Here is a 72,089-nt window from a genome sequence, read left to right as displayed (position 1 = left end):
TTTCCAAAGATTAGGAAGTAGACACATTTGGGAGGCTGTAATTCTGCCTACCAGGTTAAACATTATTATTACCACATTTAACAGGTGATAAAGCACAGTGATGTTAAGTAATGTGGACAAAGTCATGTAGCTAGAAAGGATCTGGTGTAAGATTTGAACCTGGTATCAAAGTCTATTCTTTTAATCAGTACACTATACTACCTCTTCTCATGTCTTAGAAGCAGGGGATTGGATCACGCAATCTCAAGACTATCAACATGCCCTTTAGCTAGAATCTTCAAATTCTCCATATCGTAGTCCTGGGTTTCCTACTCTAGAGGAGTGTCAGAATGACTCCATCTCTTTCAGAATAGAACTTGCCTGCTCTGCCCTTTCATAATTTTAACCTAGGTAAGACATCACAGAGCAGGTAGTTAATCCTCCCAGAGTAAGTTGCATCTTTCTTACCTCATTAACATGTGTTTATCAAATACTTATTGAGAATTTATCAGGCACTATGCTTGGCTTTGAGGAATCACAGATGGTGAAGTATTGCTCCTGCATTTAGAGAGAGGTGGAAGTTATTGGCAGAAAGAGACAAAGGAACAGTGAAGAGAGAATGTGGTAACTGCTATTTTAGAACTGTGAAAGGTGGAACTCAATTAATCCTGCCTCCAAAGTGTTCCTTGACCCTGTTTCTTTTCCACAGCCATCCTGTAGCCTGCCCAAGCCACTGTCTCCTTTACCTAAACACTAGTTTCCTAACTTGTGTGTCTGCCTTCCTTTATGAACCCCTACATCTAGTCTCCAAAGATCCATTTGAGTAATTAAAAAAAATGCAAATCAGATCCTATTATTCTCGGGCTTAAAATCTTTCAGGAGCTTCTAATGTACTTAAAATACACCCAAACTCTAACAAGTTCTGAAACCTCCTTTGCAGTCTGGCCTGTGCTCATCTCTGCAAATTTATCTCATGCTCCCCACTGTCTTGCTCACTGTTTTCTCACAAACCCATCTTCTTAGATGGGTTCTCACTATGTTGCCCAGACTAGGCTTGAACTCCTGGACTCAAGGGATCATCCTACTGCAGCCTCCTGAGAAGCTGGGAGTACAGGCATGAACCACCATGCCAGGCTCCACCTTCTTCTTAAACTGTAAATACAAAAAGTGCTGTCTAGCTCAGGCCCTTGCACATGCTCTGCCTTCTGCTTGGTATGCTCATTCCTCTTGTTCATCACACGGCTGGTTCTTTCTTATCTCTCAGATTTTAGCTGACCTGGCCACTTCAGCAGATTTCTTCCTCCTTCATTATTTTCTACCATAGCCCCCTGTTTTTTTTTTTTTTTTTTTTTTATATTTTGTATTGTCTGTAAGTTTCCTGAGGGCAGGGACCACACCTAGAGGCCAGCACAGTGCCTAGCACATAGTAAGTAAGCAATAAATGCTTAAAAAATCCAAAGTAACAGAAAAGGGACCAATTAATTCAGTCGAAAGAGATAATACCAGTACTTTTCCATAGCTTTGTAATGTGGACTACAGGAGAGAATTCACAAAGCACTTACTATGGCACTTGGTGGAGATAAAATGTTAGCTATTGTTACTTTCATAAATGGATTAAGTAGTGTTTAAATGTAAAATTCCACACTTATTTCACCCTTTCAAATACATTTTAATTTTTTTTAAAGGGAAGAACAAATGCAGAGTTTGCCTCAAATAAAGCTGTATTTAATTTCCCTTCTGGGTCTTTTCATCAAACAGATCTGCAGGAGGATTTTCTCTCCCTCCTTACTATGAGGGCAGCTTTCACTGCGGTTCCCAGTTCCATCTTTTCCAAGAGAGTCGTTTGCCCTAATGAGACACAGACCACTGCTTACTTAGCTTTTATAACAATTCTGCTTGTTAATAAACAGAATTAATCTTGATTAAGCCCATTTACTCAAGTAATATTTGCTTCTGTTTCCTTAGGGGTCTGTTTCCTTAGCTCTTTATGCTCTTATTCTAATTTTTTTTTTTTTCTTTCAGAGTGCATTTACTTCCTTACCTCACTCCCAAAGTAAATGTTTAAAGTGTTGCAAGAGGTTATAGAAGGAAATAAATGGGAGGAGAAATTGCCCTGAATTTGTTCTCTTGGATCTAGCTGGTTGTATTTCCTTCTTTTTGTTATTTTAACTAAGAGATACATTAATGGCAAAGACAGACTTGCTTCCTTGGCTTGGAGGTGGTTTGTCAGTTCAGAAAAGGCCTGGTTGGTTTGTTTTTACTGCCAGGTGGCCCTGGCTCACTAATCTATATTCAAAACTAGCCTTGTAAGTCATAGTTACCCTGCTGGAGTCAATAGGGATCAATTTCCAGACTCTGGAAATATCTTCCACAAATCTCTGGAAGTACTTTGCAGAAAAAGCTCTCTGGCTGCATTCATTCAGCCTGCTTCCAAAGTTTATCATCTGTCTTGACACCTGAAGGTACTCTTGTTCATATGCTGAGCTGCTCTGGCTGGCCTACTGCCTGGGGGACATTGACTGGAGATGGTGTCCCACCAGAGAGGGCTGGAAGGTGCTAATCTGTTCACATTCTGTTACTAAGTCCCCATACAATGAAGCATGTGGCATCAACAGGAATTTAGTCTGATTATTATGATTTTTTTCCACATTGATTCATAGAATATTTAACTCTTATTAAGATTGATACCTAAAACGGAGCATTACCGCGGGATAAGGAGCTGTCACTAGCCATGGGCTACTGAGTTCTGAGAGGATTTCTTCATTTGACTCTGATATTTTATTCTGATTCTTAAAGGGAAACACTTACTATAGGTGGAGTTTGTTGTTCCACATAGTAGGTCTAATGTTAACTCTCTCATACTCATTAAGGTCTTCTCAACCACGGTTCCACAGAAGAATTAAGCCTAATGTCCCAAGTCATTCATCACATATAATGAATTAATTTCTTGTCTATGCATCTAGAATGGTACTAGATTTGTACCATTCTTGGAAGAATTAAGAAAGTAGTCACTCAGATAATTTTTATAGGGCTCAATTCTCTAATGGAACCTTGATTGAGAAAGAGTCTAGGAAATCTAATGCCTACTTTAGAATCAAGGCTTTATGGAATCAATTCTTTGAGAGGTACTCAAAGGCCAGTGTTAGAGATAAACAAACCTCTAATATTCACACTCAAGGTGCTTCCTAATTCCTTAAGAGGTCTGTCCCTCACACCACCCGGGAGAGGTTGGCTGCTAACCTTCAACTTGTTTCTCTTGGATTCAGCACAGTCTCAGGCCTTAATTTTTTCTTGCTTAGTGTTAATATGACATGCCCACACTGTGAATCCTTGTTCTAGTCTCAGTTCTAATAGTTTCTACCCCCTGACCTTTTTTTAATCCCTTCTAGTTTGTATTAGGAATAATAACATGAGTCCTATCTGTCTCACAGAAAACAGAAAGATCAAATAATATTCTTGAAAGTACTTCATAAAATATAAAGTCAAAAACTATTGCTATGATTCTGACAATTATAATTCTAAAAATAAGGCAGTGGATCTAGATGGATCCACACAAACATGAGATTCCAGTCCAGATTGACATGGCCAATTCAGGCAGCCAGGACAATTGGCACAAGGCATCAGTGACCGGGACACTTGATACTGAAGAATGGGAGTCCCCCAGCCATGTCAAGAGGTAGGACACAGAGCGGGGGGACTTCACCTAAGGGGTGGGTGACAGCACCCAGTGGACAGGAGAGTTAGAGAGCTGCAGTGAGGAGAGATCATCTTGTCAGCCTGAGGGAAACCATCAGGGGATCTTCTTTGGCCATTAGTTTTTAGTAAAATTCACTGGTAGAGCAAGCTCAAAAGTACAACATTTAAACTGTGTAAATTAGCATATGCCTAAGTGTACTAGGATCCAAAGAACCAAAGTATGTGCCTTATTCAACTTGTATTTATGGGATGTATGTGGAAGCCACCACAGGCCTGAAAGAGATGAACACGTGTGGGTTTATAAAAGAATTTGCTGACCGGGCACGGTGGCTCATGCCTGTAATCCCAGCACTTTGGGTGGCTGAGGTGGGCGGATCACCTGAGGTCAGGAGTTCAAGACCAGCCTGACTGACATGGCGAAGCCCCAACTCTACTAAAAATAGAAAAATTAGCTGGGTATGGTGGCATATGCCTGTAATTCCAGGTACATGGGAGGGTGAGGCAGGAGAATAGCTTGAGGCTAGGAAGCGGAGGTTGCAGTGAGCCAAGATCACACCACTACACTCCAGCCTGGGTGATAGAGTGAGACTCTGTCTCAAAAAAAAAAATTTACTTCCAGGGAGGACAAATAGCAAATGTATATAAAAAACATATTTAACACTATATACTGCAAGTCAAAAATAATAATTATAGTAGTAATAATAATAATAGTAGCTTAGGGGGGAGGAGCCAAGATGGCCGAATAGGAACAGCTCCGGTCTACAGCTCCCAGCGCGAGCGACGCAGAAGACGGGTGATTTCTGCATTTCCATCTGAGGTACCGTGTTCATCTCACTAGGGAGTGCCAGACAGTGGGCGCAGGTCAGTGGGTGAGTGCACCGTGCGCCAGCCGAAGCAGGGGCGAGGCATTGCCTCACTCGGGAAGCGCAAGGGGTCAGGGAGTTCCCTTTCCAGGGGTGACAGACGGCACCTGGAAAATCGGGCCACTCCCACCCGAATACTGTGCTTTTCCGACGGGCTTAGGAAATGGTGCCCCAGGAGAGTATAGCCCGCACCTGGCTCAGAGGGTCCTACGCCCACGGAGTCTCGCTGATTGCTAGCACAGCAGTCTGAGATCAAACAGCAAGTCGGCAGCGAGGCTGGGGGAGGGGCGCCCGCCATTGCACAGGCTCACTTAGGTAAACAAAGCAGCCTGGAAGCTTGAACTGGGTGGAGCCCACCACAGCTCAAGGAGGCCTGCCTGCCTCTGTAGGCTCCACCTCTGGGGGCAGGGCACAGACAAACAAAAAGACAGCAGTAACCTCTGCAGACTTAAATGTCCCTGTCTGACAGCTTTGAGGAGAGCAGTGGTTCTCCCAGCACGCAACTGGAGATCTGAGAACGGGCTGACTGCCTCCTCAAGTGGGTCCCTGACCCCTGACCCCCGAGCAGCCTAACTGGGAGGCACCCCCCAGCAGGGGCAGACTGACACCTCACACGGCCGGCCAGGTACTCCAACAGACCTGCAGCTGAGGGTCCTGTCTGTTAGAAGGAAAACTAACAGAAAGGACATCCACACCAAAAACCCATCTGTACATCACCATCATCAAAGACCAAAAGTAGATAAAACCACAAAGATGGGGAAAAAACAGAGCAGAAAAACTGGAAACTCTAAAAAGCAGAGTACCTCTCCTCCTCCAAAGGAACGCAGTTCCTCACCAGCAACGGAACAAAGCTGGACGGATAATGACTTTGACGAGCTGAGAGAAGAAGGCTTCAGACGATCAAATTACTCCGAGCTACGGGAGGATATTCAAACCAAAGGCAAAGAAGTTGAAAACTTTGAAAAAAATTTAGAAGAATGTATAACTAGAACAACCAATACAGAGAAGTGCTTAAAGGAGCTTATGGAGCTGAAAACCAAGGCTCGAGAACTACATGAAGAATGCAGAAGCCTCAGGAGCCGATGCGATCAAATGGAAGAAAGGGTATCAGCCCTGGAAGATGAAATGAATGAAATGAAGCGAGAAGGGAAGTTTAGAGAAAAAAGAATAAAAAGAAACGAGCAAAGCCTCCAAGAAATGTGGGACTATGTGAAAAGACCAAATCTACGTCTGATTGGTGTACCTGAAAGTGACGGGGAGAATGGAAACAAGTTGGAAAACATTCCGCAGGATATTATCCAGGAGAACTTCCCCAATCTAGCAAGGCAGGCCAACATTCAGATTCAGGAAATACAGAGAACGCCACAAAGATGCTCCTCGAGAAGAGCAACTCCAAGACACATAATTGTCAGATTCACCAAAGTTGAAATGAAGGAAAAAATGTTAAGGGCAGCCAGAGAGAAAGGTCGGGTTACCATCAAAGGGAAGCCCATCAGACTAACAGCGGATCTCTCAGCAGAAACCATACAAGCCAGAAGAGAGTGGGGGCCAATATTCAACATTCTTAAAGAAAAGAATTTTCAACCCAGAATTTCATATCCTGCCAAACTAAGCTTCATAAGTGAAGGAGAAATAAAATACTTTACAGACAAGCAAATGCTGAGAGATTTTGTCACCACCAGGCCTGCCCTAAAAGAGCTCCTGAAGGAAGCGCTAAACATGGAAAGGCACAACCGGTACCAGCCACTGCAAAATCATACCGAAATGTAAAGACCATCGAGACTAGGAAGAGACTGCATCAACTAATGAGCAAAATAACCAGCTAACATCATAATGACAGGATCAGATTCACACATAACAATATTAACTTTAAATGTAAATGGACTAAATGCTCCAATTAAAAGACACAGACTGGCAAATTGGATAAAGAGTCAAGACCCATCAGTGTGCTGTATTCAGGAAACCCATCTCACGTGCAGAGACACACATAGGCTCAAAATAAAAGGATGGAGGAAGATCTACCAAGCAAATGGAAAACAAAAAAAGGCAGGGGTTGCAATCCTAGTCTCTGATAAAACAGACTTTAAACCAACAAAGATCAAAAGAGACAAAGAAGGCCATTACATAATGGTAAAGGGATTAATTCAACAAGAAGAGCTAACTATCCTAAATATATATGCACCCAATACAGGAGCACCCAGATTCATAAAGCAAGTCCTGAGTGACCTACAAAGAGACTTAGACTCCCACACATTAATAATGGGAGACTTTAACACCCCACTGTCAACATTAGACAGATCAACGAAACAGAAAATCAACAAGGATACCCAGGGATTGAACTCAGCTCTGCACCAAGCAGACCTAATAGACATCTACAGAACTCTCCACCCCAAATCAACAGAATATACATTTTTTTCAGCACCACACCACACCTATTCCAAAATTGACCATATACTTGGAAGTAAAGCTCTCCTCAATAAATGTAAAAGAACAGAAATTGTAACAAACTATCTCTCAGATCACAGTGCAATCAAGCTAGAACTCAGGATTAAGAATCTCACTCAAAACCGCTCAACTACGTGGAAACTGAACAACCTGCTCCTGAATGACTACTGGGTACATAACGAAATGAAGGCAGAAATAAAGATGTTCTTTGAAACCAACGAGAACCAAGACACAACATACCAGAATCTCTGGGATGCATTCAAAGCAGTGTGCAGAGGGAAATTTATAGCACTAAATGCCCACAAGAGAAAGCAGGAAAGATCCAAAATTGACACCCTAACATCACAATTAAAAGAACTAGAAAAGCAAGAGCAAACACATTCAAAAGCTAGCAGAAGGCAAGAAATAACTAAAATCAGAGCAGAACTGAAGGAAATAGAGACACCAAAAACCCTTCAAAAAATAAATGAATCCAGGAGCTGGTTTTTTGAAAGGATCAACAAAATTGAAAGACCGCTAGCAAGATTAATAAAGAAAAAAAGAGAGAAGAATCAAATAGATGCAATAAAAAATGATAAAGGGGATATCACCACCGATCCCACAGAAATACAAACTACCATCAGAGAATATTACAAACACCTCTACGCAAATAAACTAGAAAATCTAGAAGAAATGGATAAATTCCTCGACACATACACCCTCCCAAGACTAAACCCGGAAGAAGTTGAATCTCTGAATAGACCAATAACACGAGCTGAAATTGTGGCAATAATCAATAGCTTACCAACCAAAAAAAGTCCAGGACCAGATGGGTTCACAGCCAAATTCTACCAGAGGTACAAGGAGGAGCTGGTACCATTCCTTCTGAAACTATTCCAATCAATAGAAAAAGAGGGAATCCTCCCTAACTCATTTTATGAGGCCAGCATCATCCTGATACCAAAGCCTGGCAGAGACACAACAAAAAAAGAGAATTTTAGACCAATATCCTTGATGAACATTGATGCAAAAATCCTCAATAAAATACTGGCAAACAGAATCCAGCAGCACATCAAAAAGCTTATCCACCATGATCAAGTGGGCTTCATCCCTGGGATGCAAGGCTGGTTCAATATACGCAAATCAATAAACGTAATCCAGCATATAAACAGAACCAAAGTCAAAAACCACATGATTATCTCAATAGATGCATAAAAGGCCTTTGACAAAATTCAACAACCCTTCATGCTAAAAACTCTCAATAAATTAGGTATTGATGGGTCGTATCTCAAAATAATAAGAGCTATTTATGACAAACCCACAGCCAATATCATACTGAATGGGCAAAAACTGGAAGCATTCCCTTTGAAAACTGGCACAAGACAGGGATGCCCTCTCTCACCACTTCTATTCAACATAGTGTTGGAAGTTCTGGCCAGGGCAATTAGGCAAGAGAAGGAAATCAAGGGTATTCAATTAGGAAAAGAGGAAGTCAAATTGTCCCTGTTTGCAGATGACATGATAGTATATCTAGAAAACCCCATTGTCTCAGCCCAAAATCTCCTTAAGCTGATAAGCAACTTCAGCAAAGTCTCAGGATACAAAATCAATGTACAAAAATCACAAGCATTCTTATACACAAATAACAGACAAACAGAGAGCCAAATCATGAGTGAACTCCCATTCACAATTGCTTCAAAGAGAATAAAATACCTAGGAATCCAACTTACAAGGGATGTGAAGGACCTCTTCAAGGAGAACTACAAACCACTGCTCAAGGAAATAAAAGAGGATACAAACAAATGGAAGAACATTCCATGCTCATGGGTAGGAAGAATCAATATCATGAAAATGGCCATCCTTCCCAAGGTAATTTACAGATTCAATGCCATCCCCATCAAGTTACCAATGACTTTCTTCACAGAATTGGAAAAAACTACTTTAAGGTTTATATGGAACCAAAAAAGAGCCCGCATCGCCAAGTCAATCCTAAGCCAAAAGAACAAAGCTGGAGGCATCACGCTACCTGACTTCAAACTATACTACAAGGCTACAGTAACCAAAATAGCATGGTACTGGTACCAAAACAGAGATATAGATCAATGCAACAGAACAGAGCCGTCAGAAATAATGCCACATATCTACAACTATCTGATCTTTGACAAACCTGACAAAAACAAGAAATGGGGAAAGGATTCACTATTTAATAAATGGTGCTGGGAAAACTGGCTAGCCATATGTAGAAAGCTGAAACTGGATCCCTTCCTTACACCTTATACAAAAATCAATTCAAGATGGATTAAAGACTTAAATGTTAGACCTAAAACCATAAAAACCCTAGAAGAAAACCTAGGCAATACCATTCAGGACATAGGCATGGGCAAGGACTTCATGTCTAAAACACCAAAAGCAATGGCAACAAAAGCCAAAATTGACAAATGGGATCTAATTAAACTCAAGAGCTTCTGCACAGCAAAGGAAACTACCATCAGAGTGAACAGGCAACCTACAAAATGGGAGAAAATTTTCGCAACCTACTCATCTGACAAAGGGCTAATATCCAGAATCTACAATGAACTCCAACAAATTTACAAGAAAAAAACAAACAACCCCATCAAAAAGTGGGCGAAGGACATGAACAGACACTTCTCAAAAGAAGACATTTATGCAGCCAAAAAACACATGAAAAAATGCTCACCATCACTGGCCATCAGAGAAATGCAAATCAAAACCACAATGAGATACCATCTCACACCAGTTAGAATGGCAATCATTAAAAAGTCAGGAAACAACAGGTGCTGGAGAGGATGTGGAGAAATAGGAACACTTTGATGCTGTTGGTGGGACTGTAAACTAGTTCAACCTTTGGGGAAGTCAGTGTGGCGATTCCTCAGGGATCTAGATCTAGAAATTCCATTTGACCCAGCCATCCCATTACTGGGTATATACCCAAAGGACTATAAATCATGCTGCTATAAAGACACATGCACACGTATGTTTATTGCGGCATTATTCACAATAGCAAAGACTTGGAACCAACCCAAATGTCCAACAATGATAGACTGGATTAAGAAAATGTGGCACATATACACCATGGAATACTATGCAGCCATAAAAAATGATGAGTTCACGTCCTTTGTAGGGACATGGATGAAATTGGAAATCATCATTCTCAGTAAACTATCGCAAGGACAAAAAACCAAACACCGCATATTCTCACTCATAGGTGGGAATTGAACAATGAGAACACATGGACACAGGAAGGGGAACATCACACTTCGGGGACTGTTGTGGGGTGGGGGGAGGGGGGAGGGATAGCATTGGGAGATATACCTAATGCTAGATGACGAGTTGGTGGGTGCAGCGCACCAGCATGGCACATGTATACATATGTAACTTACCTGCACGTTGCGCACATGTACCATAGAGCCTAAAGTATAATAATAATAATAATAATAATAATTAAAATAATAATAGTAGCTTAAAATTATTGAGCATCTATTATGTTCCAGGCAGCATTTTAGGCACTTCTTTTTAATCCCTGCAACAACTCCGTAAGACACCATTATAGGTATGATTAGTTATTATCCGTATTACAGTAAGGAAATTGAGCCCTAGAAAGTGTAAGTGACTTGTCCAAGCTGACACAAGTAGCGATTGGCATAGTCATGGTTTGACTTCAGAGCGAATATTTCTATCTATTCTAGGTTGTTTGATAGTAGATATAGATAAAGTGCTTGTCAGTAGAATGACCTTCGAAGCTGGGATGGCAATGCCAGATAAGGCCATAGAAATAACTAGAATTTAATTGAATATCATTTTAATATATTTATGAGCTACAAGGTCCTATAGATATGAATAATATGAAAAAATGCAGGATCCTGTCATATTCAAAGATATTTAGAGCTAGATAAAAGGATATTTAAATTCTTAAGAGCCAAAGAAATCCAAAATCTGAACAAGTAATGTAGCAGCCTGAGCTGGTTAGGAGGAACTCAAGATCTACTTCTCTTTTGCTACAAAGCTCTCATTAAGGACCATAAATAGGACACAGTAGGCCCCATCAGGAATTCAATGGAACTGGGAAATAATAAAGTTGAAGGTAGAAGAAAGGCGATGACAAATTAGAGATGAGTTGAATAAATGTTGAAAAGATTATAACTTGGAGATATCTGGTGATTTCATCCTTTTATTTTAGGGAACAGAGTGTAATAAACTAAATGCTTTGAAGAATATGAATAGTTTGTGCTAATTTTATTTTTATTTTTTATTTTTGAGATGGAGTCTCGCTCTTTTGACTTGGCTGGATTGCAGCGGTGCAATTTCAGCTTACTGCAGCCTCCACTTCCCTGGTTCAAGTGATTCTCCTGCCTCAGCCTTCCAAGTAGCTGGGATTACAGGCATCTGCCACTACATCCAGCTAATTTTAGTATTTTTAGTAGAGATGGGGTTTCAACATGTTGACCAGGCTGGTCTCAGACACCTGATCTCAAGTGATCAAGTGATCCACCTGCCTCAGCCTCCCAAAATGCTGTGATTACAGGCGTGAGCCACCGCGCCTAGCCAGTGTGTGCTAGTTTTAACTTAGTCACATTTTCTTTCTGGATGATGAAAAGGACTAATGTATACATTAATGATTGACATTTAATTCAGTGGATTAAATATGTGACAAATCTGCAGTTCAGAGAATATTAATAGAACACACTGTTTATTGAGCCCATACATAGCAAACATTTTGCTGAGTAGCTGCGCATTTCTCATTTAGTATAACAACCCTATGTCCTATGTACTACTAGTATTTCCATTTTACATATGATAAGTGAGGCACACAGAGGTTAAGTCATTTACTCATGGTTGCATGTCATTTATTAGTAAGTGACAGAGTTTGGGTTGGACAAAGTCCATCTGATGCCAAGGCCACCATGGGCTTGTTTAACTTTATCAGCAGTGATATACCAAGGTGGCGGGGCTATGGGGATGGTCTGTCCCAACAGGGAGGAGCATTTTATCACTGACTTTGTTTGTAGATGTTCCTTCTATACTGAACTTGTGTTCTTCAAAATTACTCTTCTGAATAATCTTTATCATAACTTTTACTTTTAAAAATACTTGGATTATAGTTACATTAAAGAGACTTCTGTTTCTCACCAAGATGGAGTTGCAAGAACTGGGTTTACTCACCTGCTGAAGCAACTAAAATTAAGCCTCAAACATGTATGATATATATGAAATAACAGTTTTCAAGCCATTGAACATTAGACAGCAAGAAGAATAATCCCTGAAAGATGGGAAACAGATGAGGTGAGCCCCTGTGATTACCCAGCTTACTGCCCAGAGAGAATTTCCAGGCATCAGGGAAAGGAGTGGGGAACCAGGCATAGATCAGTGGTCTGAGAATATGGAGCTGGAGGTCTGGAGAAGTCAAGGTGGCTAGAGTTCACAGGACAGAGTATCGGATAGGAAAGAGCTGGAGAGAGAGAAAGAGAAAGCGAGTGGGAACAAGACAGAGAGAGAGAGAGAAAGCGAGTGGGAGCAAGAGAGAGAGAGAGAGAGAGCGTGAGCGAGCAAGCGAGAAAGCTCCGGAGATGTGCAGAGGGTTCCCCTCAAGTTTTCAGTTGGGTACTGGCCAGCTCATGCATCCGTGGAAACTACCTTTAAAGTAGTATTTGGTTCTTTTAAAAAAGTACTTGGCTGTTTAAAGCAAAATTAATAATAATGTATTCTGGGGTTTATAACATATGTAGAAGTAAACTATATGACAATATCACAAGACTTTCAACATCTACTAACTTCCATACTTTCTTATGAATTTAGAGAAATAAGACATGACTATCTGTACCTTTTTGGAAATACATTTGAATGACCAAATGCTACTTAATATTTCATAAGACTGAAAACAGTATTTATTTGTTAGACTATTTGCTATGAGCAGTAATAGATGATAGGTAAAATTTTGTCCTCATAAAATATGTTGTATTTGAAAACAACAATAAATGGTGGAAATGGTATGGGTTTTGGAACTAGCTGGGGCTTTGTGTCCCAATTGCCCCTGAGTAGATTGTGCAATTTGTATTAGTAATTTAAGAAGTTACATTCTGAGCCAAAGGATTGTCTTACCTACTAGATATTTATTGTTTATTCCTCTAAAATGTTAAGTTTCCATGAGGACAAGGACTTGGTTTTGTTCACTGATCTCAAACCTTGACAGTTTGCATGTCATAGGTCCTCAATAAATATTTGGTGAATGAATGAATAAGTGTGGGTGAACACTCTTGGGCGAATATATAATGGTGGGGGAATTTTATTCTAAGTAGTTTTTCTTAACCTATTTTTGTGTCAGAGACTTTTTTGAGGAAATAATAAAAGTTACGGCGAATCCTTTTTCCAGGAAAATTACATACACACACATACACACGCACACACACACAGTGCTTCCTACAACAGGATGAGATTGATGGACTGCTAAACTGGCTAAGCTTGATTGTGGACTTCCAGGTTAAAACTCTTAATTGCAAAGGTAATTTAGGGCTTGGAGTTAGTTAAGGAAGTAGTTGTTAAGTAATTGTTAAGAATCACAATTAAACATCTAGTACAGCGCTTGGCACTTTATAAACGCTCAAGAATTCTAATTCTTATTATTACCTGTGGAGCTTTGGAAGTAAAGTGACCTGGTTCCACTTCACTGAGATTGATAATCCACAGGACAGTGTCCCAAGAGTGTGTAGTTTTACAAAGATCCACAGATGATTATGACATGTGACCCTACCTAAGGGACACTGGTCCAAGTGAACACTGAATGGGATCTCTTGGCAATTGTTCTCAAGAATCATGTGTTGAGGGAGGGAAAATAATTACTGTACTTATTTACATTACAATATAATGTCTAATTGAGAGTCATTGTTTAGTGCTTTTGGAGTAATAGATGTGACTTTGATGAGGTAGACACACAATTAGACAAAAAATGCTGAAGTTCAATGGAGAGAGTGGAGGGGAATAAAAAGTAGGAAGCCCAAATACAAGTGGAATAGAAGACAAGCCATAAGAGCATGAGAACAATATTAGTAATGCTGAAGGCTTTATTATTGTAGTTGTTTTACTTTATTTTTTCTTTTAATTTTCTTCCATTGTTTAAAAATTGTGGTAAAATACACATAAAACGTACCATCTTGTTTTATTTTATTTATTTATTTATTGAGACGGAGTCTTGCTGTGTCACCAGGCTGGAGTACAGTGGTGCAATCTCGGCTCACTGAAACCTCTGCCTCCCGGGTTCAAGCGATTCTCCTGCCTCAGCCTCCCGAGTAGCTGGGACTACAGGCACGCACCACCATGCCCAGCTAATTTTTATATTTTTAGTAGAGACGGGATTTCACCATGTTGGCCAGCATGGTCTTAATCTCTTGACCTATGATCTGCCTGTTTCAGCCTCCCAAAGTGCTGGGATTACAGGTGTGAGCCACCGCACCCGGCCAACTATTTTATTTTTGAGACAGTCTCACTCACTCTGTTGCCCGGGCTGGAGTGCAGTGGCACAATCTTGGCTCACTGTAGCCTCTGCCTCCCGGATTTAAGCAATTCTCCTGCCTCAGCCTCCCCAGTACCTGGGATTACAGGCATGTTTCACCACACCTGGCTAATTTTAGTATTTTTAGTAGAGATGGGGTTTCACCATGTTGGCCAGGCTGGTCTCAAACTCCTGACCTCAAACGATCCACCCGCCTTGGCCTCCCAAAGTGCTAGGATTACAGGCATAAGCCACCATGCGCAGCCCATCTTAACTATTTTTAATGTACAGTTCAGAAATATTAAATACATTCATAATGTTGTGCAACCATCACCGCCATCTATTTCCATAACTTTTTCATTTTGTGAAACTGAAACTCTGTATCCATTAAATACAGATTAAAATTTCCCCATTCCTCCTTTCCCCCTGCCCCTAGTAACCAGCATTCTGCTTTCTGTCTCTATGATTTTGACTACTTTAAGTAGCTCATATAAGAGAATGCAGTATTTGTCTTTTTGTGACTGGCTTATTTCATTTAATGTAATATCCTTAAGTTTCATCCATGTTGTAGCATGTATCAGAATTTCCTTCCTTTTAAAGCTGAATAATATTTCATTATATGTATGTGCCACACTTTGCTTATATAGTGATTTTTTTTAAGCCTGATCTCTACCATCATTGTGAACATTGATGAGCAATATTGCATGTGTTTGGGTCTTCTAATTTTGAAGAGAGATGCTCTAAAAGTTAGTGAATAGCCTGAGATACAGGTTTTTAGAAAGTTAGGGCCTATAAGAAAATATGTAGACATTTAAATTATTTAAGATAAGAAATAGAGTCTGTTACCTAGTGCCTAAGTCTACAACAAAATTGCTGTGTGAAAAACTTAGGGGTTAGACATAAGGAAGAAACTTCTGGTAGTTTTAAAATACTGAATTAACATTTAAGAGTGGATTAGATAAGGTTCATTACTCTGCCAGTAAAATAAGAGCAGTGTCTTCCACAGTCAAAGTTTAGGCAGATGCAAATTTCCCGATTAGCTTTAGCTGGATAGGTGAAGCTGTTTGGCTGACGGCTTATTTTTTAGGTGGAGTGAGTGGGGTTTTTGTCTGTAATCTTCCCATGATGTAGCCAATAGGGCCCACTTTCAAATGGTGAGAGCTACTGTGTCAGAGTAACCAGTTTCCTAGTGATGCTATCTTAGCTGCAAGTTTAATGCTTATGTTACAATGATCATACAATACGATTACAGAAAAAGCAGATCACCTTTATTTAGAGGGTCATGCTTTGAATAAGCCATTCTGAAAAATAATTTAGGTGGATACTCCCTTCTAGACTACACCCTTCTAGACTGGTGTGCTGGTTTGAAAGCACGCTGTTCCTTATTTAAATATTTAATATCTTCCATTTTTATTAGGAAAAAATACAATGTAAATTATGAAACAGTAGTGAGTGAATTTTATTTCCTGTAGGATCTATTCAGTATCATGTTTTTTTTTTCCCTTATTAATACATTATTTATTTGTCTTCCGTCTGTCAAACCCTGAGCCAAACGTGTGCCCCAGGCCGCCTGGGGAGGTACAGGAAAAGGAACACACAGGACAGACAAGACATGGGAGAAAGAACTGTGGGAAGTGGAGATGGCTCCTTCACATGGCAAAGAGGGTGAGAAACGCCACCATCAGGCAAAAGAGCCCATGGCCCCAAGAAGGCAAAGCCCGGAATGGCACAGGAGAAGAGCTGTTGCTTCAGAGACGGGTTCCTGGCATGACCATAATGAGGCTCTCAAACACAATAGCAGTCTCAGCCCCAGAGCCAGCCACCATAATTGTGGCAGCCCCAGCCCCGGTGAACTTGGGTGCTGTGTCGATGTCCCTTGGAATGGCTCTGGTTTGGAAGCTGCGGCTATGGGCAAGTGAGGTAAGGGGACATGAGACTGCCAAGCTGCTCAGGCTCTCATCTGTCAATGTCTCTGGTCATTTCAGCACCACTGCAGATAGTGGATGGCTCAGCAGCTGAGAGGTGTTCGTGGAGAGGAACTTGAAGCAGGCTACATTTTTAGGGGGTGGAGGGCTGTGGCAGCAGAACTGCTCCCAATGCAGAGAAAACCCGTATGGTGGTTTTTAGATTGGGTTCCCTAGAGGCAGAGCTTGACATGGAGCCCTAGTAAATCCAATGATTTATTGGGGAAGTGCATGCAATAGAAGAGGTAGGAGAAAAGTAGGATAAGGCAAGGGAAAAAAAATAAATAAGAATGTGATTTCAACTATAGACTAGCTAGCTAGCTCTGGCCCCACAAGGGCCCCACAAGCCCTGGAGTGGAAATTTTACTATTAAATTGATCCCATCTTTTATTTTTATTTTTAGTTTTTACATCTTTTTGAAACAGAGTCTTGCTCTGTCGCCCAGGCTGGAGTACAGTGGCATAATCTTGGCTCACTGTAACGTCCACCTCTTGGGCTCAAGCAGTTCTCATGCCTCAGTTCCCCCGAGTAGCTGGGATTACAGGGGTGTGCTACCACGCCTGGCTAATTTTTGTATTTTTAGTAGAGATGGGGTTTCACTATGTTGCCCAGGCTGGTGTTGAACTCCTGGGCTCAAGTGATCTGACCTCCCCGGACTCCCAAAGTGCCACGATTACAGGCGTGAGCCACGAAATTGATCCCAACTTGAAGCACATTCTGTTCAGTCATTGATCAAGATCTGCCTTCTAGGGTAGTGGGTGAGGCTTCCTGGGCAAGGCAACTGCCATTTGGCCCAGGTAAATTCTCCTTGAAGGGGACAACTCTAAGTTGTCTTCGGGCAATACTGTCGGCCCTCTCAGTGTCCATGAGTTCTGCATCCCTGGGATCAACCAACTGCAGATGGAAAGTATTCGGAAATAAAATTGTGTTTGTACTGAACATGTACAGACTTTTTTCTTATTATTTCCTAAACAATACCATATAACAAATACTTATATAGCATTTACATTGTATTAGGTATGAAGCTAGAGATGATCTGAAGTATATGGCAGGCTGTGCAGAGGTTATATGTAAACACTACACCATTTTATATTGGGGATTTTAGCATCTGTGGATTTTGGTAACTGCTAGAGGTCCTAGAACCAATTCCCCATGGAAATTGAGGGATAACCGTACTCACAGGTAGGGATGAGCATGCCAGTTTGTAACAGCGATATAGGTGGAGCACCAGCAGCACCCACTAAAGCACACCCCTTACACTGCTCAGATCTTCTCACTTCTCAAGTTCATTTCATTCTGACACATCTTTAACTCTCTTCCTCAATCCCTCTTGCACATTCCTCTTACTTCCTATCCACACTAAAAAGAAAAAGAAAAAACTGGAAGAGTACAGAAGATTATTAAATGAAGAGGAGGTAGATCCCTTTTTGGATCTACCAGTTTCTCTTCTCAGATAAACTCACTTTATCACTCCATAATATATACATTATAGCCCTATGCATAAGGCCATCTCATGGCTTAAGACAGAGCTCCTGTTCCAGCCATCAGGTTTGTCCTCCCGCCAGCAGGAAGGAGAAAGGGAAAGTGTCAGGTTGTGCCCTTTCCTTTAAGGACACGTTCTGGGTGTTTCTTCTGATACTTTCCCTTATATCTTATCGTTCAGAAGTGAAGTCATATTGGTACACCTCTCTTCAGTGGTGGCTGGGAAATGTAGTCTTTATCCATGTACCCAATTAAAAATAGGAGGTTCTATTATTATAAAAGAAGTGGAGAATAATTGTTGAAGGACGACTAGTGGCATGTGTCATACTGCATATCTACAATGATCTTCTCAGCAGCCTCATTAATTTTTTATGCAAACAGTTTGGGTGCATTAGAAATTCTTGATGACTACTCTACTACTGAAAAAGTACTAGAAGAACACTGAAATTTCCAAGTGTACCTTATGTTCTTATGTTGTTGCTTCCCTACATTTCCTAGTTTGTGATTTTATTTTATAGCCTGTTTTACTTTTTTGTTTGACAATACACTGTATCAGTGTAATATCTGTCAAAGTATAGTTGAACCATTTTTAATCTTGGAACTTATCATTGTAGAAAAAAATTTTTCCTGCATATTTGCAAGGTTAGGAATGTTAATCAGGGTAGGCTTGTATTGCTCCCACGCCATTTTTTTTATTATAAAAATAATATTACTACTACCACTTTATATTGCAAACTATAGAGTTGCCATATTACCTCAAACTCTCTTTTCTCATGTTATTAAAATAAGAATGGAAATAACTTAGTTTAATTGTATTTCTCTACAATTTGTCTTTATTGCAGCAAGTTAACTATGGTTTCTAGCTGCATTTCACTATCACTGAGAAAATTTAAACAGTCTGAGGTAATTATAGCGTGCCCATGTAGGGAGTAACAAATAATGTCTCAGTTGCTGAGAGCGGCTTCTGCTTTTCAAAATGGTGATAAAAGAGACAGTAACTCCCAGCTTATCGTACATGACTCTGTAAGGAATGTGTCTCAGGAAATTTCCAGAATGGAGAGTTTGGGTTTGTAAAAACATATGCACTAGAAGGTAGCTTCAAATATGTGTGTAGGGAACCCTATTTTTAAAATACCAACAATGAAAGACAATGCACAACGTAATATTTCTCCGATTGGTGAGGATACTTGTGAGATAGTGTTTCTTTATTTTTCACCCTCCAGTGGTGAGTCTCACTGAGAAGCTTGAGATCCTACATTACACAAAGGAGGAATGAGTTGAGGGTTTAAAAAAGGGCTAAACTCCACTTTGGGAGGTCAGGGTGGGCGGATCACCTGAGGTCGGGAGTTCGAGACCAGCCTGACCAACATGGAGAAACCCCATCTCTACTAAAAATGCAAAATTAGCCCAGTGTGGTGGTGCATGCCTGTAATCCCAGTACTCAGGAGGCTAAGGCAGGAGAATCAGTTGAACCTGGGAGGTGGAGGTTGCAGTGAGCCAAGATCGTGCCATTGCACTTCAGCCTGGGCAACAAGAACACAACTCCGTCTCAAAAAAAAAAAAAAAAAAAAAAAAGGGCTAAACTGTTATCTGGGTGTTGAGTAAAAAAAATTACTCGTCTCTGTTAGAGTTTTTCTATACAATCGAAAAAACCAAATGCTCTAAAAACATGTTAAGTTTTATCCATGTTATCCAGAGCAGCATTCTTCGTGGTTGCATGCCTATGTGTTTCCAGGTTTAGGAACTGGCAGTGGCACAACTGTGAGTTGTTTACTTCCTGTGGAACAGTGTTCACCTCTATAAAGGGCTTTTCCCCAGGACCGTGTTTTCAAAGCACGTCTTTTATGCCATGTTCATGTCTTCATGTCCTCTGTACTCTTATTTACTTATGATTTTTCTTTGAATATACTTCTTCCATTTTAACTTTAAATTCATTTTAAAAGGAAATGTTATATTATTGCTACCAGTAAAAACCAGTTTCTTATCACAAATAGAAGTTAACTGCAATAATAAAATTTAAAAGCCCCATGCTGTTATTAAATAAAGTACAAAGAAAAATATCAAATTATAAATGCTATAATTATAGAGTATCAAATTGTAAATACTATAATGATTAAAATTACATATAACATTTTACATATTATAAATGTCATTGATTTATAACATGCAAAACTAAAAATTAGTTCCTTGAGAAGAATGAAATTTTGGGGGCAGTCAATAATAAGGGAACAGTAGGTTTAATGTTACCTAGTTTAAGAAACAGAAGTTTTACTTCAATAGTATTATTTTTTAATTTTGGTTTTACTTAGTACTGACAGTCTCACTCACATGCGCACATGATCAGAAAGGGCCAAGAACAATTCGTTGCCTTTTTTGATAAAATTACATATGCTTATACATGCATAGGAGGAGCATAGTGATGTGTGCGGAATATGCCATATGAGCAGGCATGTTAGAGGTCTAGGCCATTGTTTAATATTAGCAATGCTTCCAGACAGTTAAGAAGTTCAGTTACTAAAGATCTGAAACACTCACGCCTATGCCAGGGTGCAGTGCTTTATTCAATCTGAATAAGATGGTTTACTGCAGCTGTAACAACTATTACCTCATTCTAAGCCACAATATCTGTGGGTGGGTTATATTAGGTGTGTACATATATATATATATATGATACAGTAAAATAAATACACAATTATTACAAAATGTTTGCTGGCATAAATTCTAATTCAGTGGATTCCACCTCATTATATTGCCCAAGAGGGAAGAAATCCACACACATTTGGTCCAAGTAACAATCTGTTTATAGAAGAGAGATGATTTAAGGAGCTAGTAAGAGATTTTCATCTGTAGCACAGGGTATTTATTAGCATTTTTGAATTTGAGAATTTTCAGAGAAGAGTATGTGTTTCAGGATATTTCAGAAAAAAAAAATTCTGCATCCCACCCCATTGCATTTCTTCTAAGACTGCATTTACCCAAAATGCAGAGGCAGATTCCATGTTGATATTTGGTAAAATAGTAGAAGTAGTTCCTGGAAGTTTCTGGGAGACCTTGTCATTTGATATTACTTTTATATAAATAAACCATTACTAACCCAGAATTAGGGATCTAGCAGATTTTCTAGAGCAATATCAGTCTTTTGATGGGACAAAAGTGTTTATTGCTCTCAAATTTGCAGCTCATGTTGCTGTTAGCATAAAAGCAGAGGCTTTGAAACCGTACCATAAAGGTTAGAAATGAGAAACCATCCTTGAACACTCTTAAGATCTTGTAAGAAATCACTTGGCTTTGTCATTTCTATCAAGAAGTGACCTTTCAGTTAACATGATTTAAACTCAAAATCAAAATTTAAAAGCTAGATGGCAATAGCTTAATAAATTTTGTGTTTGGAAGTATTTTAATCTGGAAGGAGCCTTTTTTTTTTTTTTTTTTTTTTTTTTTTGCCAGCAAAATGTATATTGGACCCAGTTTCCAAAGACTCCTTTGAGCTCTCCAATTCTTATAATGTTGGGACTTGGAGATCTAAGCTATTTCCACTGCCACTTTCTTCAATGGATGAAGAGACAGAAATGATTAAAGATACTTATCTTAAATTTACCAGCTACGGATTTAAAAATGTTTTCTGAAATGACTTCAGCAATGACTTACTGAGGGTGATAGTTACTAGTATCACTGACCTTTGCCCTAGAGATGTTCATATCCAGTGACAGAGGCAGGCATTTACATAATGCAAACCAAATAGTGATGAATGATCTATAGCTATTTAAAGTGGGAAATATGGGAGAGAGGAGGAAGCAATTAATTCTTGGCTGGGGACAGCTTTGCAGGAGCAATACTTCAGGGGAACTTTTAAAAATAAGGAGTTTGCCTGATGGCAAATGAGAATAAGGTATTTCAGGTAGAAGCACGGTGGCTTGATCAAAGATGAATGAGTCACCCTGTGGGACTGAGGTGGGTGGTGTTAGAAGTGAGGGGAATCTAGGGCATTTTTGGATCTCTTGGGAAGGTTTTTGAATTCTACACCGTAGACTTTGGACATTATCCTACAGTAGGTGATGAACCATCACAAACTTGAATAATGGAATGATACCATTCAACTGGTTTTACAAAAGATAACTGGGAACAATTTGGGTGGGGAGGATTGGAAGCAGAAAAACCAGTAAGGAGCTTATGCAGTCACCTGGGTGAGAGGTGATGATGAACTAGTGAAGGAAAATGAGACGGAGATACAGGCTCAAAGGACAGATTGAACACAGAATCAACAGAACTTAGCTATTGATGGACGTGTGAATAAATAATGGTAATTCAGTGTTAGTTCTGTAGTAAAGGCATGTACAGGCCACTGTGAAAGACCAGAGAAAGCTTCACAGATGGTTGACCTGGCAACCACATGTCAGCAGTTATTATTGTAGTTGGGTTTCACATGAGAGTCATCTGGGAAACTTAAAAAAAAAAAAAATCTATCAGGCTGAGTGTGGTGGCTCACACCAGTAATCCCAGGACTTTGGGAGGCTGAGGTGGGCGAATCACTTGAGGTCAGGAGTTTGAGACCAGCCTGGCCAACATGGTGAAACCCTGTCTCTACTGAAAATACAAAAATCATCCAGGCGTGGTGGCACATGCTTGTAATCCCAGCTACTTGAGAAGCTGAGGAAGGAGAATCGCTTGAACCCCAGGAGCAGAGGTTGCAGTGAGCTGAGATAGTGCCACTGCACTCCAGCCTGGGTGACAGAGTGAGTGAGAATCCATCTTAAAAAAAAAAAAATCTATCAATGCTTAATGCCTACCCCTGGAAAGTCAGATTTAATTAGTTTGGTATTGAGCTGGATCATAGGTGCATTTACAGAACTTTCCAGATGATTTTAATTTGCAGCCAGGGTTGAGGTCCATTGCTATAAGCAGTTTGTTGTGTTTGAAGTATGATGTGTGTAGAAGAGCAACGTTAGATGATGTTGGTTAGTCCTTAGACACTACACTAGGGTGTTATTATCTTCTAACTGGGACATTTTTAGAGTAAAAGGAAGCTGATAATTAACCTGGCACAACATGTGTAAATTAGGACTGTCTCGGGGAAACCTGGATGTGTGTGGTCTCACCATCATAGAAACTATGGGGAAGCTTTGAAGGTTTCTAAGTAGGGGGAGTATGTGAACTAAACATTGGTTTTTGAACTGTTTTAGCTACAGCAGTATAGGGAAGGGAGTGGAAGGGAGGAAGATTGAAATCAGGGAAGCTGATTAGGAAATAATTGTAGTCATCCAGATGAGTGAGACAGCAACTTAAATTAAAGATTTGGCCCTGGAGTGAGAGAGGAAAAAAAAAAAAAAAAAAAACAACACTTGACAGGTGTCAAGGAGTTGAGTTGGCTGGTGTCATAGCAAAAATTGCGCCAAAGTTAAACAGACAAGACAACAGACTTTTTTCAAGGATATTGTCATGGGGAGAGAGAACAGAACTCTGAACTCAACTCCACTGAAACAGAGGGTGGGAAGATTTTTAACAGCTGGATTGAGAGGGAGAACAGAGGTGGTTTGTGTTTGCTAATTGGCTTTACCCAAAGGAAAAGTCAACTTTCTCTTTTCTTTTGGACAGGAGATAGTTTTACAACTTAGAGCAAGGTGCTGGCTGAAGTTAGGCTCCTAACCCTCCCACAGAGCCTGGGACTATCTTCCTTGACATTTACATTTCAAAGAGATGGTTCTCAAGTCCTTGAGAAAAACAGGCCTAGGTTGAAAAACTGGCAAAAGCCTTCTAAAAACATTTACACACATCTCAAAAGGATAGAGAAAGAATTTACATATTTCCCAAAGTAAATGCTCTAAGAAAAGGGAGATCAGGGCCTAGAGTCAAGAAGCTTGTCTAAAGTTTTGTCAAGCTGAGGGGAATGTGAAGGCTGTCTTGGTCAGTGGATGTGGATATGGGGGTTGAGGGGAAGGGAAGAGTTTAGAATGATTGGAGTCTAGAATGGTTTCTGGCTTAGGTTCTGGGTAGATGTTGATGCCATTTACTACCACTGTAGAGGAAACAGGAGGTAGAGTAGTTTGGCAAAAAAGACAAATTAAGTTTTGGAGAGACTGAGCTTGTAGTGCTTTTAGGATATCCAAGTTGAGTTGGATGTATGGGTCTGTGACTCAGGAGTGGTGTTGGGAGTGTTTGGGAGGTAGGTTTAGGTGTAGTGAAAATATAGAACTAGTAGAAGCTTCTGTTTTTTTTTTTTTTTTTTTTTTTTTTTTTTTTTTTTTTCTGAGACGGAGTTTTGCTCTTGCTGCCCAGGCTGGAGTGCAATGGCGCGATCTAGGCTCACTGCAATCTCCGCCTCCCAGGTTCAAGTGATTCTCCTACCTCAGCCTCCCTAGTAGCTGGGAGTACAGGCATGCACCACCGTGTCTGGCTAATTTTGTATTTTTAGTAGAGATGGGGTTTCTCCATGTTGGTCAGGCTGGTCTCGAACTCCCAACCTCAGGAGATCTGCCTGCCTCAGCCTCCTAAAGTGCTGGGATTAGAGGCGTGAGCCACCGCACCCAGCCAGCAGCTTCTGTGTTAACTCACTGCACAGCTTATGTTTTGGTGGGACTAGTCTTGCACTCCCCTACTCCCAGTTGAGGGAGAATCCATATGGATTAAGTGGAGTTTTGTGAAACAGTAAGATGAATCTAATAAGTGCCCAATTAATTTGGTTAGTTTTATTATTATGGTTAACTAGAGGCTAAGGTAAATCAGAAAAGGGGAATCAAATGGTCAACTGGTGAGTGTTACTGTAAAGCTTTTTCATTGTATTTTAGTGGCTGTGGTCTCTCAGGGACAAGTAGTTTTTACCAGAAATTCATTTTCCTTAGAATTAGCAAACAAAAACAAAACAAAACAAAAAAACCAACAAAAAAAGCAAAGAGGCAGCTCTCTCTAGAGTTCACATTCTGAATTTTTGTAAGACAATTGAGATTCCTTCTTCCTGACTGAGAAATAAGGAATCTCCTTGAAAGTGAAAAGAATAACCCCAAATAAGACCCAAACCAAAAGTGATTTGTTTTTAGAGTTTCACCAAATGATGGGAATGGAAAATAACAGCAATTGGTCTGTTCTCTTTGACTCAGTTCCTGCCTACTTTTCCTAGGGGTTAAAGTTCTGTTCCTTTGCTGGAAAAAATCTTACAAACAAGTAATTGGGGAAAAGGATGCAAGTCTTAATTGCATTTTCCCCTGTGTGCTCCTGGAGCTTCATATGCTTATGGGAAGCCCAGAGCACTGTCTTAATTGTAGGAATTTTCTGAAAAATGGAGAATGGATACTTTTGCACTATTGTGTTATGATTGGACAGCAGCCCAGCAGAGAATTGGATTTATTTGTGACAGCCTGACAGTATCCTTTGTCTAGTAGTGACTGTTTCTGACCTTTAAATGGTGAGGGATGGAAGTGTGTGAACTGTCGAACTCTAACCTACCCTTGACTTCAGGGGCTGATGACAACTGTTCTTACTCTTTAGAATTTGGCATTGAAGTTTGTTTACAGCTAACAAAACTTTCCCATTATTAAGACCCAAATTTAGATTGGTGTTCTAAGAATTCTCCAAAGGTTGTCCACATGCATTTTGAAGAGCCCTTTTGAACATCAAATGGCTCTCACAAAAGAAGTCTTCTTATCAACTGAATGTGAAGGGGAACATGATTCAAAGGAAAAAAAAAATCCCACCACAGGCTTTTTGTGAGGTAAACCACGGAAAGAGAGCTCTGGGGTGGAAAATTGCTTTCACTTAAGCCTATTATCAGACAAAGACTGTAGGGTTCTTATCTTTTCCCTGTCCATATGTGCTGGGATGCTTGAAAAAGGTAGTTTTTTTCTCTGGCCCTGAAATATTTTTAATGTCTTTTAGATTTTTTGGTGTACTTTAGTGGCTGTGCCCTTTCTGGAGCAAGTGGTTATTGACCAGAAGTTCATTTTTTTTAGAGTAAGTGAACAAGCAAACAAAAGCAAAGGGGCAGAGTTCTCCTGCAGAGGGCACTTTCTGAATTTTGCAAGCCAGTGCAGAATCATCTGGGAATCATGCATCTCTTGGAAAAGTTAAAAACAGGAAAAACCAAAAATAAAATCCCAATCAATCACACACACAAAATCTGCTGTGGGGAGGAGGGTGCTGCCAATTTTCAGTGGCAGAGGAGTAACAGCTGGAGTCTAGCTGGGAGGGAAAGTGGGCTGGGCTGGATTCATGCTGCAAGGTCTCAGTTGGAAGGAAGCTGTCAGGTATCAACATGACATATTATCCTTTGCAGACAAACCAATACACAAAAAAATAAGTAGCAATCAATGTTAAGATCCCATAGCGCACGTCGACACATGCAAGCACAAACCTCACAAACAGATTAGTCTGCCCTGCTTCCCTGTTTCATGTGAGATTTAGGGGGAGGATGGGGGGAGGAGGAGGGATGAAGAGATGTCACTGTCTAATCATCCTAGGTGGGTCTTGATGCAGATGTGGTGGGTGAAGAAACTAATAGTCAAATATCAGGTGTTTTTGGAAGGTAGAGTCTATTGTAAAACAATTGACTAAGGGCATTCCATTTTGAAGTTTAGCTAGAGTGTCTGGAACTGACATGGAGTGTCAACAGTTTTCTTTTAAAATAAAATAATGCAGTTTAGTTTTTACCATGACACTGAGTAGAAGTCCTGCTAACTGAGGTCTAAGTTAAATTGTTGAAAAAGGACAGCCATTTCAGGCAGTCTTTCGTTTTTGCCCTATGGCTGACCCCCATTGATTTTTAGCTCAGTATCGTTTTGTTATTAGACTCAAAAATCTGACCTCAAGGGATCCTTTAATGTGTGGATTTTTGAGATATACCTTACTGTGAATGACTGGGTTAATCTCCTGAGTTTTGAGAGCCGGTTTTGTTCCTTGAGTTTCTAAGTACCAGAAACCTTCTTCTTTAAAAAATGTTGAGACTATGTAATTTGTAAATCCGCTACAGATGATCAATTACACAGAATGGATTTTTTTTGGCCCCACATTATCACTTATATTTATTGCCTTAGATTAGGTGCAACAATGTTGAGTTCCAATGTGTGCTTCCAGAAAGTGATTATAACAAAATGAAACAAAACTAGGAGCTCTGATTTAAATGAAGCATTGGCGTCTGTTTGCAGGGATTGCAGAATCCAAAAAGAGATAAAGTGGTTCCAGAAGGGTAATATTTCCAGAACAAAGCAAAGCTTACCCTCACCTGTGAGTGTAAAACTAACATCCTCACTGTTGATCCAACACAGTTTTCACAATAACGCCAGGCAAGTCTCAACATCATATCAGTGGCTTTCCAACATTTGGGACCATGACTACAGTAAGAAGTATTGTTAGCCAGTATACACACATAGTTTGTTTTAGGAGACAAAATACAGGTGATACACTCTGATTCTCTGCCCCATCTCACATTTCTACCTATTCTATTTTATTCTACCTCGCCCCCAATACTGGCATGTTCTGGATTCACGTCCCACTAAGAGTTGCGAACTCCTGTTTGAAACCCCTGAGCTATTGCCAGTCATGCCAGTGTGTATCGAGTATTTATTTTCTCTCCCTTTATTTTTTGTATTATACTTTAAGTTCTAGGGTGCATGTGCAAAACGTGTAGGTTTTTTACATAGGTATACATGTGCCATGTTGGTTTGCTGCCCCCATCAAATTGTCATTTACATTAGGTGTTTCTCCTAATGCTATCCCTCCCCCAGTCCCCCACCTGCTGACAGGCCCTGGTGTGTGATGTTCCCCGCCCTGTGTCCAAGTGTTCTCATTGTTCAATTCCCACCTATGAGTAAGAACATGCGGTGTTTGGTTTTCTGTCCTAGTGATAGTTTGCTGAGAATGATGATTTCCAGCTTCATCCATGTCCCTGCAAAAGACATGAACTCATAATTTTTTATGGCTGCATAGTATTCCATGGTGTATATGTGCCACATTTTCTTAATCCAGTCTATCGTTGTTGGACATTTGGGTTGGTTCCAAGTCTTTGCTATTGTGAATAATGCCGCAATAAACATACGTGTGCATGTGTCTTTATAGCAGCATGATTTCTAGTCCTTTGGGTACACACCCAGTAATGGGATGGCTAGGTCAAATGGAATTTCTAGTTCTAGATCGCTGAGGAATCGCCACACTGACCTCCACAATGGTTGAACTAGTTTACAGTCCCACCAACAGTGTAAAAGCATTCCTGTTTTTCCACATCCTCTCCAGCATCTGTCATTTCCTGACTTTTTAATGATTGCCATTCTAACTGGTGTGAGATGGTATCTCATTGTGGTTTTGATTTGCATTTCTCTGATGACCAGCGATGATGAGCATTTACTCATGGGTCTGTTGGCTGCATAAATGTCTTCTTTTGAGAAGTGTCTGTTCATATCCTTTGCCCACTTTTTGATGGGTTTGTTTGTTTTTTTCTTGCAAATTTGTTTAAGTTCGTTGTAGATTCTGGATATTAGCCCTTTGTCAGACGGGTAGATTGCAAAAATTTTCTCCCATTCTGTAGGTTGCCTGTTCACTCTGATGGTAGTTTCTTTTGCTGTGCAGAAGCTCTTGAGTTTAATTAGATCCCATTTGTCAATTTTGGCTTTTGTTGCCATTGCTTTTGGTATTTTAGACATGAAGTCCTTGCCCATGCCTATGTCCTGAATGGCATTGCCTAAGTTTTCTTCTAGGGTTTTTATGGTTTTAGGTCTTACATTTAAATCTTTAATCCATCTTGAATTAATTTTTGTATAAGGTGTAAGGAAGGGATCCAGTTTCAGCTTTCTACGTATGGCTAACCAGTTTTCCCAGCACCATTTATTAAATGGGGAATCCTTTCCCCATTTCTTGTTTTTGTCAGGTTTGTCAAAGATCAGATGGTTGTAGATGTGTGGTGGTATTTCTGAGGCCTCTGTTCTGTTCCAATGGTCTATGTATATCTGTTTTGGTACCAGTACCATGCTATTTTGGTTACTGTAGCCTTGTAGTATAGTTTGAATTCAGGTAGTGTGATGCCTCCAGCTTTGTTCTTTTTGCTTAGGATTGTCTTGTCTATGTGGGCTCTTTTTTGGTTCCATATGAACTTTAAAGTAGTTTTTTTTTTTCAATTCTGTGAAGAAAGTCATTGGTAGCTTGATGGGAATGGCATTGAATATATAAATTACCTTGGGCAGTATGGCCATTTTCATGATATTGATTCTTCCTATCCATGAGCATGGAATGTTCCTCTATTGGTTTGTGTCCTCTTTTATTTCATTGAGCAGTGGTTTGTAGTTCTCCCTGAAGAGGTCCTTCACATCCCTTGTAAGTTGTATTCCTCGGTATTTTATTCTCTTTGTAGCAGTTGTGAATGGGAGTTCACTCATGATTTGGCTCTCTGTTTGTCTGTTATTGGTGTATAAGAGTGCTTGTGATTTTTGCACATTGATTTTGTATCCTGAGACTTTGCTGAAGTTGCTTATCAGCTTAAGGGGATTTTTGGCTGAGATGATGGGGTTTTCTAAATATACAATCATTTGCAAACAGGGACAATTTGACTTCCTCTTTTCCTAATTGAATACCCTTTATTTCTTTCTCTTGCCTGATTGCCCTGGCCAGAACTTCCAACACTTTGTTGAATAGGAGTGGTGAGAGAGGGCATCTTTGTGTTGTACCAGTTTTCAAAGGGAATGCTTCCAGTTTTTGCCCATTCAGTATGATATTGGCTGTGGGTTTGTCATAAATAGCTCTTATTATTTTGAGATACATTCCATCAATACCTAGTTTATTGACAGTTTTTAGCATGAAGAGCTGTTGAATTTTGTTGAAGGCCTTTTCTGTATCTATTGAGATAATCATGTGGTTTTTGTCATTGGTGCTGTTTATGTGATGGATTACGTTTATTGATTTGCGTATGTTGAACCAGCCTTGCATCCCAGGGATGAAGCCAACTTGATCATGGTGGATAAGCTTTTTGAAGTGCTGCCGGATTTGGTTTGCCAGTATTTTACTGAGGATTTTTGCATCGATGTTCATCAGGGATATTGGTCTAAAATTCTCTTTTTTTTGTTGTGTCTCTGCCAGGCTTTGGTATCAGGATGATGCTGGCCTCATAAAATTAGTTAGGGAGGATTCCCTCTTTTTCTATTGATTGAAACAGTTTCAGAAGGAATGGTACCAGCTCTTCTTTGTACCTCTGGTAGAATTTGACTCTGAATCCGTCTGGTCCTGGACTTTTTTTGGTTGATAGGCTATTAATTATTGCCTCAATTTCAGAACCTGTTATTGGTCTATTCAGGATTCAACTTCTTCCTGGTTTAGTCTTGGGAGGGTGTATGTGTCCAGGAACTTAACCATTTCTTCTAGATTTTCTAGTTTATTTGTGTAGAGGAGTTTATAGTATTCTCTGATGGTAGTTTGTATTTCTGTGGGATCGGTGGTGATATCCCCTTTATCATTTTTTATTGCATCTATTTGATTCTTCTCTCTTTTCTTCTTTATTAATCTGGCTAGTGGTCTATCTATTTTGTTGATCTTCTCAGAAAACCAGGTCCTGGACTCGTTGATTTTTTTGAAGGGTTTTTTGTGTCTCTGTCTCCTTCAGTTCTGCTCTGATCTTAGTTATTTCTTGTCTTCTGCTAGCTTTTGAATGTGTTTGCTCTTGCTTCTCTAGTTTTCTTAATTGTGATGTTAGGGTGTCAATTTTAGATCTTTCCTTCTTTCTCTTGTGGGCATTTAGTGCTATAAATTTCCCTCTACATACTACTTTAGCTGTGTCCCAGAGATACTGGTACATTATGTCTCAGTTCTCATTTATTTAAAAGAATATCTTTATTTCTGCCTTCATTTCATTATTTACCAAGCAGTCATTCTGGAGCAGGTTGTTCAGTTTCCATGTAGTTTGTAGTTTTCAGTGAGTTTCTTAATCCTGAGTTCTAATTTGATTGCACTGTGGTCTGAGAGACAGTTTCTTATAATTTCTGTTCTTTTACGTTTGCTGAGGAGTGTTTTACTTCCAATCACATGGTCAGTTTTAGAATAAGTGCGATGTGATGCTGAGAAGAATGTATATTCTGTTGATTTGGGGTGGAGAGTTCTGTAAATGTCTATTAGGTCTGCTTGGTGCAGAGCTGAGTTCAATTCCTGGATATCCTTGTTAACCTTCTGTCTTGTCAATCTGTCTAATATTGACAGTAGGGTGTTAAAGTCTCCCATTATTATTGTGTGGGAATCTAAGTTGCTTTGTAGGTCTCTAAGGAGTTGCTTTATGAATCTGCATGCTCCTGTATTGGGCACATATAAGTTTAGGATAGTTAGCTCTTCTTGTTGAATTGATCCCTTTACCATTATGTAATGGCCTTCTTTGTCTTTTCTGATCTTTGTTGGTTTAAAGTCTGTTTTATCAGAGACTAGGATTGCAACCCCTGCTTTTTTTTTTTTTTTTTTCCATTTGCTTGGTAGATCTTCCTCCATCCCTTTATTTTGAGCCTATATGTGTCTCTGCACGTGAGATGGGTCTCCTGAATACAGCACACTGATGGGTCTTGACTTTTTATCCAATTTGCCAGTCTGTGTCTTTTAACTGGGGCACTTAACCCATTTACATTTAAGGTTAATATTGTTATGTGTGAATTTGATCCTGTCATTATGATTTTAGCTGGTTATTTTGCCCATTAATTGATGCAGTTTCTTCATAGTGTTGATGGTCTTTACCATTTGGTATGTTTTTGCAAAGGCTGGTACCTGTTGTTCCTTTCCACGTGTAGTGTTTCCTTCAGGAGCTCTTGTAAGGTAGGCCTGGTGGTGACAGAATTTCTCAGCATTTGCTTGTCTGTAAAGGATTTTATTTCTCCTTCACGTATGAAGCTTAGTTTAGCTGGATATGAAATTCTGGGTTGAAAATTCTTTTCTTTAAGAACATTGAATATTGGGCCCCACTGTCTTCTGCCTTGTAGGGTTTCTGCAGAGACATCTGCTGTTAGTCTGATGGGCTTCCCTTTGTGGGTAACCTGACCTTTCTCTCTGGCTACCCTTAACATTTTTTCCTTCATTTCAACCTTGGTGAATCTGACGATTATGTGTCTTGGGGCTGCTCTTCTCGATGAGTATCTTTGTGGTGTTCTTTGTATTTCCTGAATTTGAATGTTGGCCTGTCTTGCTAGGTTGGGGAATTTCTCCTGAATAATATCCTGAAGAGTGTTTTCCACTTGGTTCCATTCTCCGCATCACTTTCAGGTACACAAATCAAACTTAGGTTTTGTCTTTTCACATTGTCCCACATTTCTTGGAGGCTTTGTTTCTTTCTTTTTACTCTTTTTTCTCTAATCTTGTCTTCTCACTTTATTTCATTACTTTGATCTTGAATCACTGATACTCTTTCTTCCACTTGATTGAATTGGCTATTGAAGCTTGTGCATGCATCACAAAATTCTCATGCCGTGGTTTTCAGCTCCGTCAGGTCATTTAAGGTCTTCTCTACACTGTTTATTCTAGTTAGCCATTTGTCTAACGTTTTTTTCAAGGTTTTTAGCTTCCTTGCAATGGGTTAGAACACACTCCTTTAGCTCAGAGAAGTTTGTTATTACTGACCTTCTGAAGCCTACTTCTGTCAACTTGTCAAAGTCATTCTTTGTCCAGCTTTGTTCCTTTGCTGGCGAGGAGCTGCGATCCTTTGGAGGAGAGGAGGCACTCTGGTTTTTAAAATTTTCAGCTTTTCTGCTCTGGTTTCTTCCCATCTTTGTGGTTTTATCTACCTTTGGTCTTTGATGTTGGTGACCTATAGATGAGGTTTTGGTGTGGATGTCCTTGTGTTGATGTTGATGCTATCCTTTTCTGTTTGTTAGTTTTCCTTCTAATAGTCAGGTCCCTCAGCTGCAGATCTGTTGGAGTTTGCTGGAGGTCCACTCCAGACCCTGTTTACCTGGGTGTCTCCAGTGGAAGCTGCAGAACAGCAAATATTGCTGCCTGATCCTTTCTCTGGAAGCTTTGTCCCAGGGGGCAGCCGCCTATATGAGGTGTCTGTCAGCCCCGACTGGCAGGTGTCTTCCAGTTAGGCTATACGGAGGTCAGGGACCCACTTGAGGAGGCAGTCTGTCTGTTCTCAGAGCTCAAACACCGTGCTGGGAGAATGACTGCTCTCTTCAGAGCTGTCAGACAGGGACGTTTAAGTCTGTAGAAGTTGTCTGCTGCCTTTTGTTCATCTATGCCCTTCCCACAGAGGTGGAGTCTATAGAGGCAGTGGGCCTTGTGGAGCTGCGGTGGGCTCTGCCCAGTTTAAGCTTCCCTGCCACTTTGTTTACCTACTCAGGCCTCAGCAATGGCAGACACTCCTCCCCCCACAAGGCTGAAGCCTTGAAGGTCAATCTCAGACTGCTGTGCTAGCAGTAAGTAAGGCTCCTTGGGCATGGGAACTGCCAAGCCAGGTAAGGGAGAGAATCTCCTGGTCTGCCGGTTGCTAAGACCCTGAGAAAAGCACAGTATTTGGGTGGAGTGTCCCTATTTTCCAGGTACGTCTGTCACGGCTTCCCTTGGCTAGGAAAGGGAAATCCCCCAATCCCTTGTGCTTCCCAGGTGAGGTGGCACCCTGCCCTGTTTCATCTCACCCTCCATGGGCTGCACCCACTGTCCAACCAGTTCCAATGAGATGAACCAGATACCTCAGTTGGAAATGCAGAAATCACCCATCCTCTGCATTGATCATGCTGGGAGCTGTAGACCAGAGCTGTTGCTGTTTGGCCATCTTGGAACGGAGAACTCCCATTTTCTCTTTTTGTCCCACAGCTCCTAGATTAAGGAGGGACTCAGTAGTTGGAGAGGGGACTGTCACCTGGGAATTGGTAACCAAACCTCAGATCCTGGAGGAGTCAGCACCATTTGTGGAAGTTGTCAACTCTGCTGAGACACAACAAGGCCCTACTACTTTAACACCATTTTCAAACATTTTGAGGTTCACCTACTGTATTGTCCTGTCAGTAGGGTTGCCAGATTTAGCAAAAAACAAAACACCAATCAGGTTGCCCAGTTAAATCTGAGCTTCAGATAAAAAAACAATTTTTAGTATAACACACAGAATACATTTCTAAGGAAAAAAATTATTTTCTCTTCTTGACTCTATATTTTGCTCTATATTTTTGGATTTGTGTTCTAAAGAGTACTACTATGTATGGGATGGTAATAGGTGCTCCATAAAAGAATTCTGTGGAGAAATCAGTTTAAAACTCTTTGGCTAAACAAAGGCACCTTATTTTGTGTGTGTGTGTGTGTGCACGTGCAAGTGTGCATGTGCATGTGTGTGTTTGCTCACACAGAATTAAACTGCAGGACATTTCAGAGCCTTGTCTGTGTCTTGTCAATATCCACTGAACTCTTGAGGGAGATACTTGATGCAATGAAGTCCGAACTCATTTGACCATGGATCTGCCAAGGAATCTAGTTTGGGAAATGGTATCCTGGATAGATGCCTTTTTTTTAATGGAATGTTTTTACAGAAAAATTACTTTGTCACCATTTCCTACAACCTTAGGTTGTTTATATTTGTAATATTGCCAATGTTTTGAATAAAAGCAAATAATTTGCAAAAATATCAGGGAAGATTTTTCTTTTTCAAATAGCTCCAAGGATGAGAAGGAAATGCATTAATTTTCTAAGCTTCTTGTGAATGTTATGTTTCATATTGCCACTATACAGATTGTTTTATGCTTTCTTTATTTCTAACCTTAATTCTTAAATTACAACTTTCCTTTTCTATTTTCAGTGGTAATGGTAAGGTAACAATTGAACTCTTAAAAATTTAAACAAAATGTATTTTTTATTAAAAATAATTTATTTTTCATTATAGAAAATATGGAAAAGAATAAAAACAAAATGAAAGAAATAAAAATCACCCAAAATCCTGATATTCAGAGATAACCACTGTTGACATTCTGCATAAATCAGAGCTGCTAACAGTAGTTTAAATATGTGCTTTATTTGGCTGTATAATATTTACATTTTTTGAATTACAATGCCAGCATTTACAACTGGAATGAATTCTCACAAACACATGTATTTCTAGCATCTTCTGAAATATTGACACTAGGCATCAAGTAGCCTGCATTCCAGCATCGCAGAGCTCAAAGCTGAATGGGAGCTGCTCTCGCTAGGAAACAAAACTCCTTGTCGTAGTTTATCTGCCTACACCCTGAGGTTTTTGGGTTTGAGACTCCAGTTATAAGCCATTCTGATCTTTTCCTTCTTGGAAAATATTTAATTTTAAAAAGAGAGTATCCTTTCATATTCAGTTGTAAGTTCTTAATATTTTGCGAACATTTCCCCACATAATTAAATTGTCTATGTCATTATATTTTCTGCATAATATTCCATTATATGGGTATGCCATACTTTATATAACCAATCCCTTACTATTGGGCTCTTATGTAATTCCTTTTTAATCTATTAAATACATGATACAGTGGGATAAACATCCTTGTACCAAGATTGTGCATGTGTATGATTCTTTTTTATTAATAAAGTTTTGTATTTGAAATTGCTGGTTCAAAAAATAGAAATATTTTAAAGACTTTTGAGACTTATTGCTAGCTATGCTCACCTATACTTTTGCATATTGAACAAGGAAATAATTTTTTCAGAGCTCTTAATAGGTTTATGTGTCTTTCTAGGAGCATGTCTGTGGTAAGCAATGTTTCCCACACTTTAAAACAGATCCCTCTTCTCACAAACCCCTAACCACTCCCAAAGCAGTACTGTTCTGTGGAGGAGAGTCTGAGAAATTTCAAGCTGAATTGGTGGTTGTGAGGAAATGCAAAAGGTGATGAGCATTTAAAACAAGCTGTATTTACGTCACAATTCCATTTAGCTGACAACCGAGCTTAAGGTTTAATTGCATTATGTTATGAATTCCTACTTAGAGCTATCTTCCTGAAAAGACTGCAAGCCTGTGGGATGGGGGACTGTGTTCTTACCATTCTTACTCCCCAGAGCTCCACTTCCCAGCCCCTTCTTTCTTCCTTCTTCCTCACCAGTGCTACCCTCATCACCTCTGATTATTTTTCTGATTATTTGTGAAGAAAAAAGTGCTGAGATTCCTCCTCTCTGGGCAGGGCATCTCTGAAAGAAAGTCAGTAGCCCCAGTCAGGGGCTTATAGATAAAACTCCCATTTCCTGGGACAGATAAAACTCCCATTTCCCTGGGACAGAGCACCTGGAAGAAGGGGAGGCTGTGGGCACAGCTTCAGCAAACTTAAACCTCCCTGCCTGATGGCTCTGAAGAGAGCAGCAGATCTCCCAGTACAGCGCTTGAGCTCTGCTAAGAGACAGACTGCCTCCTCAAGTGGGTCCTTGATCCCCCGTGCATCCTGACAGGGAGACACTTTATACAGGAGGGCTCTGGCTGGCATCTGGCAGATGCCCCTCTGGGATGAAGCTTCCAGAGGAAGGAGCAGGGAGTAATCTTTGCTGTTCTGCAACCTTTGCTGGTGATACCCAGGCAAACAGGGTCTGGAGTTGACCTCCAGCAAACTCCAGCAGACCTGCAGAAGAGGGGCCTGAGTGTTAGAAGGAAAACTAACAAACAGAAAGCAATAGCATCAACATCAACATAAAGGATGACCACACTAAAACTTAGAGTTTTAAAACTAAAACATCCGAAAGTCACCAACAGCAAAGACCAAAGGTAGATAAATCCATGAAGATGAGGAGAAATCAATGCAAAAAGGCTGAAAATTCCAAAAACCAGAATACCTCTTCTCCAAAGGACCGCAACTCCTCGCCAGCAAGGGAACAAAACGGGATGGATAATGAGTTTGACGAACTGACAGAAGTAGACTTCAGAAGGTGGGTAATAACAAACTCCTCTAAGCTAAAGGAGCATGTTGTAACACAATGTAAGGAAGCTAAGAACCTGGATAAAAGGCTAGCAGAATTGCTAACTAGAATAACCAGTTTAGAGAAGAAGATAAATGGACCTGATGGAGCTGAAAAACACAGCATGAGAACTTCGTGAAGCATACACAAGTATCAATAGCCGAATCCATCAAGCGGAAGAAAGGATATCAGAGATTGAAAATCAACTTAATGAAATAAAGCATGAAGATAAGATTAGATAAAAAAGAATGAAAAGGAATGAACAAAGCTTCCAAGAAATATGGGACTATGTGAAAAGACCAAACCTACATTTGATTTGTGTACCTGAAAGTGACAGGGAGAATGGAACCAAGATGGAAAACACTCTGCAGGATATTATCCAGGAGAACTCTCCCAACCTAGCAAGACAGGCCAACATTCAAATTCAGGAAATACAGAGACCACCACAAAGATGCTCATCGAGAAGAGCAGCCCCAAGACACATAATCGTCAGATTCACCAAGGTTGAAATGAAGGAAAAAATGTTAAGGGTAGCCAGAGAGAAAGGTCAGGTTACCCACAAAGGGAAGTCCATCAGACTAACAGCAGATCTCTCTGCAGAAACCCTACAAGGCAGAAGACAGTGGGGGCCAATATTCAATGTTCTTAAAGAAAAGAATTTTCAACCCAGAATTTCATATCCAGCTAAACTAAGCTTCATACGTGAAGGAGAAATAAAATCCTTTACAGACAAGCAAATGCTGAGAGATTTTGTCACCACCAGGCCTGCCTTACAAGAGCTCTTGAAGGAAGCACTAAATATGGAAAGGAACAACCAGTACCAGCCACTGCAAAAACAAACCAAAATGTAAAGACCATCAACGCTATGAAGAAACTGCATCAACAAAGGGGCAAAATAACCAGCTTAGGATCAAAATATAGGATCAAATTCACACATAACAATATTAACCTTAAATGTAAACAGGCTAAATGCCCCAGTTAAAAGACACAGACTGGCAAATTGGATAAAGAGTCAAGACCCATCAGTGTGCTGTATTCAGGAGACCTATCTCATGTGCAAAGACACAGATAGGCTCAAAATAAAGGGATGGAGGAAGATTTACCAAGCAAATGGAAAGAAAAAAAGAGCAGGGGTTGCAATCCTAGTCTTTGATAAAACAGACTTTAAACCATTAAAGATCAAAAAAGACAAAGAAGGCCATTACATAATGGTAAAGGGATCAATTCAACAAGAAGAGCTGACTATCCTAAATATATATGCACCCAACACAGGAGCACCCAGATTCATAAAGCAAGTTTCCAGAGACCTACAAAGAGACTTACACTCCCACACAATAATAGTGGGAGACTTTAATACCCCACTGTCAATATTGGACAAATCAATGAGACAGAAAATTAACAAGGATATTCAGGACATGAACTCAGCTCTGGACCAAGCAAACCTAATAGACATGTACAGAACTCCCCACCCCAAATCAACAGAATATACATTCTTCTCAGCACCACATTGCACTTATTCTAAAATTGACGACATAATTGGAAGTAAAACACTCCTCAGCAAATGCAAAAGAAAGGAAATCATAGCAAACAGTCTCTCAGACCACAGTGCAATCAAATTAGAACTCAGGATTAAGAAACTCACTGTAGCTCACTAACAACTACATGGAAGCTGAACAACCTGCTCCTGAATGACTACTGTGTAAATAATGAATAAGTTCTTTGAAACCAATGAGAACAAAGACACAACATACCAGATTCTCTGGGACACAGCTAAAGTAGTGTTTAAAAGGAAATTTACAGCACTAAATGCCCACAGGAGAAAGCAGGAAAGATCTAAAATCGACCTCCTAATATCACAATTAAAAGAACTAGAGAAGCAAGAGGAAACACATTCAAAAGCTAGCAGAAGACAAGAAATAACTAAGATCAGAGCAGAACTGAAGGAGATAGAGACATGAAAAACCTTTCCAAATATCAACGAATCCACGAACTGTTTTTTTTTGAAAAGATTAACAAAATGAATAAGATCATTAGCCAGACTAATAAAGAAGAAAAGAGAGAAGAATCAACTAGGCTCAATAAAAAATGATAAAGGGAATGTCACCACTGATCCCACAGAAATACAAACTACCATAAGAGAATACTATAAACACCTGTATGTGAATAAACTAGAAAATCTAGAAGAAAAGGATGAATTCCTGGACACATACAACCTCCCAAGACTAAATGATAGACCAATAACAAGTTTTGAAATTGAGGCAGTAATTAATAGCCAGCCAATGAAAAAAAGCCCAGGACCAGAAGAATTCACAGCCAAATTCTACCAGAGGTACAGAGAGGAGCTGGTACCATTCCTTCTGAAACTATTCCAAACAATACAAAAAGAGAGACTCCTCCTTAACTCATTTTATGAGGCCAGCATCATCCTGATTCCAAAACCTGGCAGAGACACAACAAAAAAAAAATTCAGGCCAACATCCCTGATAAACATCCATGTGAAAATCCTCAATAAAATACTGGCAAACCAAATCTAGCAGCACATTAAAAATCTTATCCACCACGATCATGTTGGCTTCATCCCTCAGATACAAGGCTGGTTAAACATACACAAATCAATAAAATAATCCATCACATAAACAGCAGCAACGACAAAAATCACATGATTATCTCAATAGATGCAGAAAAGACCTTAGATAAAATTCAATACCCCTTCATTCTAAAAACTCTCAATAAACTAGGTATTGATGCAACATATCTCAAAATAGTAAGAGCTATTTATGATAAACCCACAGCCAATATCATACTGAATAGGCAAAACCTGGAAGCATTCCCTTTGAAATCCGGCACAAGACAGGGATGCCCTCTCTCACCACTCCTATTCAATATAGTATTGGAAGTTCTGGCCAGGGCAATCAGGCAAGAGAAAGAAATAGAGGGTATTCAAATAGGAAGAGGAAGTCAAATTATGTTTGTTTGCAGATGACATTATTTTGTATTTAGAAAACCCCATCATCTCAGCCCAAAATCTTCTTAAGCTGATAAGCAATTTCAGCAAAGTCTCAGGATACAAAATCAATATGTAAAAATCACAAGCATTCCTAGACACCAATAATAGCCAGCCAAATCATGAGTGAACTCCCATTCGCAATTGCTACTAAGAAAGTAAAATATTTAGGAATACAACTTATAAGGGATGTGAAGGACCTCTTCAAGGAGAACTTAAAACCACTGCTCAAGGAAATAAGAGAGGACACAAACAAATGGAAAAACATTCCATGCTTATGGATAGGAAGAATTAATATCATGGAAATGGCCATACTGCCCAAAGTAATTTGTAGATTCAATGCTATTCTTGTCAAGCTACCTGTGGCTTTCTTTGCAAAACTGGAAAAAACTACTTTAAATATCCTGTAGAACCAAAAAAGAGCCCACATAGCCAAGACAATCCTTAGCAAAAAGAACAAAGCTGGAGGCATCATGCTACCTGACTTCAAATAATACTACAAGGCTACAGTAACCAAAACAGCATGGCACTGGTACCAAAACAGATATATAGACCAATGGAAACAGAACAGAGTCCTCAGAAATAATACCACACATCTATAACCATCTGATCTTTGATAAACCTCACAAAAACAAGCAATGGGGAAAGGATTCCCTATTTAATAAATGGTGTTGGGAAAACTGGCTAGCCATATACAGAAAACTGAAACTGGACCCCTTCCTTACACCTTATACAATAATCAACTCAAGATGGGTTAAAGATTTAAATGTAAGATCTAAAACCATAAAAACACTTGAAGTAAACCTAGGCAATACCATTCAAGACATAGGCATGGGCAAAGACTTCATGACTAAAACACCAAAAGCAATTGCAACAAAAGCCAAAATTGACAAATGGGATCTAATTAAACTAAAGAACTTCTGCACAGCAAAAGAACTATCATCAGAGTGAACAGGCAACCTACAGAATGGGAGAAAATTTTTGCAATCTATCTACCCGACAAAGGGCTAATATCCAGAATCTATAAGGAGCTTAAACAAATGTACAAGAAAAAAAGAAAAAAATCCCATCAAAAAGTGGGCAAAGGATATGAACAGACACTTTTCAAAAGAAGACATTTAAATGGCCAACAAACCTATGATTAAAAACTCATCATCACTGGTCATTAGAGAAATGCAAATCAAAACCACGATGAGATACCATCTCACGCCAGTTAGAATGGCGATCATTAAAAGTCAGGAAACCACAAATGCTGGAGAGGATGTGGAGAAATAGGAACGCTTTTACATTGTTGGTGGGAATGTAAATTAGTTCAACCATGTGGAAGCCAGTATGGTGATTCCTCAAGGATCTAGAACCTGAAATACCATTTGACCCCACAATCCCATTACTGGGTATATACCCAAAGGTTCGTAAATCATTCTACTCTAAAGACACATGGACATGTATGTTTATTGTGGCACTGTTCACAATAGCAAAGACTTGGAACCAAACCAAATGCCCATCAATGTTGGACTGGATAAAGAAAATGTGGCACATATGCACCATGGAATACTATGCAGCCATAAAAAAGAATGAGTTCATGTCCTTTGCAGGGACATGGATGAAGCTGGAAACCATCATTCTTAGCAAACTGACACAAGAACAGAAAACTAAACACCGCATGTTCTCACTCATAAGTGGGAGTTGAACAATGAGAACATATGAGCACAGGGAGGGGAATGTCACACACCGTGGCCTGTCAGGGTGTGAGGTGCAAGGGGAGGGATAGCATTAGGAGAAATACCTAATGTAGATGATGGGCTTATGGGTGCAGTAAACCACCATGGGTCACATACACCTATGTAATAAATCTGTACGTTCTGCCCTGTATCCCAGAACTTAAAGTATAATAAAAAAAAAGTGCCCACCTTAAGTCCTTTTCAGAATACAAACTTAAATAAACTGACAAATCAGTAGACTCACTGTTTTCTTTTTTTTGTTTGTTCTTTTTTCTTTTTTTTTTTTTTGAGACGGAGTCTTGCTCTGTTCCCCAGGCTGGAGGGCAGTGGAGAGATCTTGGCTTACTGCAACCTCTGCCTCTCCCGGGTTCAAGCAATTCTCCTGCCTCAATCTCCTGAGTAGCTGGGATGACAGGCAGGTGTCACCATGCCCAGCTAATTTTTTTTTTTTGTATTTTTAGTAGAAATGGGGTTTCACTATGTTGACCAGGCTGGTCTCGAACTCCTGACCTCAAGTGATCTGCCTGACTTGGCCTTCCAAAGCACACTTACTATTGAAACTTGGGAGCAACAGCCTGCTTTGCAATGTGGAGCTGTAAGCAGTTCACCTTCCAGAGAGTGTTGAGGGTGACCTTGGAGAGGAAGGTAGGGAGATCTTGGAGAAGTCCCTGAAGGGAAGTCACCTATGGCGGTGGGGATAGTAGATGTGAAGGGGGTGGGACTAAAGAAGGGAGGAGTTAGTGGTTCTGGAGGCTGGGTGGGGACGGTTGTGAACCAGAGCTGCAGGAATAAAAGCCGCTGTGGTAGAAGGATAGTGGTCACCGGGTGCGGTGGCTCATGCCTGTAATCCCAGCACTTTGGGAGGCATTGGTGGGCACATCACTTGAGGCCAGGAGTTCAAGACCATCTTGGGCAACACGGTGAAACCCTGTCTCTAATAAAAATACAAAAATAGCCTGGTATAATGGCTCAAGCCTGTGGTCCCAGCTATCAGGAGGCTGAGGCACGAGTTTGGCTTGAACCCTGGAGGTGGAGGTTGCAGTGAGTGGAGATTGTGCCACTGCACTCCAACCTGGGTGACAGAGTCAGACTCCAGCTCAAAAAAGAAAAAAAAAAAAGATAGGTGGTCAAATTAGAGAGGGAGAAGAGAACGCTCAGGATGAATTTTAAGGTATCTTAGTCATCAAAGATATATGAATATATGTGTATATATAATTTCCTAGGCCTTTTATATCAAGAGCTGTATATTTTATGAAAAGAGGTAAACAATTTTATGCAAATGATATTTAGGTTAAAGGGGCTTTTATGACTATAGTGGTCTTAAACATTTTTCAAAAGCACGAAGACAAATAGCATAAAGTCACTTTAAATCTTAGCATGCAGAGTAAACAATTGTTAACATTTGTGGGGTGTGTTTTTCTAGAACTTCTGAGCTAACTTCTCTATAAACTGTTAATGAGTCCTTATTTAATTCCCGCTTTTAAAAATGTAATTAGAAATTTCTTTGCAGTCTCTCCGCTTTCTCTTGGGTTTAAAAGTTCTTTCTACCCCAGAAAGAAGGATGAGAGAGGTGGCTGCTTCTTGTTTTTGGATGTATACACACAGTGGTAACTAGGTCATCTCTGATTTTAACAGGCTTGCCGTTTACTTAGTCATGGAAAATGCATGCAATAGTAACTTTTCTTCACTTTTTAGTCTAACTTAATCAAACACTATTGGCATTTCTTCCTACAGTTTATTCATTACTGTTCATGTTTAAAAGTTAGATTTTGCAACTTTGTACCTAAGAAGTGAATCAGTGTTTCTTGAGGGGCAGAAGGAGAAGCGGCCAGAGAGAGGAAAGAGGGAGGAGGTTATCCGAGAAACAACTTTGAAATGGACATTTGTGTGCAGAAAGTTTATCGAGGTGTGCTCTTGGGCATAACTCCTATGAGGGAATGAAGAAAGCAGGTTTGTGCAGAGGGAGAAGTTGAACTATGTAATTACAACAAAAGCCTCAGCCCAGTGCTGGAGCTAGAAAGCTCTTTCAGAAGTTTGTTTGTTTGCTTGTTTGTTTTTGAGACAGAGTCTTGCTGTGTTGCCCAGGCTGGAGTGCAGTGGTGCAATCATAGCTTATTGTAGCCTCAAACTCCTGGACTCAATTGATCTTTCCTTCTCAGCTCCCCAAGTAGCTGGGAACATAGGTGTGTACCACCACACCCAGCTAATTTTTAATTTTACTTTTTTTTAAGAGACAGAGTTTCACTATAATGCCCAGGCTGGTCTTGAACTCTTGGCCTCAAGTGATCCTCCCACCTCAGCTTCTCAAAGGGCGGGATTACAGGCGTGAGCCACCATGCCCTACTGGAAGTATTCTTAGTAGGGCAGGAGTTTGGCCTCTGTGTCTTCGCATTGACCAGTCATTAGATGGGAGCTGAAAGGAGGAGTAAACTGGAAGCCAAGTAGCTCCTTCAGCTAAGAGCGATTTTTGGATATTCTGCTGTGAGTAACCAAAATGCTTGTCACCTACAAAAGTTAGCACCTTGGTTCAGGAGGGGATATCTAGATGGTGCACCAGAGCATGTCAAATTCCACCTGTTGTGCCCTTGGGTCCACTTATTTGATATAATAAATTTATCCCTTCCAGGAATATCTCTCCTAGGATTTTTTTTTTTTTTTTTTTTTTTTGAGAAACTTACAAGAGAAAGGTTAGTGACATGAACTACGTCCTCCACTGCTGCAGCTGGTCTCAGTGATGCAAATGGTACTCATCATTTCCTCCTCTATGTTCCCTTCACTCCCAGCACTTCTGCTGGTCTAGATGGTTTACCAGGTGGGGTGACCCAGACCTCTGGTCTGAACCTCTGGTCACCATGCCCTTAATATCTTAGAGCAGCTGTACTTGTTCATTTACCATCAAAGTTAGGCAAGAGAGTACCGAAACACCTCAGGGGACCACCTGGATGTCAAACATATCCTTCCCTGTCCGTCTTGTCTGAGGACACCCCTCACCTTGTTTCACTGATCAGGGCCAAATACCCCTGCCAGGATGATGTCCTTTCCTTACCTGCTAGTCTTTTGGCAAGAGAAACCTGAAGAAACTGAGTTGCAGCTATAGCCTAATGATTAATGTCATTTTTGCTGTGTCCCCTGGTACATGTGTTTTTCTTCTGAACCTGCAGGAGTCAAGTTTCCAGAGATAGGAATTACAAATTTCATGAAGGGCATGATGGTGAATTTTCTGTGTTAACTTTGGTGGGCCATGGTGCCTGGATGTGTGATCAAACATCTTTCTGGATATTTTTGTGAGTGTGTTTTTTGATGAGATTAACATTTAAATGGGTGGACTTTGAGTAATCCACTTGCCCTCCATAATGTGGGTGCACCTCACCAATCAGTTGAAGGCCTGAATAGAACGAAAGACAGACTTTCCCCAGCAAGAGAAAATTCAGCTGGTTTAGGTTGGGGTGCTCAGAGGCTCCCATTTGGCCTTCCATATTATGGAAGTACTTAACCCCGAGACCAAGAAACCAATGTGGGAATTCTGCCAATTATTATTATTATTTTTGAGACAGGGTCTTGCTCTGTCACCCCTGCTGGTGTACAGTGGTGCTATCATAGCTCACTGCAGCTTCGATCTCCCAGGCTCAAGCAATCCTCCTTCCTCAGCTTCCCAAGTAGCAGGGACTACAGATGCATACTATCATGTCCCTAATTTTTGTATTTCTTCATAGAGACAGATTTTACCACATTTCCCAGGCTGGTCTCGAGCTCCTAGGCTTGCCTCAGCTTCCTAAAGTGCTGGGACTATGGGTGAGAGCCACTGTGCCTGACCTATGTTTGTATTTTGGTAGGACTGAGGAAATTACCACTAGGTGGGTTCTTGAACCTAATATATTCATCATGAGGTAGACCTGGAATAGAAGTGGGATCAATACAACATTTCATTGGGGCCAATATGACTTGGAGCCTATGTCTAGGAGGACTCAAAATGTCCTGGTACTTCCCTTTCTCCAATGTATGGTTACCCTAATATGTGATCATAGGTCCACTTGGCAAATGATTTGGGTAATCATATACATAATCATATACAATTGCCTTGGTGTTTCAGGGTCTTTCCTCCTGAAGACCCAGTCTCTCCTTCAGTCAATTGGTTTCTGGGTTTGAAAAACAGACTCAGATCCAGAAATTGAAACTGAATAGGGATCATAATGTTCTTATTAGGGTAGCTTCTCTCATCCTCTTGATGATTTATTCTTGCTTTTCTCCCCTGATTTCATAGATTAACAAATATGCCTATTAGCTGCTTATCTATCTTGTGTCTGTGGACTCTGTATTCTGTGAACCATCTCCATTGCTCTCCGTAGATGAGGCTTCTCTGGATCTCACTCTGACTATGCCACCTGCATTGCTTCTGATTAAGCATCAACTGTGCCTCCTGGCCTTGATTGTTTAGGGATTCTATCATCCTCTATGTCATTAGGGAGCCACATTCCGTAATGGTATATCTTTCTGCTACCCCTGGCTTATGAAGGACAGCCATCATTGAGCTTCTCCACTGTGCTGGTTCTTTTCTCACCAGCATTTTTAGTGCTTTCCTTACTGCTTTAAATAGAGCATTCTTCTGGTGCTCAAGCAGAATATACCTGGCTGACAAGTTTCCTGGTCTTAATGGTATATCCACTCCAGCATGTCCATTTCTTTGAGTCTTTTGATCCATTTGTCTATCATCTATCATGGCAATTCTAACATTTCTGTGAGTCATCAGTTTTTCTAAGCATCCAAGAGCTAGCTCAGCATTTTTGTCTCATATCCTTGGATCCTTGAAAGGGTGTTAAATCCTATATCCTGTATACAAATTTATGTTCTACTCCCCAGTCTCTTCCAATAAAGCTCCCTTTGGATCCAGCCCCATATATCTGCTTCTGGCCCCTGCTGGTAAATGTTGACTAGGTCCTGTAGCTCCTTCAGGGAGTGATGACTTTTCCTATAACAGGCCCATTATTTTCTGGATTAAAAAAAATATATATATATATTTTAGTTAGGAACTCACTTTGTCACCCAGGCTCTGGAGTGCAGTGGTGTGATGATCTTGGCTCACTGCAACTCTGCAACTTCTGCCTCCCAGGCTCAAGTGATCCTCTTGTCTCAGCACTCCCAAGTAGCTGAGACTACAGGTGTGAGCTGCTGCACCTGGCTAATTTTTTTATTTTTATTTTTGTAGAGAGGGGGTTTTGCCATGTTGCTCAGGCTGGTTTCAAACTCCTGAGCTCTAGAGATCAGTCTGCCTCAGCCTCCCAAAGTGCTAGGATTACAGGCGTGAACCACCACACCCAGCATAGATGGGCTATATTTTGACTTGATTACTGGTCTTAGTTACTGACTAGGAAGGAAGGTGCTGAGGTGAATCCTGAGTGGGGTTCATATTGTCCTGCAAGATAGTGGCCTCTCTACTTCCCTTATTTGCAAGAAATGGGGAAGTTCTAACCTTCAACATGGGATAGTAGGATACTTCTGGAGGGGAATTTGGGGTTTCAAGGTTTTAAAGTACATCAGCCTAGATGTCTAGATCCCAAGTTTTAGGACTCTCCCCAGCCAGAACTCTCATCTTGGCACAGCAGACCTTGTAAGTTTGAGAATTCAACCTTGTCTTGAGCTCTTCTAACCTTGTAATTAACTTCTGAACCCAATTACTAGCTTTTCTATTTTTTGGCTGCAGTATATAACAACGTTTTCATATGTTATCAGTTAGAACCTTTGATTTTCATAATTCATCTGGAATTGGTGATTAATTACCCTCAGCTTTTCACTATCTTTCTCTACTCATTGATAGCACTCAGCAATAGCCATCTGATTCCATTGCCCTCATAATTACTACTTCTTAAATGCCTGAGATATAGTAGACTTGTGAGTGCATTCCTTTCTGCCACTGTCTCCTCCTGGTTCACTACCAGTGAAAATTTAAACAATTTAACCAACTCTTACCAAAAACCAGGGACTTCAGTAATGCATGTACCACCAGTGATGGTGTCTTTATTGCCAGCCAGTTAGCATTTGGGCCAGCTAAAAACTCTCATTTTCAGGTTCTGGGTTTTTTTTTTTTTTTTTTTTTTGAGACAGAGTCTCGTTCTGTCACCCAGGCTGGAGTGCAGTGACGCAATCTCGGCTCACTGCAAGCTCTGCCTCCTGGGTTCAGGTCATTCTCCTGCCTCAGCCTCCCAAGTAGCTGGGACTACAGGTGCCCGCAAACATGCCTGGCTAATTTTTTGTATTTTTAGTAAAGACGGGGTTTCACCGTGTTAGCCAGGATGGTCTCGATCTCCTGATCTCGTGATCCACCCATCTCGGCCTCCCAAAGTGCTGGGATTACAGGCGTGAGCCACTGCTCCCAACCTCACATTCTGTTTTTTTCCATTGCTCCTGACATCAAGTGTCCCAGGTCAGGTATGCAGAAAGTTCATTGGAGAATGATGTTGGGAAGAACACTTTTGAAGAAATGAAGGAAGCAGCTTTGGGCAGAGTGAGAAGATGAGAGACAACACAGTTACAGCAAAACCTCAGCCATCCCCATGAGGAACTCTGGCACTGGATGTCCCTTCAAAGTAGTTACGAACTGAAGCAAGGGAGCCAATCCAATGCTTGCCTGCATCAACCAACCATTGGATATGGACCACTCTCAAGGAGAACGTGTAACCTTGGATAGAACAGTTTCCTTGGGCCAAGGGCAATATCCAGGTAGGAACTCAGCTATGAGTCATCTGCAAATCACTCCTGGAAGCTGAGGGAATTACTACCTTGATCTTGAAGAGAAAACTGGGCAGCACATCACAGCATCTACTACAGTTGTGGTCTGAGATAACTACTTGGATGTCTAATAGCCTCACAGGCTTAACATATCCAAAGCATGGCTCTTATTATTATTATTATTTTTCTCTCTGAGTCTGTTTTTCAGTCTTTGTAAATACTATTATAAAGGACTTGTGAGGATCAGACCATAGATTTTGGTTTGTTTCTTTCTTGCCCGAACCTCCATATGATGTCAGCAAGTCCTTCCAGTTATAACTTAAAAGGTATGTTTTGAGTCCACCACTTCTCTCTACCTTTACTGCTACTACCCTAGTAAGCCACCATCATCTCTTGCCTATAGCATTGCAAGTGTCTTCTAATCAAAGTCTATGTTTCTATTCTTGCTTTCTACAATTTATTTTCTAAATGGCAACCACACTCTTAAAGATGCAAATCAGACTGTGTCACACTTTTACTTACCTCTTTCATGATTTTACATTTCACTTAGAAAAAAATCTAAACTCTTTACCATAGTTTTACAAGGCCCAATATTATCTGATACCTCCATGTCTCTCTGACCTCATCTTCTCCTTTCCACCATGGTAGTCACTATTATGGCCACCTAATAGTCGTTTCCTCCTCTTTTGCCAACAGAATTTTGATTTTTTTTGAGAGTACCAATATTCCCAGATAATGGAGCTATGCTAATCTAAGCCAGTCATGACAATACTTTCCTTGCCTAATTCACTGCTAGATGGGTGGGTGGGGAGTGTTTATGAACTGCTTCAGGCCGATAACACCAAATAAAATTATGCAAGAGACTTTCTGAGAATCTTTAAAAAATTTTTTGTTGAAAGGAAATGATGTGGCTAGCACTGGCCCTTCTCCATTCCTTCTGCCATGAATGTAGACATGATTTTGAAACCTCCACAGACATTTTGTAACTATGAAGAAAATACCTAGGGAATCACGGAGATTTTGACTCAAATGATTGAGCCTCAAATGCAGTCTCTTAGTTCTGTCCCTGAAACACTCAGCTCTTTCCCACCTCCAGGCCAGGCCATGCACTTGTTTTCCCTCTGCCTGGAACTCTTTTCTCTCATATCTTTGCATGACTGGCTCCTCCAGGTCTCAGCTCACCTCAAAGAGGTTCTTTCTGACCATCTAATTTTAAGTAGCACCCACTTCCAACTCTTGTCCTGGCACTCTATCTCAGTATACGCATTTAAAAATAGCACTTAGTATTTTGTGAAAATGCCTTATGGAATGAGTGATTACTTTTTTCATAGTCTGTCTCTCCAGTAGAATGTAAGTTTTATGAGAATTGGGATATTATTTGCCTTGTTCAATGAAATTATCTCCAACACCTAGACTAGGGTCTGGCTTACAGTAGGTGCTAATGAATGTTGTTGAATAAATGAATAAATGTCACCAAATTCTAGCTACATTTGACCATTCTCTTAATTTCTCTGATTTTTACAGTTTTTTCATTTTTTAAATAGGGATCAAGTAATACCATTTAGATGCACCATGAAATGCTATGAATGGCAAATGAGACAATGTTTGTGGAGGTGCGTGAGATTGCAGAAAGCATTGATGGTGCAAGCTCTGAGATTGTGGAGTGATAACAGCTCTCTCAGGTTTTTGAGTATGCTGTAATGCTGTAGGCATTGCAAATTTCTTTCTTTTATTAGATTCTTGTATATACAGAAGAGAGTTATGAGCCTAGGAACCTGAGAAAGTAAAATCGAATGACTTGATTGCAGTGTTTATTGCAGAAGGCACCTGGGAGCACTCTGGTTGCTGTGTTTGAATGTGGCATTACTTGGTCTGGGGACTGCAGAGTGAATGAGTTTGAATTTAGTGTACCAAGGGTAAAGTCAACATATAGGCAGTTGCTAGCAGAGTGGAATGATAAAAGCATGATTATCTGAGGAAAGTGACTAGGGATTCAAAAAATCAGACTAATCATGATAATAAAGTCATAAACTGGGCTTTATCAAAGGAGGGGAAACAGCAGAAGGCGGTATTAGGGAAATGTGTCATTTAGTTGGTAGAGACAAGCGTATGGAGGTATTTTTGGCTGCTGTTTACAGAGGTGATGATAGGGGGAAATTATGTTAAGAAAACCCCAGGGAAGTTATTTCTTGAAAATTTAAAACATAAAAATAGACTAGGCAACATCTCTCTCCATTGTTCACAACAATATTTAAGAGCCTAATAAGGAGAACAGAAATTTAATTATTACCCAGGTATGAACAGGTGGAAATTCCAAGATGGAAGAAGTCAACATAAAATAATAAAAATGAGGTTCTACTCCAACAGTAGTCCTCACTTATTGGAGAGGTGATGTTTCACAGTGGAAAGAGAACTAGACTTGGACTCAGAGAAACTGATTTGCTAGACATGCATTTGCTAGACAATATTGATTAGATTTCTTCCATGTCTAGACATTCTCGGGTACTGAGAATACAACATAGTCTGTGCCCTTAGAGAGTAACTCCACAGGGTGTTGTGGGCAAGTTGGTAAGCAATTTTAGCAGAGTGTGATAATACTGGAGTAAAGGAAGAACAGGGTTCTTTGAGAACACAGAATCCAGCCTGGTGTGTGTGTGTGTGGGGAGGTGTGGGTTGGACTGGGAAAATACACTGGAGGAAGTGATGTCTAGGCTGAGACTGGAAACATGCCAAGCTGGTTTGTGCCACAGGGCCTTTGCACCAACTGTTTCCTCTGCCTGGAACACTGTTCCCTTTGCTCTCTGATATTTAGTTTAAATATTACCTCCTCAGAGTGGTCATTCCTGATTAACTAATATAAGGAAGCCTGACAGAAAACCTTTAACAAATTACTCTTAGTGTTTTTAGAATATTTATCATCATCTGGTGTTTTCTGGTATTTGTATTGTTTGTCTCTCCATTAGAATATTTTCTTCATGAGAGCTTAGACCTTGTCTTCCTTGTTCCTTGCTGTATCCTCAGTCAGTCTTTAGAACAGTTCCTGGCTCAGAAGAGATGCTTAACAAATATTTGTTGAATAAACAATCAAACAAATAAATAAATACTAATAACAATTGAGGGAGGGAAGATGGGGACCAAAGAGGAGAGGAGAAAAATGTTCTGTCAGAGAAACCAATGGTTGTTGTGGGTTCTACTTGATTCCCATGCCCTCTCAGGATTTGTTGGAGAAATTGACTCACTGCTCAGCACCGGGGCTTTGTTGCCTGTGTAAGGAGTTTCCTCTTCCACATTGATGGGGTTTTACTTCAATCTGATCCTATTCTGCTGCATTTTAACTTTCTGTTGGCACCCTCCTCTGTATTCCAGCTTTGCTACAGAGATTTTAGTTTTTAGATTTCCTTGGCCTTTCTAATGGGGTTTAGAGGTCAATCTGTGGGCTCAAGCTACCATCTTGAATCTGAAAATCTAAAGGAAAATACTACTCTTAGTTAAGGTTTGAACCCAGGTCACTTTTCCCCATAGATCTTCTGAAAAAGAAACCTATGCAAATTACCTTAAGCCTAGCAGAACTAGAAAGGAAAATTTGCTGTAAAAGCAGCAAATGCAACTAACACAAAATAAAGTGTTTTAGAGTAAGTAAATCAGGATTTTCCTTTTATGACTGAGGTTCCCCTGAGGGTAATTAAGTCTAAAAGGGTGCTCAGATAAGGTCCTTTAATATTGCCACCACCATGGAGCTGGCCTGTGGTGACTGGCACTAAGCTCTCCTTCAGACCCTGAAGAGTTTTTTTGTTCAAAATGCTAGGAACTGCAGTACATTAAGGTAAGGGAGAAGCTGTTCATGGAAGAATCTCATGGGGCAGCTGCACCTCAGTGGACTCATCATGCTCTAGAATTAGATTTTAAGTACATAAAAGTAATTTTATTGCTCTTTTGTTGGGTGATAGCTAAACTTCCATGTTTCTGATTTATCCACTTCAATGTGCTGGTGTATATTGTTCTACCCAGGGCATTCTCTTCTGTGAAGAAGGACACAAAATGCTTAATGCACATAAAAATAGAGTAGAATATAAATTCAATTAAAAATAAATTTGAATGGAGGAATGAATAAAATTTTAAGAAAAGCTACGTCAACTTTGAAAAGAAGAGCAAACTTGGAGGGAGTTTGCCTGATCAGAAGTTAAAGCATATTACAATGCTATAATAATAAAAACAGCAAGGTTCTTGTGTAAGAACAGAGAATTAGACCTAATGGAACAGGACAGAGAATTCTAAGAAGATCTAGGTATATATGGAGGCTAGGCTTTTAGAAAGTGGCATCAAAAAAAAAAAAAAAATGGGGGAAAGAAAGGTGTGAAGAAGTTTAAAGTTCTTCCTTTTTTCCTCTGTCCACTTTCTATTTGAATTTCTCTGCTTTGTTCTTTTTCACTCCTACCTCTCACGCAGTGGGAAAGGTGGGCCCATGCCCAGGAAGAGGAGCCTCACCCCACTTCCCTGCTTCAGGAGGCCTAGAGGAAGTGAAGCAAAGGAAGAAGTGGTCAGGTAACTGGGGCCTATTTCTGACCTAGGTACTAATCCAGAGTTACAGGAGACTAGAGAGGGATTTATGGATAAAACCGTAATTAATTCAACCCCAGTGTAATTGAGTAGCCTATGCTTTCATCCCATACCCGTTCTGAGGCATGTATTTCCATAAAAAACCCTAATATAATACTCAAATCATCACATAATAAGGTAGGTTTGCTGAACGCTTTAAGAGGAGACAGGAAAGAGGATTCACATGGCTTAAAAATTCTCCATTAGACATCTCTGTTCTAAGGAGATGTTGCAAAGGAGCATGCATACTGGGATAAAAAGAATTTATGTTCATTATTGCAGTCAACCCACAGCCTGCCTTCTGACCATCAGTAATTCACATTCCTCCAACATGCAAAATATTCCCAACTCAGGACTTGCCTTGTCTCAATTCTTTTTTTATTCCCACTGCATATCCAGAATCTTTCCATTACCCTGACCACCTCAGCTCACTTTGCAGTTTATACACCTTTCTCAGACAAGCCCAAGAAAGCTACTTCCTTGAAAGGCAGAAGGCAATTGCCTATAGTTAGTACTTTATTTTCTCTTTGCCTAGAATTTACTCTATGGGCATGTTATCCTTTCTTTGGGAAAATTATGGCTGGCTCATGCCAAACTTATGGACCCCAGATCCTGGCTAGTACTTCTTGGGAAGGCACAGTTACCATTATTTTCAGTTATAAAGAGCGATGTTGCTCCCTTCCTAGATTTTGGGGCATGACTCGTCTTTCGGGTTTTTATGTTACCCTGTACATTCTTTATAGACTATTTCTAGTGTTAATTATCTTCAATAGTAGTTCTTCTGTCACTTCTGGACAGAATGGGCTTATTGTTTGAAACTCTGGTACAAGAATAGACTAGGATAATGACTTTTTCTTGCTTCATGAACTTTAAAGTATTCATTTCATATTGTTTGATGGAGATGGCAGATACTCTTCCTTTTGTGTGCTTAAGACAGAAAACAAATTTCAGCAGAGAGCAGAAAAAACCCTTTATTTGGAAAGTAAAGGAATGAGTGAGATAAGTATTTTTTGTTTGATGCCAAGTCTTATTACCTGGTTAAAATAATGCTGGTGTCTTTTATGTACATCAAATGGATATACTTCTATGCAGGAAGCCTCCACCCCAGTCCTGTCCCTTCTTTGCTTGGCTGTCACTGTCATAGGAGTCATTGTTAATATGCTAGTTCTTGAAAATAATGTGTGAGTAAGAACTGGGAGTGAGATGGAGAGAAGCTTGATAATTTGTGGGTCCAGAACTGAGGGTTAGAAGGATGAAAATCAGAAGCAGCTTTGAGGAAGTGACCACACCCTCCCCACCCCAGGCTAGCTCCCAGGCAGGACTGGTCTATTTAATGTTGATTCTCCAGCCCCCATTCTTTCCCTTTGTAATCCAGCCTGAGACCTAATCAGTAAAAAACTCATTTGGCTCAATAAAAACCTGTTAAAAACATGCAATTAACTGTGGAAAGCATAAGTAATGTTCTCACAGTTAATCTCTTTTTCCTCTATGCTTCTGTAATAGTTACCTCTTGCTGTATAATAAACCACCCCAAATTTAATAGTTTAAAACAACTATTGTTTTATTTGCTCGTGATTCTGTGTCAGCAGTTGGGGCTAGTATCAGACAGGTGGTCTGCTGGTCTCACTTGGGGTCACCCATGTCTCATTAGTTATCTGAGGGGCTTAAGTTGGGCTGGCTCATCTCTGTTGCATGTGAACTTGTCCTCCAGCAGGCTAGCTTGAGTTTCCCCACATGGTAGCATCACTGTCCAAGAGGGTGAGAGAAGAATCTGTAAGGCCTCTTGATGCCGCGGCTCGGATGTCATGCAATGCCATTTCTGTTGCATTCTATGGGTCCAAGTAACTCACAGGCCAGCCAAAATTTAAGGGCTGGAAAAATAAGAGGAGCTACAAGGAGGAGCTTGATAAGAGGAGCTACAAGGTCTCATTCCATAGGATGCATGCCTATAGGGATGGGAGGAATTGTTGATGCCGTCTTTGCAAATAATCCACCACAGCATCTACAGCACATGCATGGCTTTGTCCCTAAGCTTCTAGAGAGCAGGAAATCTTACTTGATATGCTATACCACAGGCACTAGGCCTTTCATAAAGTAAATGTTTGATAGTCATTAGTTGCATTGAATTCACATGTCAAAGAAGGGTAGAGTTACCGTTGAGTCACATAGGAAGCCAAAATTTGGGTATCTGGACATCAAGCCAAATCCGGGGGCTTGGAATAAGTTCAGAGCCTAAAGGTCTAAGGCATATTGGGGCATCTGCTGAGATAGCAACTTCTAAATGCCCATGGAGAGCTGGGAGGATCAGGCAGGAGTAAGGGTCAGGGTTATAGCTGGAAACCAGGAATTGTGAGGAGTGGGATTCAGTGAAAAACCTTCAGAAGGGGTTTCAGGATCTGGGATGGGTTGATAGGCTCCTTCGGTGGAGAGCTTCGTGATCCAAAGACTTAGGAATTAAAAAGACAACTCATATGGCCCCCTGGTAAGATAGGACCAGGAGGCCGGGCACGGTGGCTCATGCCTGTAATCCCAACACTTCAGGCGGTCGAGGTGGGTGGATCACAAGGTCAGGAGTTCGAGACCAGCCTGGCCAATATGGTGAAACCCTGTCTCTACTAAAAATACAAAAATTAGCTGGGCGTGGTGGCGGGCACCTATTGTCCCAGCTACTTGGGAGGCTGAGGCAGAGGAATCGCTTGAACCCGGGAGGCGGAGGTTGCAGTGAGCTGAGATCGCGTCACTGCACTCCAGCCTGGGCAACAGAGTGACTCCATCTCAAAAAAAAAAAAAAAAAAAAAAATAGGATCAGGATAATCACAATGGACATTTGTGTTCAAAAGGGAAAAGAAAATAACAGGAATCACATAGCACTTACCAGTCCACAGCAGTTCTGAAATCTAAATAGACACATGCTGCCACGGAGCATTGTCTTTGGGATCAGAGCTAGGTTCTATTTCCCGGGAGTGGATCCCTAGTCCATTGTTCTTCATGTCTCTTAGTGTCACTTTCTAAGATGCCTTTGATTTCCATAAAAATGGCTAGTATTTGCAGCTGAGTAACCGTCTCAGCCTGTTTCTCATAGAAAGCTGGGAGCCCAGAGGCCTCTCTTTATTTTTAGGTGTCTCAAGTCTATTATAGTCCAAGTTGACATAACTTTCATTAGCACAACTCTCCTGAAATCTCTGTGGGTTTCTCTAAGGATCTGTTTCAGATCTACTCCATTTAATGCAAGTTCCATGTACAGTTCTGAGACAGGTCTCTCTTTTATTTTGGGAGCCATGTCAGGCTACTGTGGAACAATTACTTTAATGCAAGCACTTTGTATAGTTGAGAGGACCCATTAATCACTGCGTTAAATCTTACAAGGTATTAACAAACCGGCTTGCAGGGGCATCTTGATTTGATCTTTTGCTTGAGGCTGTTTTATTACTTTGAGGATCTTTTACTGGCTTAAGGGACTAGAAATGAGACATTTTCTAATTGTATTGTTTTATTGTTCCATCCAGTATGTTCTGGCTCCTCTATATACCTCTAAATTCTGCTTGAAACAAAACAGTTCTCCTAACTCATCCATCTCTTCTCATACCATATCATAATCAGCTAAAATAAGCCAATTGACGCTCAGTATTCTATCTGCAAATCATCTTACCAACATCTGCAATTTCATTAGGTTATATTCTATCTTCCTGGTTTACCATATGCGATAGTTTTGCCAATTATTTCTTTATTACATAATGTGGGATTCATTTTCCAGCCTGCTAGAGCAGGTTCTTCATTGCATTTCCAGCCTCTGCTAACTATTTATTTGCCAGTTTTTAGACTTGGCTAAAATTTTCTTTGCTTCTTCTCCAGGCTCTGCTTGCTACCAGTCTTAGAGTCAGTGCTCTTGTTTTAGATTTCGTTATATGAGCACTCTAATGTTAGAACAAATTTCTTTCCCAGCTATATTTTTATCACAAAACACCCACAAACCTCGTGGCTTAAAACAATAAACATTTATTATTTTTCATAATCCTTTGGTAAGTTGGGTGGTTTTTCCGATTTGGGTTGGTGAGCTGGGCTGGAAAGTGTAGGATGGACTCACTCACATATCTGGAAGTTGCCTAGATGTCTATGGAGTGATGGAGATGACTAAGTATCTGTCAACATTTGTGGGCTAGCTTGAGTTTCTTACATTGAGATGATTGTAGGTTCCTAAAAGGCAGCATGGAAAGGCAAGCACTTTGTGTTTCTGCTTGTATCATGTTTGCTATTGCCCCATTGCTCAAAGCAAGTTGAATGGCAAAGCCCAGAGTCAGTGTGCATTGAGACTACCTGCGGGCACGGATAGGAAGGAGAACTAGTGCAGCCAGTTTTACAAACAATCTACCACCCTTTTAGAATTTTAATTTCTGCTCAGTATTAATTCCATTCCACAGATAAAAGTTCCCAAGCAGTAGCATATGATGTTCTGTGTTTATAATTTCTAGCACTTTCCAAATTAGTGTGTACATACAATATTCATGAACAATAAAGGGAAATTTCTTCTTTTTTTTCTCCTCTGTTAAACTTTTATTAAACCCACAGTTATGTAACAGTAATAATAGTAAATAGTATTACAGTAAATAGTAAATAGTAAAAATAGGTTTCTTCTCTTTTTTTTTCTTTGTGCAAATTAATAGTGTACATGAGATTTTTATTTTTTTACGTTTCCACAATGTAACTTTTATTAAACATCATATAAATACACCATGACTTATTTAACCAATTTCTTATTGTTTGACATTTTGTTTGTCTCCTTTTGAGAGCTATTATGAATTATGCAAATGTTATTGTATATAAATCACTGTGAACCTCTGTGATTATTTACTTAGATATATACCCACAGGTAGAATATCTACATCAAGGGAAATGCGTGGATTTTGAAATATGGGCCTAACTTGCCCTTTTGAAGTTCTGCAATTAATGTATTGAAATCCCCATTTCTTCACACTTTCATCAATCCTGAATATCATAGTTTTAAAGCTACCATTTTTATCTGAAAAATGATATTTTGCTTTTTCATCTGAAAAAATGAAAAATAATATGGCTCAATAGTTATTTGCTTTTTTTTTTGACTTTACAATTTGTTTTTTTATCACATGAACCAATTCCTTATTATATATATATATATATATATATATATATCTTTCTCTCTCTCTCCTTTCCCCTTTCCCTCTCCATCTGTCACTTTCTTTTTTTTTTCTATCCCTCCCCCCTCCCCCCACCCCACAACAGTCCCCAAAGTGTGATGTTCCCCTTCCTGTGTCCATGTGTTCTCATTGTTCAATTCCCACCTATGAGTGAGAATATGCGGTGTTTGGTTTTTTGTTCTTGCGATAGTTTACTGAGAATGATGATTTCCAATTTCATCCATGTCCCTACAAAGGACATGAACTCATCATTTTTTATGGCTGCATAGTATTCCATGGTGTATATGTGCCACATTTTCTTAATCCAGTCTATCATTGTTGGACATTTGGGTTGGTTCCAAGTCTTTGCTATTGTGAATAATGCCGCAATAAACATACGTGTGCATGTGTCTTTATAGCAGCATGATTTATAGTCCTTTGGGTATATACCCAGTAATGGGATGGCTGGGTCGAATGGAATTTCTAGTTCTAGATCCCTGAGGAATCGCCACACTGACTTCCACAATGGTTGAACTAGTTTACAGTCCCACCAATGGTGTAAAAGTGTTCCTATTTCTCCACATCCTCTCCAGCACCTGTTGTTTCCTGACTTTTTAATGATTGCCATTCTAACTGGTGTGAGATGGTATCTCATTGTGGTTTTGATTTGCATTTCTCTGATGGCCAGTGATGGAGAGCATTTTTTCATGTGTTTTTTGGCTGCATAAATGTCTTCTTTTGAGAAGTGTCTGTTCATGTCCTTCGCCCACTTTTTGATGGGGTTGTTTGTTTTTTTCTTGTAAATTTGTTGGAGTTCATTGTAGATTCTGGATATTAGCCCTTTGTCAGATGAGTAGGTTGCGAAAATTTTCTCCCATTTTGTAGGTTGCCTGTTCACTCTGATGGTAGTTTCTTTTGCTGTGCAGAAGCTCTTGAGTTTAATTAGATCCCATTTGTCAATTTTGGCTTTTGTTGCCATTGCTTTTGGTGTTTTAGACATGAAGTCCTTGTCCATGCCTATGTCCTGAATGGTAATGCCTAGGTTTTCTTCTAGGGTTTTTATGGTTTTAGGTCTAACATTTAAGTCTTTAATCCATCTTGAATTGATTTTTGTATAAGGTGTAAGGAAGGGATCCAGTTTCAGCTTTCTCCATATGGCTAGCCAGTTTTCCCAGCACCATTTATTAAATAGTGAATCCTTTCCCCATTTCTTGTTTTTGTCAGGTTTGTCAAAGATCAGATAGTTGTAGATATGTGGCATTATTTCTGACAGCTCTGTTCTGTTGCATTGATCTATATCTCTGTTTTGGTACCAGTACCATGCTGTTTTGGTTACTGTAGCCTTGCAGTATAGTTTGAAGTCAGGTAGTGTGATGCCTCCAGCTTTGTTCTTTTGGCTTAGGATTGACTTGGCGATGTGGGCTCTTTTTTGGTTCCATATGAACTTTAAAGTAGTTTTTTCCAATTCTGTGAAGAAAGTCATTGGTAGCTTGATGGGGATGGCATTGAATCTGTAAATTACCTTGGGAAGGATGGCCATTTTCACGATATTGATTCTTCCTACCCATGAGCATGGAATGTTCTTCCATTTGTTTGTATCCTCTTTTATTTCCTTGAGCAGTGGTTTGTAGTTCTCCTTGAAGAGGTCCTTCACATCCCTTGTAAGTTGGATTCCTAGGTATTTTATTCTCTTTGAAGCAATTGTGAATGGGAGTTCACTCATGATTTGGCTCTCTGTTTGTCTGTTATTGGTGTATAAGAATGCTTGTGATTTTTGTACATTAATTTTGTATTCTGAGACTTTGCTGAAGTTGCTTATCAGCTTAAGGAGATTTTGGGCTGAGACAATGGGGTTTTCTAGGTATACAATCATGTCATCTGCAAACAGGGACAATTTGACTTCCTCTTTTCCTAATTGAATACCCTTTATTTCCTTCTCCTGACTAATTGCCCTGGCCAGAACTTCCAACACTATGTTGAATAGAAGTGGTGAAAGAGGGCATCCCTGTCTTGTGCCAGTTTTCAAAGGGAATGCTTCCAGTTTTTGCCCATTCAGTATGATATTGGCTGTGGGTTTGTCATAGATAGCTCTTATTATTTTGAGATACATCCCATCAATACCTAATTTATTGAGAGTTTTTAGCATGAAGGGTTGTTGAATTTTGTCAAAGGCCTTTTCTGCATCTATTGAGATAATCATGTGGTTTTTGTCTTTGGTTCTGTTTATATGCTGGATTACATTTATTGATTTGCGTATATTGAACCAGCCTTGCATCCCAGGGATGAAGCCCACTTGATCATGGTGGATAAGCTTTTTGATGTGCTGCTGGATTCTGTTTGCCAGTATTTTATTGAGGATTTTTGCATCAATGTTCATCAAGGATATTGATCTAAAATTCTCTTTTTTGGTTGTGTCTCTGCCCAGCTTTGGTATCAGGATGATGCTGGCCTCATAAAATGAGTTAGGGAGGATTCCCTCTTTTTCTATTGATTGGAATAGTTTCAGAAGGAATGGTACCAGTTCCTCCTTGTACCTCTGGTAGAATTCGGCTGTGAACCCATCTGGTCCTGGACTTTTTTTGGTTGGTAAGCTATTGATTATTGCCACAATTTCAGCTCCTGTTATTGGTCTATTCAGAGATTCAACTTCTTCCGGGTTTAGTCTTGGGAGGGTGTATGTGTCGAGGAATTTATCCATTTCTTCTAGATTTTCTAGTTTATTTGCATAGAGGTGTTTGTAGTATTCTCTGATGGTAGTTTGTATTTCTGTGGGATCAGTGGTGATGTCCCCTTTATCATTTTTTATTGCATCTATTTGATTCTTCTCTCTTTTTTTCTTTATTAATCTTGCTAGTGGTCTATCAGTTTTGTTGATCCTTTCAAAAAACCAGCTCCTGGATTCATTGATTTTTTGAAGGGTTTTTTGTGTCTCTATTTCCTTCAGTTCTGCTCTGATTTTAGTTATTTCTTGCCTTCTGCTAGCTTTTGAATGTGTTTGCTCTTGCTTTTCTAGTTCTTTTAATTGTGATGTTAGGGTGTCAATTTTGGATCTTTCCTGCTGTCTCTTGTGGGCATTTAGTGCTATAAATTTCCCTCTACACACTGCTTTGAATGCATCCCAGAGATTCTGGTATGTTGTGTCTTGGTTCTCGTTGGTTTCAAAGAACATCTTTATTTCTGCCTTCATTTCGTTATGTACCCAGTAGTCATTCAGGAGCAGGTTGTTCAGTTTCCATGTAGTTGAGCGGTTTTGAGTGAGATTCTTAATCCTGAGTTCTAGCTTGATTGCACTGTGATCTGAGAGATAGTTTGTTATAATTTCTGTTCTTTAACATTTATTGAGGAGATCTTTACTTCCAAGTATATGGTCAATTTTGGAATAGGTGTGGTGTGGTGCTGAAAAAAATGTATATTCTGTTGATTTGGGGTGGAGAGTTCAGTAGATGTCTATTAGGTCCACTTGGTGCAGAGCTGAGTTCAATTCCTGGGTATCCTTGTTGACTTTCTGTCTCGTTGATCTGTCTAATGTTGACATTGGGGTGTTAAAGTCTCCCATTATTAATGTGTGGGAGTCTAAGTCTCTTTGTAGGTCACTCAGGACTTGCTTTATGAATCTGGGTGCTCCTGTATTGGGTGCACCCAATACAGACTATATATATATATATATATATATATATATATATATATCTCTCCTAAATATATAACTATATTTAGGATAGTTAGCCCTTCTTGTTGAATTAATCCCTTTACCATTATGTAATGGCCTTCTTTGTCTCTTTTGATCTTTGTTGGTTTAAAGTCTGTTTTATCAGAGACTAGGATTGCAACCCCTGCCTTTTTTGTTTTCCATTTGCTTGGTAGATCTTCCTCCATCCTTTTATTTGGAGCCTATGTGAGTCTCTGCACGTGAGATGGGTTTCCTGAATACAGCACACTGATGGGTCTTGAGTCTTTATCCAATTTGCCAGTCTGTGTCTTTTAATTGGAGCATTTAGTCCATTTACATTTAAAGTTAATATTGTTATGTGTGAATTTGATCCTGTCATTTGATGTTAGCTGGTTATTTTGCTCGTTAGTTGATGCAGTCTCTTCCTAGTCTCGATGGTCTTTACATTTTGGCATGATTTTGCAGTGGCTGGTACCAGTTGTGCCTTTCCATGTTTAGCGCTTCCTTCAGGAGCTCTTTTAGGGCAGGCCTGGTGGTGACAAAATCTCTCAGCATTTGCTTGTCTGTAAAGTATTTTATTTCTCCTTCACTTATGAAGCTTAGTTTGGCAGGATATGAAATTCTGGGTTGAAAATTCTTTTCTTTAAGAATGTTGAATATTGGCCCCCACTCTCTTCTGGCTTGTAGGGTTTCTGCTGAGAGATCTGCTGTTAGTCTGATGGGCTTCCCTTTGATGGTAACCCGACCTTTCTCTCTGGCTGCCCTTAACATTTTTTCCTTCATTTCAACTTTGGTGAATCTGACAATTATGTGTCTTGGAGTTGCTCTTCTCGAGGAGTATCTTTGTGGCGTTCTCTGTATTTCCTGAATCTGAATGTTGGCTTGCCTTGCTAGATTGGGGAAGTTCTCCTGGATAATATCCTGCAGAGTGTTTTCCAACTCGTTTCCATTCTTCCCGTCACTTTCAGGTACACCAATCAGACGTAGATTTGGTCTTTTCACATAGTCCCACATTTCTTGGAGGCTTTGCTCGTTTCTTTTTATTCTTTTTTCTCTAAACTTCCCTTCTCACTTCATTTCATTCATTTCATCTTCCAGGGCTGATACCCTTTCTTCCATTTGTTGGCATCGTCTCCTGAGGCTTCTGCATTCTTCACATAGTTCTTGAGCGTTGGTTTTCAGCTCCATCAGCTCCTTTAAGCACTTCTCTGTATTGGTTATTCTAGTTATACATTCTTCTAAATTTTTTTCAAAGTTTTCAACTTCTTTGCCTTTGGTTTGAATATCCTCCCGTAGCTCAGAGTAATTTGATCGTCTGAGGCCTTCTTCTCTCAGCTCGTCAAAGTCATTCTCCATCCAGCTTTGTTCCGTTGCTGGTGAGGAACTGCGTTCCTTTGGAGGAGGAGAGGTACTCTGCTTTTTAGAGTTTCCAGTTTTTCTGCTCTGTTTTTTCCCCATCTTTGTGGTTTTATCTACTTTTGGTCTTTGATGATGGTGATGTACAGATGGGTTTTTGGTGTGGATGTCCTTTCTGTTAGTTTTCCTTCTAACAGACAGGACCCTCAGCTGCAGTTCTGTTGGAGTACCTGGCCGGCCGTGTGAGGTGTCAGTCTGCCCCTGCTGGGGGGTGCCTCCCAGTTAGGCTGCTCGGGGGTCAGGGGTCAGGGACCCACTTGAGGAGGCAGTCTGCCCGTTCTCAGATCTCCAGCTGTGTGCTGGGAGAACCACTGCTCTCCTCAAAGCTGTCAGACAGGGACATTTAAGTCTGCAGAGGTTACTTCTGTCTTTTTGTTTGTCTGTGCCCTGCCCCCAGAGGTGGAGCCTACAGAGGCAGGCAGGCATCCTTGAGCTGTGGTGGGCTCCACCCAGTTCAAGCTTCCAGGCTGCTTTGTTTACCTAAGCGAGCCTGGGCAATGGCGGGCGCCCTTCCCCCAGTCTCGCTGCTGCCTTGCTGTTTGATCTCAGACTGCTGTGCTAGCAATCAGGGAGACTCCGTGGGCGTAGGACCCTCTAAGCCAGGTGTGGGCTATAATCTCCTGGTGCACCGTTTCCTAAGCCCGTCGGAAAAGCACAGTATTCGGGTGGGAGTGGCCCGATTTTCCAGGTGCCATCCGTCACCCCTGGAAAGGGAACTCCCTGACCCCTTGCACTTCCCGAGTGAGGCAATGCCTTGCCCCTGCTTCGGCTGGCGCACGGTGCACTCACCCACTGACCTGCGCCCACTGTCTGGCACTCCCTAGTGAGATGAACACGGTACCTCAGATGGAAATGCAGAAATCACCCGTCTTCTGCGTCACTCATGCTGGGAGCTGTAGACCGGAGCTGTTCCTATTCGGCCATCTTGGCTCTGACAATTCCACTCTTGATTTTCTATAACAATAAATTATAAAAGCTGGATATAGCAGAAGAAAGCACATGACAGACTGATTTGAACGTTTTGGCAGTACCCACAAACCAACAGGGAAAAGGCATGCAATAGCAGCATCAGCAGTGGAGCCAGCAGGTTAGGTGGTGGGGAAGTGACTGCAAGGCTGGTGAACACATTATATTCAGAATCAGCTTCTGCTTAAATGGGAGTTGGCATATTTCAAACCAAATAACTACTCTGGAAGCCAAGCTAACTCTTGGGCTTGAAGAAATTAGGAGATAAAAAGAGCAGAATTAAGACTTCCCTTTTAAAGGTGCTTTAGGAGTGAATAATACCTCAAAAATAGTAGCTTAAGTGTTTCAGTGTCACTAATGTACAAATTTGAAAGTGCCTTGAAAAATAGGAAATAATTATAGAGCCCATTAGAATTTTACAGTGGTTGTGGGAAAAATAGTAGAAATAACCTCTTCAGATTTAATGAGGGAGTACATTTAAACGCAAGTTTAGCTACATTGAGCGTGCCTTTATGACAGAGGAATATTTCGTTTAATTACCCTGTTCATGAAAAGTATTTGTGCCTCATATGTAAAATGAATATAGGTAGGCTATGCAGGGTACTTTCTTTTATAGGATGTTAAAATAAAGAAAATTGGAGCACAATAATAATGAGAATTTTAAAAGAAAAACATAAAATAGAATGGAGTTTGGAATTTTCATAATTAAAAAATTATATAAGAGTTTATGCATATTATAAAAGACTTGGAAATTAGGAGAAAAACCATCAATATTCCCAAGACCTTAATCACAATCACTTTTATGATTTTAGTATGTTTTCTTTCTTATATTAAAATGCATTTAAAAACATAGTTTTAGTTGTAGTCAATGCATATTTTTTCAACTGGCTTTTGTCATTCAACATTTCATTATAAATATAAAAAACAAGAATTATAATTTAAAAATGTTTAACATCCTTCATTTCTTTAATGAGTATCCAAATTTTTTGCCTAACTTTCCACGGCACACAAAAATGTGAGGTTGGTATATAATAAATGCCAAGCTCCAAACTGGAAGATCAGACACTTGCTGGTTGTTTACTGGTTATTTACTGTATGCCTATTTCACTGGTCTTCTTTGCTAACAGAACCTTGATTGTGTCCAGGTGTTTTTCTTCTCTGTATGATTCAGGTGAGGTGCTCTATCTGTGGTTTGAGGGTTAATTCTTCATCTGCCAATACGCTGTGAAGGTGGGAAGTCTTCTCTTGCTTTTAAGAAGACAATGGATGAGATGGTTCTTTTGCACCATGTCCAGGTTTGTGCTTGTTAATGGGAGAACCAGTTTATAAAAAGAACCTAGGATTATACTAATGAGCCACTAAATCAACTAACTCAGAAACCTCTGGACTTCTTTCCTGTTTAGGCACATCTCCACCCCTGCAGCAGACTTCTGCCTGGATATCCAGGTATTTTCATACATTCCTGAAATCTAAGTGGAGGTTCCCAAACCTCAACTCTTGTCTTCTGTGCACCCACAGGCCCAACACCGCATGGAAGCCACCAAGACTTGGGACTTGCATCTTCTGGAGCAATGGCTGGAGCTGTACCTTTGTCCCTTTTAGCCATGGCTGGAGCTAGAGCAGCTGGGATGCTGGGCATCAAGTTTCAAGGCTCTACAAAGCAGCAGAGCCCTGGGCCTCCTCCTAGGCCTCCTAGGCCTCCAGGCCTTTGATGGAAAGGGCTGCTGTGAAGATCTCTGAAATGCCTTGGGGACGTTTTCCCCATTGTCTTAGGGATTAACACTCAACTCCTTGTTACTTATGCAAATTTCTGCAGCCAGCTTGAATTTCTCCCCAGAAAATGGGTTTTACTTTTCTACCTCATGGTCAGGCTGCAAATATTCAAGACTTTTATGCTCTGCTTCCCTTTTAAATAAAAGTTCCAAGTTTCAGATAATCTCTTTGTGAGTACATATGACTGAATGCTTTTGGAATTGGCCAGGTCACCTCTTGAATGCTATGCTGCTTAGAAATTTCTTCCGCTATGCTCTGGTTTCTCTTCATAATCGTATAAATCTTTCACCTTTTACTAAAGATTTCCGTGGAAATTTCTTCCGCTAGATACCCTAAATCATCTCTCTTAAGTTCAATATTCCACAGATCTCTAGGGCAGGGGCAAAATGCCACCAGTCTCTTTGTAAAGCATAGCAAGAATGACCTTTACTCCAGTTCCCAATAAGTTCTTCATCTCCATCTGAGACCACCTCAGCCTGGACTTCATTGTTCATATCATTATCAGCATTTTGGTCAAAACCATTCAACAAATTTCTAGGAAGTTTCGAACTTTCCCACATCTTCTTGTCTTTTTCTGAGTCCTCCAAACTGTTCCAGCCTCTGGCCCATTACCCAGTTCCATTTTCAGTTTATCTTTATAGCATTACCCTCCTCTGCCAGTACCAATTCTCTATATTAGCCCATTTCACACTGCTATCAAGAACTGCCTGAGACTGGGAAACTTATAAAGAAAAGAGGTTTAATTGATTCACCATTCTGCATGGCTAGGGAGGCCTCAAGAAACTTACAATTATGGTGGAAGGCAAAGGGGAAGCATGGCACATCTTACATGGCGTCAGGAGAGACAGAGTGGGCAGGGGAAACTGCCACTTTTAAACCATCAGATCTCATGAGAACTCCCTCACTATGATGAGAACAGCACGGGAGAAACTGCTCCCATGATCCAATCACCTCCCACCAAGTCCCTCCCTCAACAAGTGGGGATTACAATTTGAGATGAGATTTGGATGGGGACACAGAATCAAACCATATCAAATGGGGGCTCAGCAGGATGACCAAATTAATTGCAGGCAAGATAAGCATACATTTTCTCTGTGTTTCAAAATTAAAACATGAGTTAAATTGTACTTTTTCTCTACCTCAACACAGTTTTCCTAACTAGGGTTGATAATGGTGGCACAATAGTCAATTGATGTTATATTTTATGATTTAGTTTAATGGCCCCCAATTATTTTATATTTAGGTTAATATAAAGAACACTATGACAAACATCTTTGGGTCTACAGATTTTTCTACATTTTGGATTATTTCTTGAATTAGATTTCTGTGATATATTTGATGGTTCCAATGAAATGATCATTTTGTTTGTCTGCTAAATTACTCTCTATAAAAAGTGATTCTAATTCACATGGCACTAGAGTATCCATTTTCATTTCACTTCTCCTTCTCCTGAGCTTAATATTGTTAAATACTTTTTCTAGTGTAATGAATGAAAAACATTCTGTATTATTTTAATTAGTATTTCTTTGATTATTTGGTCAATGGAGTGTTTCTGAACATTTTTACTTGCCATCTATAATGATTATTTGATATTTGATGCTTATGATTCATTTTTTATATATGATATAAAAGTCTCTTACCTTAGAAAGTCAAAATGGAAATATTTGTTTATTACAAAGTAAACTAGTTCAATAGATTCAGTACTCAGTACACTGCACCTGTTGGAGGAGATTAAGAATGGAAAATGGATGGAGCTGTTCCGAAGCATATAGCACCTGTCTCTTTAGGAGTGCTTGCTGGAGCAAGCCCCATCCATAAGCCCTGGAAAATGTCTGTCCTGTCCTGCACTGGTAGGCTGCAATTTTATTTTCACTGCAAGCTTCCTGGCCACAACCTATATGAAAAAACTTTTACAAGTAACACACAATATAACCTCCTACCCTGGAAAACCATCCAACAGCCAATACTGTAAAATTTCGTGGTGGTGGTCTCTTTTTCTTTGCTTGTTCACCCTCAATGACGTGTCCCAGCAGGCATGATCTCCTGATTTGTCCTGCTCCCTGGGTAGTTCAGGCTCCTCCCTTCTCATTCCATCACACCACACTGTGGGTGCAGTTGCTGTGGCATCTTCCAGGATGTCACCATCATCCATTGAAGTCAGCTTCTGAGGAGACAACAGAAGGGCCAGAGGATGACTCAGAGCTCTCCCTAACTCTACCATCCTTCCCAAAATTCCACACATAGCAGGTGTTGCCACTTACCTCAGCAACCTTCAGTACACTCTCATTGGACATTGTCAAGAAAAGTGAAGCTGCTATCAATGCTCATCACCTGGGGAACCTGTCTCAGTTGCTCCTGGAATAGATCTGCCCTGGGGAGGGTCATCTATTTCTTGGGTAGTCAGTCCTGAAGGGTAAGATCAGAGGTCAAAGACTTTTGTCTCGTTAAACTGGGCTATGTATGTGAATATTAAAGTTCGCTTGATTTTTTAAAAAAGTTCTAAAACAATCCAACAATATTAAGAAAGAAATTGACAACAGAAGAAAAAGAGCCTTTATCCTGTCAGGCAAATATATTTTAATAGGTATATATTTCAGAGTTTTTTTTGCCGTATGTGCAAACATTTTATAAAGTTGAATTGTAAAGTACACACAACTTTGCAGTTTGCATTTTTATTTATATGTCTCTACAAGCAAGCTCCCAGGTTGTTACAAGGTGTTATTAGTGTTACATAGATATTGCTGGTGACTTCATAAAACCAGGCATGGTGACTCCATTCCCCTTAAAAGTGAGTGGTTCAGATGTACTCAGGTGACCCAGAAGAACCAGTTCTTCTTCTGCTGGATATTGCTGTGTTTGTAAGTGATGCTAGTTACCTGGAAACCATCTTGTTACCAGGAGGTCAACTACAAAGCCACTCAACACATTGAAGATGGCAAATATTTATTAAGCATTCCTTTGTGCTGCTATGAGTAAAATGAACACACCATAGTTTCTGCTCTCTAGCATATTACGATCTATTGGGGAAGACAAATAATCCCAAATAATTGTAATATAAAACCAATGTGATGCTTCCTTTACCATTCTTATTACTGACCTACGCATGTAAAAAAGTCTCCAGTGCTTTTTTAGGTAGTAGTAATAGATCTGAGCCATTTCTTAGTGTGCTCTGATCAGGCCATCAGATATTAGTAGGCTTAGTAATTTTCTTATTTGTAGAATTAGGGGGTTGGACATTTTGAGCTTGAAATCTCTTTAAATTATTAATAAAATTGTATTTTATATTTCTCCCAAACTGAGTTATAATAACCTTGAATGTGAACAGTTGAATGAGTGACTCCCAAGAGGTTTTTGTTTGTTTTTGAGAGTGTCAGGAAATTATATGTTAGAATAGAATGTTAGGATAGTATGATCAGAAAAAAATGTAAAGTGAACAGATGTTTGGTAGGAAAAAGAAAGGTGAAAATGGGTAGCAGCAAATTAGAGACACTTTGCAAATTGATAAAACAAAAGCCAGCCAATTCTATTTTGGAGTATAAAGCTAAAACAGACAATATGTTCTGGAACAGAAAAATTATGTATCCAGAAATAGATATGAATTAGAGGGTGGCTTGACTGACAAACTGAAGATTCCAAAGGGCACAGATCTAATTGAGTGTCTTCCTCTTCATGTGTGTTCCCTCATGCCAGTTCAGTAGGTCACTGGTGCTGATTGGATGGTGAGTCAGAACAAATGAAAGGACACCACTTTCCACTCTGGGTTCTCAGCGTGTAGATTCACTGCCCCTGTATTTCAGCAACAAATGCAGAACTCAGACTAAAAATGACAAGTTTACAACAAAGCAGGATCTGTAGTAGAACACATAACACAAAGTAATGAAATTTCCTTCTTGGAAACCAACTGTTGCCATTGAGGTCAATAAAACATTTTTCCCTATGGAGCATTGTTCATTTGGCTAGATCCACACTTTTGATGTATAAACACAGCTAATATTGACTTTGACCATGTTAACATAGTTTCAGATCTTTTGATTTATCAGTTGTAAATTGTCTGACTTGCTTTAAAAACATTGCATTTTTACAATTACTTATTGGTAATTTATTAGAAAAAAGAAACTTATCAAATGCTTGCCATTAAAGCAGACACAGAAGGAATATAATTTAAACTTGTATTTGAAGGCAGTCTTCCATCTGTGGCACTTCTCAAGTCAGATTCTACTTTGCACTAAAGCACTTTTCTTTGCTGGAAAGTTTGGAAGTTTATAACTGACTTTTAGAAGATTTTTTTACAGGATGTTTTGTGAAGAGCCCCAACCAAAAGTCGGCTGCTCTCTGGCAAAGATGGACGGTCTTTTCCTCTGCAGAGCAGTTAGAATGTGTTAGTTCTTTTAGGCCACATCTTATAGACCAATTAAATGTGAGCTCCTGTGGGTTAAGAGCATTTTCTTTTGATACAGCGTTTTATAATGGTCCTAAAATAAACAAACTTATTTTTCTCTGATTATAAAAATAAGTTATACCTCTATAAAATTTGTGTGACAGAAGCTATGAAAATGCTTCACACTCCTGCACTCAGAAATAATCACAATTATTGCTTTGCTATGTATTCCTTCAACATATTGTTTTTTTAAACATATATGTGTATTTTCTTTATTTTATCTCTTTTTCAACCCTCAATTTCTTTCCATTTAACTATATATCTTGTTCATCTTTCCATGTCTATGTATTAATATATACATCTGGTACACACACACACACATCTGGTTCCTTCATCTTTCCATATATACACACATCTGATACCTTATTCTTTCAAAGGCTGAAGCCATTTCATTGTAAGTGGTTTGTTAATTTTCAGGGCAAACATGGAAGTGTTTGATTTTAGGGTTAAATAGGTGAAAGAATTGGTGGAAATAATGAAGGTTAAATATACTTCCTGAAAGAGTAGTCTATACTGTAATCTCTTCTCACTGTGCTCTGTGCTGCAATCTGGTTTCTGCTAGAATTGCTCATCAAAGTCAATGACTCCTGCTGAATCCAGTGAAACATTTTTCATCTTCTTCCTTGACTCCATGTAGCTATTGGTGCCTTTTATCTGGTGACATTCTCTCTCTCTGTCTCTCCTATTTTTCTTTTTTTGGTTTCTGTGGCACCAACATCCTCTCTTGGTTTTCTTCCTTCCTGGCCTTTCTGCTCTATCCAGCCCCTTCCTATTGGAGTTCCTCAGGGCTGGACCCTGGACCCTCTTCATGCTTGTGCTCTCTCCCTAGGTAGTCTGATCCTTTCCATGATTTTAAGTACCATGTCTATGCTGATCACTCCAAGCTTTTGATCTCTAGTTAGTTGTGCTGGGTACAGGACTCATCTCTAATTGCCTTCTCAACATCTCCCTTTGCGTGCCTCACTTCCCTCTTAAACTTAGCATCAAAACTGGACTCATGATTTTCCTCTCTAAGTTGGCCATATCCAGTCCTCTCCATCCTGGTAAATGGTTTCCTTGTCCTCTAGTCACTAAAGCAAAAACCTGGTAGTTGTCCTTGACTCCTCTTTTCAAAATGTCTTGGACCTGTCTGCTTGTCTTTTCCTTTGTCAACCCCATTTTGGTCCAAGCCTCCATCATCTTTCTCTTGGACTACTGTGTAGCACCCTACTTGTTCTGTATATGCCACTGCAATTCTATCTTATTCTAAACGTAGTACTCAGAGTTAAAGCACAGATCACGTCATTGAGCTGTTAAAAATCCATCAGAAGCTTCCAATATCATCAAAAATACAGTCCATCTCCTTACTATGGCATGCCAGATGTTGAGTTATCTGGCCCTTGTTTTCATCTTCATCCTTGTCTCACAGCACTCTCTCTTGCTCACTCTGCTTTTGGTGAAAAGCAATCCCTAAAGCGCCTTTCATTCCGAGGGCCTTTGCAACCTTTCATTTACTTACTCATTCACACAATCATCCATTCATTCAACAATTATTCATTAAGTCACAAATAAGAATGCCAACCACTGAGATGAATTTGTCCGTGAAGACTGCACAAATGTTCTTCCAGCATGTCACTTACACTCATGTTTTGAAGACAGGACCTTGGCTCCATCAGCTTTGCATATCAGCCAAGACAAAATTTCCCTGGAGGTTGTTGCTGAATAGCTGGAGAGACCAGGCAACAGCCAACTCACTCATTTTGCTTCAGGCAGTTTCAAATGATCATATTTTTGATATTATTTCATTCTTCCACCAAAGAAAGTTTCAGAACTGGAGCATAGGTACTCAGAGTGTGACCTAGGTCACACATCCATAATTCACATTAAAATGGTCATTAATTATTTTTTTCTGTGCTGTA

General features: G+C 40.0%; 1 non-coding gene and 1 pseudogene across 1 annotated transcript; one reads left to right on the top strand and one right to left on the bottom strand.

Moving 5' to 3' along the window:
- Positions 1-16,115: 16,115 nt before the first annotated feature.
- Positions 16,116-68,047, bottom strand: LOC129012335 (ATP synthase F(0) complex subunit C2, mitochondrial-like; annotated as a pseudogene).
- On the top strand, positions 66,004-66,119 carry LOC129013496 (U5 spliceosomal RNA). Its single transcript, XR_008493956.1, has one exon. It is a non-coding gene; the product is annotated as a U5 spliceosomal RNA (small nuclear RNA).
- Positions 68,048-72,089: the final 4,042 nt, after the last annotated feature.

The sequence above is a fragment of the Pongo pygmaeus genome, chromosome 15 (assembly GCF_028885625.2).
Source record: "Pongo pygmaeus isolate AG05252 chromosome 15, NHGRI_mPonPyg2-v2.0_pri, whole genome shotgun sequence".
Lineage (NCBI taxonomy): Eukaryota > Metazoa > Chordata > Mammalia > Primates > Hominidae > Pongo > Pongo pygmaeus.
The sequence above is the reverse complement of the archived record's forward strand: the minus strand, read 5'-3'. Positions and strand labels throughout refer to the sequence as shown.